The 72,089-nt window shown below is 42.8% G+C and overlaps 4 protein-coding genes and 1 pseudogene across 6 annotated transcripts in view; 3 read left to right on the forward strand and 2 right to left on the reverse strand.

The window, feature by feature from the left end:
* The window catches only part of LOC311139486 (calcium homeostasis modulator protein 6-like), a gene marked incomplete at both ends in the record, with an annotated part of 1,824 nt that extends 380 nt beyond the window's left edge, over window positions 1-1,444 (forward strand). The window contains 2 exons of the mRNA XM_084174369.1: window positions 1-163; window positions 1,007-1,444. The exon at window positions 1-163 is cut by the window's left edge and continues 380 nt beyond it. Of these exons, the coding sequence (XP_084030495.1) occupies window positions 1-163; window positions 1,007-1,444 (601 nt within the window). The remainder of the gene's footprint in view (window positions 164-1,006) is intronic.
* Window positions 1,445-3,644: 2,200 nt separating this feature from the next.
* Window positions 3,645-7,825, forward strand: LOC311139526 (calcium homeostasis modulator protein 5-like; annotated as a pseudogene). Its single transcript, XR_014615502.1, has 2 exons — window positions 3,645-4,461; window positions 4,767-7,825. The product of XR_014615502.1 is annotated as a calcium homeostasis modulator protein 5-like (transcript).
* A 12,192-nt stretch (window positions 7,826-20,017) lies between these two features.
* Window positions 20,018-23,704, reverse strand: LOC311140180 (tetranectin-like). Its single transcript, XM_084175126.1, has 3 exons — window positions 23,458-23,704; window positions 23,184-23,282; window positions 20,018-20,586 (listed from the first exon to the last, which is right to left on the reverse strand). Exons 1-3 carry the CDS (start codon window positions 23,552-23,554, stop codon window positions 20,186-20,188), a joined length of 597 nt encoding a protein of 198 aa, XP_084031252.1. The 5' UTR covers window positions 23,555-23,704; the 3' UTR covers window positions 20,018-20,185.
* Window positions 23,705-32,334: 8,630 nt separating this feature from the next.
* On the reverse strand, window positions 32,335-50,187 carry LOC311139527 (fasciculation and elongation protein zeta-2-like; the record flags this gene model as incomplete). The annotated part of the gene is made up of 9 exons (XM_084174412.1): window positions 32,335-32,420; window positions 33,386-33,451; window positions 33,643-33,718; window positions 44,244-44,324; window positions 44,674-44,945; window positions 45,075-45,210; window positions 45,559-45,675; window positions 45,874-45,982; window positions 49,880-50,187. 9 exons carry the CDS (start codon window positions 50,185-50,187, stop codon window positions 32,404-32,406), a joined length of 1,182 nt encoding a protein of 393 aa, XP_084030538.1. The 3' UTR covers window positions 32,335-32,403.
* Window positions 50,188-71,315: 21,128 nt separating this feature from the next.
* Window positions 71,316-72,089, forward strand: part of LOC311139812 (protein cornichon homolog 4) — an 8,067-nt gene continuing 7,293 nt past the window's right edge. Inside the window, exons 1-2 of one of the 2 annotated variants that reach the window (XM_084174772.1) lie at window positions 71,316-71,405; window positions 71,900-72,089. The exon at window positions 71,900-72,089 is cut by the window's right edge and continues 459 nt beyond it. Coding sequence is in view for 1 of the 2 variants with exons in the window: in XM_084174771.1 (XP_084030897.1) it covers window positions 71,337-71,405; window positions 71,900-71,968 (138 nt within the window). In the remaining variant the exon portion in view is untranslated. The remainder of the gene's footprint in view (window positions 71,406-71,899) is intronic. The other variant, XM_084174771.1, reaches the window with a different exon arrangement.

A 72,089-nucleotide genomic window follows, 5' to 3' on the forward strand; every position in this document is an offset into this window, starting at 1 on the left:
CGCCATGACTGGCGTCAATGTAACGGTTTTCACAAACCACCTTTGCGATGGAAAGAGTCCGCAGTGCCTGGATGAACTTTATAAATTCCCCTGCGGGAGGGCCACCAACGTGCCACAATCTGAAAGGGATGATGTGCTGGCAACCATCCGCGCTGAGTCGCAGGTGAGATAATATGGACACTAATAGAACCAAGTTATGGTTTGAATTATACTTTTTTATCCTTTCTTCTTTGTCCCATTTTACACACTTCTATATGTTTTAGTGGGCTATCCTTGTTTTTGTCCACAGCCTGTTGGAGTGTAGGTGATTCGACTGTAAACAGTAATTGACACCACTGGATGTGTTCTGACAGCTAAGGGAGTTGTATTATATTTTAAACTGAGCCTCTGACATTATGAAGTACACATTTTTGCTTTGAAGGCATTTGTTGCATCGCAACAAAAGCAGAAGTGCCCCAAAGCAGAAGTGCCCCAAAGCATAGGCTACTTATAAGAATTCCATTGTTGTAAAATGTCAGTTCTTCTTCAGTCTGACTCAGTTTCTGTAAGACTTGTTCTCATTAATGTACAAAACTTTACAGTGTTTCCCATATTTTAATTTAGCAGTGGTGGGCCGCCACTGCTAAATTGTGTCTCTGCGGCTAAGAGGAGGGCCTCTAAAATGTATGGTTGGAGATCGCACCATTGGCCACACCCACTACCACGCTATTCTAACTTTGCCACCGCTGCTGAAAAAAATCCTAAGGGAAACACTGCTTCCTATTGTATAAAGAGGTGATGGATTAATTGATGACCAAAACACCTCTGAAATGAATCTACCATTCCTTATACAGTATACTGCCCAAATACATTCCCCGGCTACCTGCTATTTTTATAGATATGGTTTGAGTTTGAGCAGTATAATGTATGTGGGTAATTATAACTGTGACATTAACTCAGGCATTCCAGGTAAGGGGTTAAGCAGAATAGTTGAATATTGTGTTGAATGTATTGGTTTTGATTTCAGGTCCTGGGTTGGCTACTGATCGCCTCCATCATGGTCTTCAACCTCCTGCTGATCTGCGTTGCCCGGTGTAACTCCCCAGTCAGCTCCCTGCAGCTGAAGTTCTGGAGGGCCTATGCCCAGCGGGAGAGCGACCTGCTGGAAAGCTACACGGCAGATCACGCCGAAAAGCTTGCAGAGAGGAACCTGAAGAGCTTCTTCCAGCAGATGCCTCCAGAGCCTGTCACCACCCCACCTAACCAGGCTTGGGAGAAGATCTCGTCCCTCTACAGGTTCAGCACCAGAGACCACTACTATAGCATCCTGCACAAGTACGTGGAGACGTGTCATGATCCTGCAGAGGCCAGGGACCACAGGATGTCGTCTGTCAGGTCAGACGGTCCAGACACTGCTAATCTAGCCGTGCTCGCCTTTGTGGATGAGGGCAAGATGATGCTGTGAATGGGCATGCATATGATCATAGGAACAGCAGTGACAGCATCACTATCATGACCGTATCTGTAATCATCATTATTTTATCATCATAGTTATGACTCATTATAGAGAATTGTTGTCAGCATTATAATCTTCATCATCATCATCATTATCGCTGCGCATCAGGGGATTTTTCAGTAGAAAGACCAATCACATTATCTGATTAACCACTCTCAGGCCTTCACTTGAATAACAATTCTTCCCAATTTTATATTGTTACTTGAAAGTTCACTCACTGTATCACCAGCGCTGCTTGCAGCTTTTTATTTGAAATTCTATGCTCAGAAGGGAAATAATCATTTTTAAAATAGTTGACCATACTTTCTTTCTCTTTTACTTTTATTTTTTCTTCAGTATTTTAATGCTCCTCAGACTTGGCCTACATACAGCTGGTCTGTGGCATTAAACAGGAAACGCATGATCTGGTTCTATGAAATAAGGTACATATTTACTTCCTGTAAGCTAGTGCACTGCAAAATACTTTCAAGGAAAAGCCTGTTACCAGTGTACATGTAGCATCTTTATGACGCTAACCCACAAGAATATTCATATGGACCTTACAAGCTTGGTTTCCAAAGTATTTCTGAGTTATTGTTATTTATATTATTGCACTGTAAACTGACCATTGCCACAACCATTGCCACAAGTGAACTGCGATGAACATCAGCTCTGAATTGAATGTAAACTTAGTGTAATTGTTAGATTCGTATCTCTCTGTAAAGCTTAAGTAGTACTAGTCAGAGATCGGCAGTATTTCTGTTACATGTACTGTATTTGACATACATATTTCAATTACTTTTGAGTATTATATATACATTTTTATTTGTAACAACATACTTCAGAGAATGTTATTTTGTATTTTCAAAATACTAAAAATACTTTTTAACAAAAAAGGTATAGTGGTTCACATTTTGGTGGCCCAATATCACCCCACATTTGCTGCATTGGTATCAGAAATCTTATGGTACTATCGTGTGAGGCCATGGGAGTTGTTGTTGGATGAGTAGAGGAGCTTGAAAGAAAGTTAAAGCACAAGTATGAGTATGAGGATAATGCAGTGAATTTGGTCCATAAGTGGAAAGTAAACTTGACTTTGAAAGGGAACACACTATGTTATTGCCACACTGTCACTGCACTCACACTCATTCGGGAAGTGAGTCCTGTGCCTCGACTTTCTTTCAAACACCTTTTCACCTTCACCTGCACCTCTGATTACTTCACACTCACAGTATCTCATTTCTGACACCAATTCAATGAATTTGAGGTGATAGGAGGCCACAAAGCTCTGAAGAATAATTGGTCTTTAGGATAATATTTTGTAACAAGATACATTTTGGTGTATCTTTGCCCATTTCTGGTAGTAGTACATGAAGTACCTGATGTGCCCAATGTGGCAAGTACAGCCCTGTTAAAAGCTTCTCTGTGGGATAAATCAATGCACTCACAGGCCTTTTAGAGTGAAGAGACTATAGCTCCATCCTGTGGGAATTGTAGAGCATAGAAACTCATCACAGGCTTCTATAGGAAGTGGGAGAGGACATTATATGCATCTGCATGAGCTTGCATAGCTCAGTATTAACATTATTGTTGATTTCCATTACATTTTTTAACTGCTAATGAATGCATTGTAGCCTTAGTGCTGAAATAACACATTGCTTCCTGTGTGTGTGTTTTGTGCCTGTAAGAGAAAGGGAAAGAGAAAGAGAGGGCGAGAGAGAGAGAGCAAAGGCTGGTTGCATATACTGTATAATGTTGTATCTGGGTCAAGCTGTATGTGCATTTAATACAGATAATAAATCATGGTGCTGAAATCACTGTGCTGAACTGCTCAACTAACAATTTAAATGAATCTGGTTAAAGTGAAGTTATGTTTGTTTTTCTGACAGACTGCATGACCCTCTGGCTGCTTGTCATATGACATCACTCTCAGAGGACAACGGCAGCTGCATGGTCTGAAGTCAAAAACCAGATCTGCAGGATCTCAGCCAGTTTGGTCACTGCTGTTTTATTACCTATGCATAGGAAAGGAGGGGGGAGTGAGAGAGAAAGGGAAATTTAGAAGGAAGAAAGAAGAATCAGGGTGAGGTTTGAGAGCGGGAGAATACAGACAATCTCATTGGATTAAGTGGGTGGACAAGGGCGGGAAACAGAGATAAAGTGAGGAAAAGAGGGAGGAGTTCTTGGGGAGGAAGAGTGAAAGAGAAAGAACAGGAGGGATGGAAAGGGAGGGCAGAAACATGCTCAGAAGAGCTTCAGTGTGTTTGTATTTGCCTTTGGCTCAGACAGTACAGGGAGTGGAGTGAGTGTTGGATACATACATTCCAAAGGTAGCCGTTTGCGTCTAAACTATTTCACCACTGTATTTTTCTTCTTCTAATTGTCTATTCTCTTTGCATTATTTTGGTTTTTGCGGAGCGTGAGTAAAAACTCCTTGTCGACACCATGGATAACTTCCAGACGGTCCTGCGCTTTTTCATGAACCAGAAGTCCAGCATTGGTTACAGCTTCATGGCCCTCCTGACCATCGGGGGAGAGCGGATCTTCTCCATGGTCTCCTTCCAGTGCCCCTGCAACCACAACCAGAACTTTGCATACGGCCTGACCTTCCTGCTGGGCCCAGGCCTGGTGCTGCTGGTGCTGGGTCTCTTCTTCAGCAGCAGGCTGTGGCGCCTCTACACTGGCTGTTGCCTCAAACCCATGAAACTGTGCCCCAGGGGCAACTGCCTCAACTGCCTCAAAGTGTTTGTCAAAATCTTCTCCGGTGCCTGTGTGGCCCCATCATGTGGCTGTGTGTGGCACTGTTGAACGGGACCTTCTACGAGTGTGCCGTCAGCGGGCTGGATGAGAACCTGGTGGTGGATCTGTTCTGTAAGAACAAGACCTTGATGTGCAGGGAGGAGCTGGCCCGCGTGCCCTGCAGCAAGTCCAAGCTGCCCAGTGACGAGAGCATGGAGCTGCTGCTCATGTTCCGGGCTCAGTCACAGGTGAGTGCAAGCAGCAGTCAGACCCTGTTTGTGACTTTTGTATGGTGGAATGTCATATTTTTCACTGTCAATGGGTTATTGATACAGCTGCAAATGCTGGTACGAGTCAGACCAAAATGAAGGTGTGATTCATTGATTTACTTTACTGTTTGTATTTCAACTGACAGTAAAACAACAGTATTGGAAAAGTTTATTATTAACAATTATTATTATTAATGAATTATTATTATTATTTTCATTTAAAAAACTGTTGGCATTGTTTATTCATTTTATGTGAGTTTTGATTCATGTCTGTACATCCCCAGATACTGGGCTGGTGTATCATCATAATTTCAGCCGTTCTAGGGCTCCTCGGGACCTGCTACACCAACTGCCGCTCGAAGGTCAGCTACCTGCAGCTCACCTTCTGGAAGCGCTATGTAGAAAAGGAGAAGGAGCAGTTCGACAAATTCGCTATGGAGTACGCATCCAAACTGGCCGAGAGGAACCTAAAGAGCTTCTTTGAGAACCGTGACCCGGAAATATTCCCATTCCCCAACCACAAGGCCTGGGAGGAGGTCTCAGCCCTCTACACCTTCTCCAAGAGTGAGCAGTACTACAGCACCCTGCAGAGGTATGTGGAGCGTGATGACCGAGACTACAGCCCTGAGAAAAGACCAGTCATGGAGCTGGAGCACGGCATAGAGATGAGCTGAGAGAGGGGCGGATAATGGCATATAAATACATATCCAGAGAGGAATGCAGATTTATTTCACAAACACTACATTGGGACATTGTTTGACCCTTTCTATTGACATTGTATGAATGATAGTATATCCTATTTGTTAGACCTTTATAAATGACATGCAGTATATACTATAGATTTAATCTCACAGACTGAGGAGAAGCGTTGTTGCCTGCATTTCCCCCAAAGCACTGACATCTACACAGAACACCATAAAGCACTGACATCTACACAGAACACCATTCAGAAAGTTATTACCAGTAACACAGAAGTGATTACCAAAGAATGCAGCCATTGCAGAAGTGGTAAAACAGTAAGGCTTCTTGTCTGCTGGAACCCACAGTTCGTGAATGGTCATGAACACTAGCTGATGCAATGTCCCTGTCATAACAAACACTTTGATTTGAAAAAGTCTCCTCTACCTCTCTTTGTGTCAGTGGTACTGATGACGATGTGGTGGTGGAGTCAGGTGCAGGACACAGAAGCTTAGTCCAAACAGACTTTACTAGTCAGGAAAAGGACAATACAAAATAAAGAGCCTCAAACGACGGAGGCGAGTGATACGCAGACAGTGCGTAAAACACTAAATACAAGAGATGCGCAAACAGTGCGTCACTACTCTTGAATACGAGAATGCAAAATCCAACAACCCCAACAGACAGGCGTACAATTACACACAACTAACTACAAACAAAACGAGAAACTTATAGGGGACATAATGAACACTAAATGGAAACAGGTGTACAAGGAAGACAAAACCAAACAAACATCGATAACATTCAACGGTGGCAGCTAGTACTCCGGGGACGACGAACGCCGAAGCCTGCCCGAGCAAGGAGGAGGAGCAGCCTCGGCCGAATCCGTGACACTTTGACATGCCTTTGAGGCATTTCATTCACTTTACTGGTAGATAATGGTAGGAGAGCTATTGTAATTGTATAGTTTTAATAGGGAATTTTGTATGTAATATTGCTCCACAATATGAATGCTACATACATGACAGAGTTGTAACATGCTATTTGCTCGAAATGTTTACACAACTCAATGTCTACATAATTATGACAACTTGAGCACCACCTTAAATTGTCTTTCTATGGCAGGACAAGTGAAGCAGCTCACTTTATGTTGTATGGTAATTTGGGGATAACTAGTATTGTCCAAGCAATACTTTTTGGTCTGCCATTACTGCCGTCCTGTTCAGTTATTAATGTCAATAGTAGTCAATAACTCACACATTAAGAGGTGACATAAGGGATATTCTCACAGGATTCTACAAAAAATGTGTGGCCCCTGTTTTTCCCCCCCTCATTTCTAACATCTGTAAAATCGCTAACATGTAATGTGTAAGCACTAAATTAACCTGTACATAGAACCTTATTTGGACATGTTGCATTATGCCCGATAAAACCATTTTAGAGTGGTGAGTTTGTGTGTAAAAACTGTCCACATTCCACCATGTTTGACTAAGAGGGGAGAATGCAGCCATATTGGTGTAGTTACAGTGCCTTCAGAAGGTATTCATACCCCTTGACTTGATCCACATTTTGATGTGTTACAGCCTGAATTCAAAATTGATTAAATGGATTTTGTTTCTCACCCGTCTACACACAATACCCCATAATGACAACACTTTTTATGTTTTAAATTCTTCAAGCTGGTTGTTGATCATTGCTAGACAACCATTTTCAGATCTTTCCATATATTTTGAAGTAGATTAAGGTCAAAACTGTAACTTACTTGGCCACTCAGGAACATTCACTGTCTTCTTGGAAAGCAAGTGTAGATTTGGCCTTGTGTTTTAGGTTATTGCCCGGCTAAAAGGTGAATTAATCTCCCAGTGTCTGGTGGAAAGCAGACTGAACCAGGTTTTCCCTTAGGAATTTGACTGTGCTTAGCTCTATTCCGTTTCGTGTTTTTATCCTGAAAAACTCCCTAGTCATTAACGATTACAAGCCTACCCATAACATGATGCAGCCACCACTATGCTTGAAAATATGGAGAGTGGTACTCAGTAATGTGTTGTATTGGATTTTCCCCAAACATAACACTTTGTATTCTTGACAAAAAGTTAATTGCTTTGCCACATTTTTTGCAGTATTAAGTTAGTGCCTTGTTGCAAACAGGATGCATGTTTTGGAATAATTTTTATTCTGTAGAGGCTTCCTTCTTTTTACTCTGTCAATTAGGTTAGTATTGTGGAGTAACTACAATGTTGTTGATCCATCCTCAGTTTTCTTCTATCACAGCCATGAAATTCTGTAACTGTTTTTAAGTCACTATTGGCCTCATGGTGAAAACCCTGAGCGGTTTCCTTCCTTTCCAGCAACTGAGTTAGGAAGGATGCCTGCATCTTTGTAGTGACTGGGTACGTTGATACACCATCCAAAGTGTAATTAATAACTTCACCACGCTCAAGGGGATATTTATTGTCTGTTGTTTTTTTTTGTACCCATCTACCAATAGGTGCCCTTCTTTGCGAGGCATTGGAAAACCTCCTTGGTCTTTGTGGTTGAATTTGTGTTTGAAATTCACTGCTCATAATTGTATGTGTGGGGTACAGAGATGTCATTAAAAAGTCATGTTAAACTCTATTATTGCACACAGATTGAGTCCATGCAACTTATTATGTGACCTGTTAAGTACATTTGTACTCCTGGACTTATTTAGGCTTGCCATAACAAAGGGTTTGAATACTTATTGACTCAAGACATTCAGCTTTTAATTTTTAATTGATTTATAAAAAATTAAATTAAAACATAATTCCACTTTGACATTATGGAGTATTGTGTGTAGGCCAGTGACAAAATGTAATACATTTTAAATTCAAGCTGTAACCAAACAAAATGTGGAATTCCAGCTACTTCTGAGGCAGGTGCCCCAGAAATTAATATGTAACCCTGTTAAGACATTTGTTTATTACAAAAAGCTAATGTTGATACAAATACTGGTCATTGTAATTACAAAGGCATTTGTGGAATATTAGGTTTCTACGTTGTGTTAAAACACTATTTTCCTATTGAGAGTAAGTTACCAGGTTGTTAGCTAGATAACTGAACTAGGTGTAGGTCTAAAAAAATTGTTAGCGGCCCGTGAGTAGTACTCACTGGGGAAAAAGAGTCAATATCAAGGGATATCTTTATCTATATATTTCCGGATAGCTGTCCTTTTATTAGATACAGTAATGGGACAGTTTCTACATGCATCCAATCCGGACCTCCAAACTCTCCCTGCTACCGGGGAGATATTTGGGGTGAGATACATTCAAGACACGCACCTGATGCCCGCTTACATATTTGTAGAATATTCTAACTCTGGAAAGGAACATGCTGACATATCTAAGCCTTTATACTCAGGCATGAACGAATCCACATACTTTCTGAACTGTATCATATCTGTAGTCATTACCTGATCATTTATGTATCTGTATTTCTCAAATAATTCATAATTACAATAAATATCCTTACATGATATGTGAATCATATATATTTTAATGTTTCATCTTGTAGGTCTGATTGAAAATGTGCTAAATCTGACTTCGAAATGTCCAGCGGCCAAATGATTTTACCTGTTTAGGTGGCAAAAATCATTGTGCTTCTTCACATATCCGGCCATATCATGTATGATATCCAGAGGGAATCCAAAAATGATATGTGAATGAAAGATAAATATGGATTTTGTTATTCTAAAATTGATAAAATAGTTTTTTTCCTCAGCAGTCTACACACAATACCCCATAATGACAAAGCAAAAACAGGTTTTTAGAAATGTTTGCCCCCCAAAAATGAAATATTACATTTACATAAGTATTCAGACCCTTTACTCAGTACTTTGTTGAAGCACCTTTGGCAGCGATTACAGCCTAGAGTATTCTTGGGTACGGCGCTACATGCTTGGCACACTGGTATTTGGGGAGTTTCTCCCATTCTTCTCTGAAGATCCTCTCAAGCTCTGTCAGGTTGGATGGGGAGTGTCGCTGCACAGCTATTTTTAGGTCTCTCCAGAGATGTTCGGTCAGGTTCAAGTCCGGGCTCTGGCTGGGCCACTCAAGGACATTCAGAGACTTGTTCCAAAGCCACTCCTGCGTTTTCTTGGCTGTGTGCTTAGGGTCGTTGTCCTGTTAGAAGATGAACCTTCGCCCCAGTCTGAGGTCCTGAGCGCTATGGAGCAGGTTTTCATCAAGGACCTCTCTGTACTTTGCTCCGTTCATCTTTCCCTCGATCTTGACTAGTCTCCCAGTCCCTGCCACTGAAAAACATCCCCACAGCATGATGTTGCCACCACCATGTTTCACCGTAGGGATGGTGCCAGGTTTCCTCCACACGTGATGCTTGGCATTCAGGCCAAAGAGTTTAATCTTGGTTTCATCAGACCAGAGAATCTTGTTTCTCATGGTCTGAGAGTCCTTTAGGTATCTTTTGGCAAACTCCAAGCGGGCTGTCATGTGCCTTTTACTGAGGAGTGGCTTCTGTCTGGCCTGATTGGTATAAAGGCCTGATTGGTGGAGTGCTGCAGAGATAGTTGTCCTTCTGGAATGTTCTCCCATCTCCACAGACAAACTCTGGAGCTCTGTCAGTGACCATCAGGTTCTTGGTCACCTCCCTGACCAAGGCCCTTCTCTCCCAATTGCTCAGTTTGGCCAGGCGGCCAGCTCTAGGAAGCGTCTTGGTGATTCAAAATGTCTTCCATTTAAGAATGATGGAGGCCACTGTGTTCTTGGGGACCTTCAATGCTGCAGACATTTTTTGGTACCCTTCCCCAGATCTGTGCCTCAACACAATCCTGTCTCAAGGATGATCAATGGAAACAGGATGCACCTGAGCTCAATTTCGAGTCTCATAGCAAAGGGTCTGAATACTTATGTATTTATTTTTAATAAATGTGTTATTTCTAAATACCTGTTTTTGCTTTGTCATTAGGAGGTATTGTATGTAGATTGACGAGGACATAAAAAAAAAGAATAAGGCTGTAACGTAACAAAATGTGGAAAAAGGGAAAGGGTCTGTATACTTTCTGAATGCACTGTATACAAGATAAATGTAAGTCACAAAAATCTATTTCATTAAAGAGCTGTACTATAAAAGCTAAACCTAAGTCACACAAATCAATTTTCACTTAAAAGCCATACTGATACTGGTACAAAACTGTTAGTAGCTCTCTTGGTTTTAAGAGGTAAAGACCTGAGCCCTATTGGCAGTACTATACTGAATACTGTCTGTTCAGTGGATGTGTCAGTGATGTAAAGTACTTAAGTAAAAATACTTTAAAGTACTACTTAAGTCGTTTTTTGTGGTATCTGTACTTTACTTTACTATTTATATTTGTACTTTTACTTCACTACATTCCCAATGAAAATGATGTACTTTTTACTCCATACATTTCCCCTGACACCCAAAGGTACACGTTACATTTTAAATGCTTAGCTGGACAGGAAAATGGTCCAATTCACGCACTTATCAAGAGAACATATCAGGTCATCCCTATTGCCTCTGATCTGGCGGATTCATTAAAAACACATGCTTCGTTTGTAAATTATGTCTGAGTGTTGGAATATATAGATCTGTAAATAAAAATGGTGCCGTTTGGTTTGCTTAATATAAGCAATTTGAAATGATTTATACTTTTACTTTTACTTTTGCACCCATTACTGAGATGGTTGTACCAGTTTAGATCATTAAGATAGTCTCAGTATTCAATCTTCCCTACCCTGGCAGTCATTCTGAATGCAGGTTGCGGGTGATTAAACATTCCACTTGTTGCATATCCTAACTCTGGCTGGATTCCAATAGGAATTACACATCACTTTGCAAGCCGGCATAATGTGACTTGCAGGCCTGATGTGGCTTGTAAACCAGGGGTTTCCTAACACCACTGTGTTAAAGTATAACTAGGCCTTATGATATATAACTAGGCCTTATGATATATATAATGTATTGTCATAAATCATTACATTTTAAAGGCTAATAAGGCTGGTGGAACTTTTCATAGAGGGTTCTAGATAATAAAATTGTTATTTGTAGAACCCTTCATAGAAGTAGAACCATATACAGGGAGTTCTATGAAGAACCCTATATGGAGGATTGCAGAGGGTTCTACCGAGCACCAAAAAGGGTTCCACTATGGGGACAAACCGAAGAACCCTATGTAGTTCTACTTAGAACCTTTTTTTTCTAAGAGTGTACAGTGTCTGCGGATCCGACTTTTCCCAGACTATTTTTTCCTTGCACTAAAGGGCCTGAAGCTTCTGCGTTCTGCCAATGTGTTTATTCTTTACTTTATGCACAGTCTCTGCTCTACTCGTAATGATAATATTGTACATAACAGAACCAAAAATAATAGCACAGTATACCGTTACTGTAAGACAAAAACACCACCACATTTTTCTCTCATGTGGCCAAGATTCAACAGCGCACGCCACTAGGCAAAATACGTAGGTAGGCTATGCTGCAGTTTGTTAATGCCATCTGCAAAAAAAAATGTAGGCTTCTGTAGGCTTCTTTGAATCAATACTGTATAACTCAAAAAGATTCTAAATGCATATCCCCATGAAACTGATTGAGATTGGTATGCAGATGCTGCATGGACATTTCACCAGTAAAACTTGAAGAATTATAATTCACGATTGACAGCGAGAAATGTGAAGGGAAGAAGACCACAAAAATGTGTGCGTTAAGTAGAGGTAAAGAAACACACATACAGAATGTGATCTGCACATGCGTAGAAGCTTTGGGACCTTTAGTGCCAGAAAAGAAGGGGCCGGGAAAAGTCGGATTCCCAGCCATGGCCATGATTATAACAGCGATTCTGATCTAACCATAAATTCATACATTGTGCCACTGGCCTGAGACAATTTAAGTTCAATATGTAGATTTAGTAGGCTAACGTTAACTTAGCTGGCTCATTGTTGTCCATGCGAGGAAGTTAGGCTAGCAAGCATTTTAGCCAGGTAGCTTAGTCTAGGACTACAAAAACTAAATATGTGTACTATACTGTATGACGTTTTGCTCCGAGACCAGGCTGGACAGTCATAGACCGTTTTGCCAACATGAAAGAGAGGAGGGTGGCATTGGCGTTCATCTAGTCTACAAGTATGGTGAGCAGACATGTTTTTTCTACTTAGCGAGAATGCACAGTACACACACACACACACTCACACACTCACACTCACACAAACACACACACACAAACACACGCACACACACACACACACACACACACACACACACACACACACACACACACAGAGAAGTCAGTACCATGGCCAGCCACATTATATTTAGTATACGTTGATTGGACTAAATTGTTTTTGGTATCTTTAAGTTGTCACTGTATTAGACAAAGCATATAGTTGATCGGTGATGTTGAAATGTATAAGTTGAAATGGTGCTGGAAAAGCGGAGGCAGTGTTCCTGTTTTCTTTGCGCTGACTTGCGGTAACTCTCTGTGGTTATAAATCAATGTACACACACTTAAATACAATGTTTGTACTTTTCCTGTTGAAAGCGATATTCCAAGTATTAGTACAGTAAAGTACACACACTAAAGGGAAAAAACATGTTTTGAGCAAAAGTTTTTTTGACACGACCGCAAACTTCAAGGAGTCTTCAAGACATCTTCAGTCCTCCAACCAGGATTTCTGGAAAACCAGGGAATTTATTGAAAGTTCACTGACTTTTGCAACCCTAGTCATGAAGCACCTGGACCACCTATTGATATGTGCCTTTTGTTAAAATTCCAATGCAGCTGTTTTAATTTTAATATCAAATAATTTCTAGGTAACAATTAAGTACCCTACTGTGATTGTTTTCAATTAAAATGGTCAAGAATAAACTAAAATAGATTATTGGAAAATAGCAATATCTTAATCAAGAATTTTGCTAGGACTGTCTGGGAGTGGTCTGAGTGAGGAGGGGAAAACTGAAAACTAGCTGTTATTGGCAGAGAGGTTTGGAACTCTCTTTCGGATTGGTCTATTAACTAATTTACCACCTGGTGATGTCACCAGGCAGGCCAAAACTCCATCCCACCAAAACAGGCTGACATTTCAGGCGGTCTTTTCAAACACCTCTTATACTAAAAGGGCATTATCATCACTTTCACAATTTCACAGTATTATTCCAACCTCATAGTGTTATATATAAAACCCAGGAAAATCACGTTTTTGACTGCACTGGGCCTTTAAGTAAATCAGGTGTTAAATGAGGTGAAAAGGAGACTGGAGTAGGACTTTAAAGGTAAAAATATATATATGTTTGGAGCAAAATAGTGTTTTTTAGACACTGCAAACTGCAAAACTGCAAACTTCAAGGAGTAGGCCATTCAAGGCCATCTGTCTGATGGCCAGATGTGATGTCATTGGCCTCTCCCCTTGCTTGCTGGAACAATAGAGTAGCAATTGAGGACAAAAGAGGCCGTTTTCACACTTTGACTAGGGTGCCACCAAACAGACATTTGAATCTAACCTCCCAATTTACATATGAGCACTCCCCCTAGTGGTGTTTCAAAAAGAGAACATGTTTGTTTGAACTGCACTACAGTGATTACACCAGTTAGCCTACACTAATCTTTTTTTCATAGAGATGCATGACAAAGTTCTGGCTTGCAAACTTCTTTAAATGTTTACACATTCTGACCACTTAAGCACCACCCTGTGTAATGACAGCAAAAGTGAAACAGCACTTTGATGGTGTGTAATTTGGGGATAGGTCTTGTCCAAACAAGCATACAAAAGCTGGGGGTTAAATGTGAGAAAATTAGGGGTTGTTATCCCAGATGGAAGGCTATACCTTAAGTACACAGATCAGACCGCATTTATGTGGTCTAGAGTGGTCTCAAGACCAAGACCAAGAGATCAAGACTTCTCTCTGCTCCTATTCACAGTACAATCTGATTGATCAAAGAATTGATTAATTGAATCACAATATAATTTTAAATCGACATACGTATTAGAATTTGTGTTAGCATGTGTTTGTGCCCTAATATAGTGTTATGTTTGGGGCAAATCCAATACAACACATTACTGAGTACCACTCTCCATATTTTCAAGCATAGTGGTGGCTGCATTATGTTATGGGAATGCTTGTCATCGTTAAGGACTGGGGAGTTTTTCAGGATAAAAAAGAAACGGAATGGAGCTAAGCACAGGCAAAATCCTAGAGGAAAACCTGGTTCAGTCTGCTTTCCACCAGACACTGGGAGATGGATTCACCTTTCAGCAGGACAATAACCTTAAACACGAGGCCAAATCTACACTGGAGTTGCTTACCAAGAAGACAGTGAATGTTCATGAGTGGCCGAGTTACAGTTTTGACTTAAATCTACTTGAAAATCTATGGCAAGACCTGAGAAGGGTTGTCTAGCAATGATCAACAACTAATTTGGCAGAGCTTGAAGGATTTTGAAAAGAATAATCGACAAATGTTGCACAATTCAGGTGTGGAAAGCCCTTAGAGACTTACCCAGAAAGACTCACAGCTGTAATCGCTGCCAAAGGTGCTTCTACAAAGTATTGACTCAGGGGTCTGAATACTTATGTAAATGAGATATTTCTGTATTTCATTTTCAATAAACATTTCTAAAAACACGTTTTCACTTTGTCATTTTGGGGTATTGCATATAGAAACACTCAATTTAATCAATTTTGAATTCAGGTTTTAACACAACAAAATGTGGAATAAGTCAAGGGGTATGAATACATTCTGAAGGCACTGTAACACCTACAGACGAGACAGGAATGCCTATGGGGGAGGTGTTGCTGTATAGATTCAGAGCCATATCCCTGTAATGCTTAGAGAAAATCTCACATCAAGTGTTATTGAAGTGTTGTGGTTGCAGGTTCACCTGCCTCATCTAAAGCCTATTATTTTAGGGTGTTACTATAGGTCACCAAGTGCCAGAGGAGATAGCTGCCGTTTTACGGCCCTCTAACCAATTGTGCTACTATGTGTGTTTTTTCAAGTTTTTTGTAATTTATTCTGTACATAATGTTTCAGGACAGCGATTACTCACCTCGTATTGATTTTTCATCAACGAGTCGGACGCGAAGGATATTCTACAGACACCCGACAAGGACCAAATCCCCGTCATTCACATGAGAAAGAGACAGAGATATCATGGACGTAAGTCGGGATGCCTTGTAAGGATCTGACGACGAGCGAGTAATCTACTTCTTCCATCAATCCTATTAGCCAACGTACAATCACTTGAAAACAAAATGGACGACCTAAGATCAAATATATCCTACCAACGGGACATTAAAAACTGTAATATCTTATGTTTCACCGAGACGTGGCTGAACGACGACATGGATAACATACAGCTGGTGGGATATACGCTACATCGGCAGGATAGAACGGCTGACTCCGGTAAGACAAGGGGTGGCGGTCTGTATATATTTGTAAACAACAGCTGGTGCATAAAATCTAATACTAAGGAAGTCTCAAGGTTTTGCTCGCCTGAGGTAGAGTATCTCAAGATAAGCTGTAGACCACACTATTTACCGAGAGAGTTTTCTTCTATATTTTTCGTAGCTGTCTATTTACCACCACAAACCGATGCTGGAACTAAGATTGCACTCAATGAGCTATATAAGGCCATAAGCAAACAGGAAAACGCTCATCCAGAGGCAGCGCTCCTAGTGGCCGGGGACTTTAATTCAGGGAAACTTAAATCCGTTCTACCTAATTTCTACTAGCATGTTAAATGTGCAAAAAGAGGAAAAAAAACTTTAGACCACCTTTACTCCACACACAGAGACGCGTACAAAGCTCTCCCTTGCCCTCCATTTGGCAAAATCTGACCATAATTATATCCTTCTGATTCCTGCTTATAAGCAAAAACTGAAGCAGAAAGCACCAGTGACTCGGTTAATAAGGAAGTGGTCAGATGACACAGATGCTAAGCTACAGGACTGTTTTGCTAGCACAGACTGGAATATGTTCCGGGATTCTTCCGATGGCATTGAGGAGTACACCACATCAGTTATTGGCTTCATCAATAAGTGCATCGATGACGTCATCCCCACAGTGACCATACATACATACCCCAACCAGAAGCCATGGATTACAGGCAACATCCTCACTGAGCTAAAGGGTAGAGCTGCCGCTTTCAAGGAGTGGGACTCTAACCCGGACGCTTATAAGAAATCCCGCTATGCCCTCTGACGAACCATGAAACAGACAAAGAGTCAATACAGGACTAAGATTGAATCGTACTACACCGGCTCCGATGCTCGTCGGATGTGGCAGGGCTTGAAAACTATTACAGACTACAAAGGGAAGCACAGCTGCGAGCTGCCCAGTGACACAAGCCTACCAGACGAGCTAAATCACTTCTATGCTCACCTCGAGGCAAGCATGCATGAGCGCATCAGCTGTTCCGGTTGACTATGTGATCACGCTCTCCGTAGCCGATGTGAGTAAGACTTTTAAGCAGGTCAACATTCACAAGGCCGTAGGGCCAGGCGGATTACCAGGACGTGTACTCCAAGCATGCGCTGACCAACTGGCAAGTGTCTTCACTGACATTTTTAACATGTCCCTGACTGTTTCTGTAATACCAACATGTTTCAAGCAGACCACCATAGTCTCTGTGCCCAAGAACACTAAGATAACCTGCCTAAATGACTACCAACCCGTAGCACTCACGTCTGTAGCCATGAAGTGCTTTTAAAAGCTGGTCATGGCTCACATTAACACCATTATCCCAGAAACCCTAGACCCACTCCAATTTGCACACCGCCCCAACAGATCCACAGATGATGCAATCTCTATTGCACTCCACACTGCCCTTTCACACCTGGACAAGAGGAACACCTATGTGAGAATGCTCTTAATTGACTACAGCTCAGCGTTCAACACCATAGTGCCCTCAAAGCTCATCACTAAGCTAAGGACCCTGGGACTAAACACCTCCCTCTGCAACTGGATCCTGGACTTCCTGACAGGCCGCCCCTAGGTGGTAAGGGTAGGCAACAACACATCTGCCACGCTGATCCTCAACACTGGGGCCCCTCAGGGGTGCGTTCTCAGTCCCCTCCTGTACTCCCTGTTCACCGATGACTGCATGGCCAAGCACGACTCCAACATCATCATTAAGTTTGCCGATGACACAACAGTGGTATGCCTGATCTCCGACAACGATGAGACAGCCTATAGGTAGGAGGTCAGAGACCTGGCTGTGTGGTGCCAGGATAACAACCTCTCCCTCAACGTGATCAAGACAAAGGAGATGATTGTGGACTACAGGGAAAAAAAGAGGGCTGAGCACACCCCCATTCTCATCGATGGGGCTGTAGTGGAACAGGTTGAGAGTTTCAAGTTTCTTGGTGTCCACATCACCAATTTTACATTTTAGTCATTTAGCAGACGCTCTTATCCAGAGCGACTTACAGTGCATACATTAATATATATATATGTTTTCATACCCCCTGTGGGAATCGAACCCACAACCCTGGCGTTGCAAACACCATGCTCTATCAACTGAGCTACATCCCTGCCAGCCATTCCCTCCCTACCCTGGACGAATTGCGCGCCGCCCCACGGGTCTCCCGGTCGCAGCCAGCAATGACAGAGCCTGGATTCGAACCAGGATCTCTAGTGGCACAGCTAGCACTGTGTTGCAGTGCCTTAGACCACTGCGCCACTCGGGAGACTAAACTATCATGGTCCAAACACACCAAGACAGTCGTGAAGAGGGCACGACAAAGCCTATTCCCCCTCAGGAGAATGAAAAGATTTGGCATGGGTCCTCAGATCCTCAAAAAGTTCTACATTTGCACCATCGAAGCATCCTGACTGGTTGCATTACCGCCTTGTATGGCAACTGCTCGGCTTCCGACCGCAAGGCACTGCAGAGGGTAGTGCGTACGGCCCAGTACATCACTGGGGCCAAGCTTCCTGCCATCCAGGACCTCTATACCAGGCAGTGTCAGAGGAAGGCGCTAAAAATTGTCAAAGACTCCAGCCACCATAGTCATAGACTGTTCTCTCTGCTACCGCACGGCAAGCGGTACCGGAGTGCCATGTCTAGGTCCAAAAGGCTTCTTAGCAGCTTCTACCCCCAAGCCATAAGACTCCTGAACAGCTAATCATGGCTACCCGGACTATTTGCATTGTCCCCCCCATCCCACCCCACCCCACCCCCTCTTTAACGCTGCTGCTACTCTGTTTATTATCTATGCATAGTCACTTTAACTCTACCCACATGTACATATTACCTCAATTACCTCGACTAACCGGTGCCCCTGCACATTGACTCTGTACCGGTACCCCCTGTATATAGCCTCCCTACTATTATTTTATTTTACTGCCGCTCTTTAATTATTTAAATATTTTATTTTTTACTTATATATTTTTTACTTAACACTTTATTTCTTAAAACTGCATTGTTGGTTAAGGGCTTGTAAGTAAGCATTTCACTGTAAGGTCTACACCTGTTGTATTCGGCTCATGTGGCAAATACAATTTGATTTGATTTATTCTATTCTAATATGTGTGAAATGCTTGATAGTGTATGTGATGTACACAGAGAGGTGTACTTTCTTGGGGACCTGAATATTGACTGGTTGTCATCTAGCTGTCTACTCAAGAGGAAGCTTCTCACTGTAACCGGTGCCTGTAATCTGGTTCAGGTTATTAATCAGCTTTGCACACTCTCGCAAAGCTGTCATCAAGGCAAAGGGTGGCTATTTGAAGAATCTCAAATATAAAATATATTTTTGGTTACTACATTGTCCATTTGTGTTATTTCATAGTTTTGATGTCTTCACTATTATTCTACAATGTAGAAAATAGTAAAAATTAAGAAAAACCCTTGAATGAGTAGGTGTTCTAAAACTTTTGACTGGTAGTGTATGTGTTATGGCTTTTAAACCTCTGCCATATCGTAGATTCAGAGCTATCTATCTAATAGAACAGAGAGGGTTTTATTTAATGGAGGCTTCTCTAATGTTAAACATGCAAAGTGTAGTGTATCGCAGGGCTGCTCTCTTAGCCCGCTACTCTTTTCTATTTTTACCATTGACCTGCCACTGGCATTAAACAAAGCCTGTGTGTCGATGTATTCTGATGATTCAACGCTATAATCGTCAGCAACAACAGATAGTGAAATCAATGCAACCCTAAACAAAGAGTTGCAGACAGTTTTAGAATGGGTGGCCAGTAATAGTACTAAACTGGTCCTGAATATCTCTTAAACTAAGAGCATTATATTCGGTACAAATCATTCCCTAAGTTCTAGAGCTCAGCTGAATCTGGTAATGAATGGTGTGGCTGTTGAGCAAGTTGAGGAGACTAAATGAATTAGTGTTACCATAGATTGTAAACTGTCATGGTCAAAACATATTGATTCAATGGTTGTAAAGATGGAGAGAGGTCTGTCCGTGATAAAGACATGCTATGCTTTTTTGACACCAGACTCCACAAAGCAAGTCCTGCAGGCTTTAGTTTTATCTTATCTTGATTATTGTCCAGTCATATGGTCAAGTGCTACAAAGTAGGACCTAGTTAAGTTGCAGCTGGCACAGAACAGAGTGGCACGTTTTGCTCTTCATTATAATCAGAGGGCTAATATCAATAATATGCATGCCAGTCTCTCTTGGCTAAGAGTTGACCAAACACACACGCACACTACATGTTAATATTTTTAAATGTATGTAAATTGTAAAGTCTTTTTTCTGTAATGTATTCTTCGTTATTTGTCGGACCCCAGTAAGACTAGCTGTCGCCATTGGGGATCCTAATAAATTACACATTTAAAAAAGTCTGGAAGAAAATATTAATGTATAAACAGGGCATAATAGTACTGTGTAGCATACCTTGCAGCAATTGATTTTTTGTGTAAAATAGGTTACTTTTAATCATGTTGGTTCCACATTTCCACATTTCAAACCACAGTGGTGAGACAGGTTATAATACAGATATTACAGAGATTATTGTGCATGCATTATATTTCCATATAATGTAGATGTTGAGACTGATACAGCAGAATAAAAGTGGTTGGCTCTCAGACGATGTTGAACTCGCAGACAGACGCCTTCTCAGCACGACAGCTCTCATCGAACCACTTTCCATTGGCAGTGGTAGAAAGAATGGCACAGTTGTGGGTACGGCCACCGTCTGGTTGGTTGGTAATGTCAGTCTCCCAGTTCTTAAAGCGCAGGTTGGTGCCCGCCTGGTCGAGCCATTCTCCCTCAGTCACCATGTCATTGATGCCCAGCCAAATGTGTTCCTCTGGGCCGATGCTCCGGCGGACGTAGTTGACGAGTTGATCGTTGTCATCCCCTGTCAGAGGGGTGCTGATTGTGCCCCCTTTAGCAATGCAGTCATCGTAGGCTGTGTGGTAGTTCTTCTTAGCAGCATCGGCCAGGAAACACTTGCCAATAATCTTGATGCCTTTCAGGCAAACTGGAAGAAAATGTATATCAAAGTTGGATTATTTGTACAGCTCAATATCCACAACATCATCACAGAAAACTTTGGGTTAAAATACAAGATAATGGCAGAGACTGTAGCTCTCAGATCCGTTCATATGTATTGTACTGCCATACAGTGCCTTCAGAAAGCATTCACACCCCTTGACTTTTTTACAGCCTGAATTTAAAATTGATTAAATTTAGATTTTGTAGTCACTGGCTTACACGCACGCAATACCCCATAATGTCAAAGTGGAATTATGTTTTTATTTTATTTTTACAGATTAATTAAAAATGAAAAGCTGAAATGTCTTGAGTCAATAAGTATTCAACCCCTTTGTTATGGTAAGCCTAAATAAGTTCAGGAGTAAAAATATGCTTAACAAGTTACAATAAGTTGCATGGGTTCACTCTGTGTGCAATAATAGTGTTTAAAATGATTTTTGAAAAACTACCTAATCTCTGTACCCCACACATTCAATTATCTGTAAGGTCCCTCAGTCGAGCAGAAACGGAATGGAGCTAAGCACAGGCAAAATCCTAGAGGAAAACCTGGTTCAGTCTGCTTTCTACCAGACACTGGGAGATGAATTCACCTTTCAGCAGGACAATAACCTAAAACACAAGGCCAAATCTACACTGGAGTTGTTTACCAAGAAGACAGTGAATGTTCCTGAGTGGGCGAGTTACAGGTTTGGCTTAAATCTGCTTGAAAATCTATGCCAAGAAAATGATTGTCTAGCAATGATCAACAACCAATTTGACAGAGCTTGAAGAATTTTTAAAAGAATAATCTGCAAATGTTGCACAATCCAGGTGTGGAAATCTCTTAGTGATTTACCCAGAAAGACTCACAGCTGTAATTGCTGCCAAATTGCTGTCACAGCCCCAAAGTATTGACTCAGGGGTGTGAATACTTATGTAAATGAGATATTGCTGTATTTAATTTTCAATATATTTGCAAAAATTTCTAAAAACATGTTGTCACTTTGTCATTTTGAGGTATTGTGTGTAGATAGGTGAGAGAAAAACATATATTTCATCCATCTTGAATTCACGCTGTAACACAACAAAATGTGGAATAAGTCAAGGGGTATGAATACTTTCTGAAGGCACTGTATCTGTAAGGTACTTCGGTCAAACAGCGAAGTTCAAATAGATTCAACCACAAGACCAGGGAGGTTTTCCAATGCTTTGCAAAGAAGGGCACCTATTGGTAAATGGGTAAACATTTTAAAAGCATACAGTGAATATCCCTTTGAGCATGGTGAAGTTATTAATTACACTTTGGATGGTGTGTCAATACAACAGTCACTACAAAGATACAGGCGTCCTTCCTAACTCAGTTGCAGGAGAGGAGGAAACCACTCAGGGATGCCAATAGTGACTTTAAAACAGTTACAGAGTGTAATGGCTGCGATAGGAGAAAACTGAGGATGGATCAACAACATGGTAGCTACTCCACAATACTAACTTTAATGACAGAGCGAAAAGAAGGAAGCTTGTACAGAATAAAAATATTCCAAAACATGCATCATGTTTGCAACAAGACACTAAAGTATTACTGCAAAAAATGTGGCAAAGCAATTAACTTTTTGTCCTGAATACAAAGTGTTATGTTTGGGGCAAATCCAATACAACACATTACTGAGTACCACCCTCCATATTTTCAAGCATAGTGGTGGCTGCATCATTTTATGGGTATGCTTGTAATCGTTAAGGTCTGGGGAGTTTTTCAGGACATAAAAAAACAGAATGGAGCTAAGGACAGGCAGAATCCTAGAGGAAAGCCTGGTTCACTCTGCTTTCCATCAGACACTGGGAGATTAATTCAACTTTCAGCAGGACAATAACCTTAAACACAAGGCCAAATCTACACTGGAGTTGTTTACCAAGAAGACAGTGAATGTTCGTGAGTGGGTGAATTACAGTTTTGACTTACAGTAAATCTGTTTGAAAATCTATGGCAAGACTTGAAAATGGTTGTCTAGCAATGATCAACTACCAATTTCACAGAGCTTGAAGAATTTAGAAAAGAATAATGGGCAAATATTGTACAGTCCAGGTGTGGAAAGCTTTTAGAGACTTACCCAGAAAGACTCACAGCTGTAATCACTGCCAAATGTGATTCTAACATGTATTTACTCAGGGGTATGAATACTGATGTAAATTAGATATGTCTGTATTTCATTTTCAATAAATGTGAAAAAATCTCTAAAAACATGTTTTCACATTGTCATTATGGGGTATTGTGTGTAGATGGGTGAGAAAAAAACATATATTTAATAAATTTTGAATTCAGGCTGTAACACAACAAAATGTGGAACAAGTCAAGGGGTATGAATACTTTCTGAAGGCACTGTACATATCAATACATACATACATGCTTTATGGGCATACTTTATAATCTAGGACTACTGTTTGAACATAACATATATTTCTGTTAGTACTTTAAATATTAATGTTAAGGCAACACCCCAAATTGAATCCAGACTAAACAACTTAAATTGACCAATGCAATACATTCCCTGTTGCTTCACTGAGATTAGAGTACTCCATTTTCGATATCAACAGTAACATATCCCTTACCTGATTGCAAGGCTTGCTGCTCTTTCAATAGATTCAACTCCAGCACTATGTTATCAATCTGTTTCTTCAGCTCCTCAATGGCAGCATTATTTTCAGCATCTATGTTGAAGAAATTGGAGTAGAATCAACAAAGTTTTACAACTAATACTGTACCAAGGACGATGGTTCATGGTTGAGCAGTATTGTGCTCAACCTCTTATCTACCCAAAGTAAATGATGAACTAACATTGACTCAGATATTATTCTCTCCACATAGAGATAAAATGTGTCGTACCTTTCTTTGCGCCCTTTTTCTTAGATGAGGTCTGTTGGAATGTGGATTGCCAGAGGAGGAGAAGGCAAAACAACAAACGCACACCACTGACATTCATGGTGTATATCTTAGTAGCCTATATTTCCACTAATATGATTTGTAAATGACAGTTTATATTTCCACTACTAGCCAGGAAAAATCTGTTTCGGGAATTGGCACTGTGGAGTTGACAGAGGAAATCTCAACTTTGAGAGAACAAATGTTTTACAGATGTCAAACTGGCGTTTGTTCTTTTATTCCCTTTTATTTTTATGAGGGGTGGCGCAGGATGTTCATTGATGACTTTTTAACCCTGTTGAGGCGGGAGTGGAATTAGCTCTAGGTTACCCATATGCTTCCTTTTTGGTTCCCATAATAAAACATTTAAGGGCCATTTTCTATTTGGCCTACTGTATGTATTTTCCCCTGTATTCTAAATTGAACAAGAAGTTGTCGGGCTATTAGAATTAAATGATCAAAGCAGCTTTAGTATAACCTTGTATAAACATTAGGCCTACAACTGTTAGCCGATGCATTTATTACCATAACAAAATGTGACAAAGTCGTACTAGTAACCTCAGGCACTCTTTACAGACATCTGTTCTAATTGTAGTAGAATACTGGCTGAGGTCCAGGGAGCATGTTTCCTTTGTTCCAGGGGCTCCAATGGTCTTGGGGTTGGGTGGATTGGGGCTCCATAGACCCTGCATCTGGTTCCTCTCAGCTAGCTGGACAATGTTTTGCTGACACGTAGCAGCCTTACACCATGCTTTGGAGTGTGTGTTTGTTTTTGTATTTCACATGCACAGACCACAGATTCCCATTGCTAACTGAATCTATGAGAGCTGTCTCAAACTTGTGGCCACGACAAAATGCAAATATATCTCACACACTTAATTGCTGTGGGGAGTATAAGAAGAGTTTATTTGCAAAACGCTATATCAACAAATTTTTCACATTTGTGTTTTGTCATCAGAAATTATTACTTATGGTACCTTCATGTGTGTGTAAAATCTTACTGATCTCAGATTTGTTATTCATAGATTTTAGATTTTTTTTGCCAAACGCTATACAGTGCCTGCAGAAAGTATTCACACCCCTTTACTTTTTCCAAATGTTGTTGTGTTACAGCCTAAATTTAAAATGTATTAAATTGAGATTTTTTTCGCTGGCCTACACACAATAACCCATAATGCCAAAGTAGAAATATGTTTTTCGAAATGTTTACTAATTAATAAAAAATGAAAAGCTGAAATGTCTTGAGTCAATAAGTATTCAACCCCTTTGTTATGGCAAGCCTAAATAAGTTCAGGAGTATAGAATGGCTTAACAAGTCACATAATAAGTTACATGGACTCACTATGTGTGCAATAATAGTGTTTAACATTATTTTTGAATGACTACCTCATCTCTGTACCCCACACATACAATTATCTGTAAGGTCCCTCAGTTGAGCAGTGAATTTCAAACACAGATTCAACCACAAAGACCAAGGAGGTTTTCCAATGCCTCACAAAGAAGGGCACCTATTGGTAGATGGGTAAAAAAAAATACAGACAATTAATATCCCTTTGAGCATGGTGAATTTATTAATTACACTTTGGATGGTGTATCAATATACAGTCACTACAAAGATACAGGCGTCCTTCCTAACTCAGTTGCCAGAGAGGAAGGAAATTGCTCAGGGATTTCACCATGAGGCCAATGGTGACTTTAAAACAGTTACAGAGTTGAATGGCTGTGACAGGAGAAAACTGAGGATGAATCTACAACATTGTAGTTACTCCACAATACTAAGCTAAATGACAGAGTGAAAAGAATGAAGCCTGTATAGATTAAAAAATATTCCAAAACATGCATCCTGTTTGCAACAAGGCACCAAAGTAATACTGCAAAACATTTGGCAAAGCAATTAACTTTTTGTCAAGAATACAAAGTGTTATGCTTGGGGCAAATCCAATACAACACAAACTGAGTACAACTCTCCATATTTTCAAGCATAGTGGTGGCTGCATCATGTTATGGGTATGCTTGTCATCGTTAAGGACTGGGAAGTTTTCCAGGATAAAAAATAAATGGAATGGAGCTAAGCACAGGCAAATTCCTAGAGGAAAACCTGGTTCAGTCTGCTTTCCACCAGACACTGGGAGATGGATTCAAATCTACACTGGAGTTGCTTACCAAGAAGACAGTGAATATTCCTGAGTGGCCGAGTTACAGTTTTGACTTAAATCTACTTGAAAATCTATGGAAAGACTTGAAAATGGTTGTCTAGCAATGACCAACAACCAATTTGACAGAGCTTGAAGAATTTTGAAAATAATAATGGGCAAAACTTACCCAGAAAGACTCCGCTGTAATCACTACCAAAGGTGCTTCTACAAAGTATTGACACATGGGTGTGAATACTTATGTAAATGAGATATTTCTGTAATTCATTTTCAATACATTTGCAAACATTTCTAAAAACATATTTTTATTTTGTCATTATGGGGTACTGTGTGTAGATTGGTGAGATTTTGAATTTGAATTCAGGCTGTAACACAACAAAATGTGGAATAAGTCAAGGAGTATGAATCATTTCTGAAGGCGCTGTATATCCATTGTTTAGGTGGAATGGAATGTTTGTATACTGTATATTTGACTGTGATATGTGGTTGTCTCACCAAGCTGTCTTAATGTGAATGCACTTACTTTAAGTCGCTCAGGATAAGCGCATCTGCTAAATGTTTTACATACAGATCTCATATTACTGTATTTATTTATTTATTTAATATATAAAGTAACAGTGAAAAGTTTGGACACAACTACTCATTCAAGGGTTTTTCTTTATTTTTACTATTTTCTACATTGTAGAATAATACGGAAGACATCAAAACTATGAAATAACATATGGAATCATGTAGTAACCAAAAAAGTGTTAAACAAATCAAAATATATTTGAGATTCTTCAAAGTAGCCACCCTTTGCCTTGATGACAGCTTTGCACACTCTTGGCATTCTCTCAACCAGCTTCACCTGGAATGCTTTTCCAACAGCCTTGACGGAGTTCCCACATATGCTGAGCACTTGTTTGCTGCTTTTCCTTCACTCTGCGGTCCAACTCATCCCAAATCATCTCAATTCGGTTGAGGTCGGGTGATTGTGGAGGCCAGGTCATCTGATGCAGCACTCCATCACTCTCCTTCTTGGTCAAATAGCCTTTACACAGCATGGAGGTGTGTTGGGTCATTGTCCTGTTGAAAAACAAATGATAGTCCCACAAAGCACAAACCAGATGGGATAGCGTATCGCTACAGAATTCTGTGGTAGCCATGCTGGTTAAGTGTGCCTTGAATTCTAAATAAATCACAGACAGTGTCACCAGCAAAGCACCACCACACCATCACATCTCCTCCTCCATGCTTCACGGTGGGAACCACACATGCAGAGGTAATCCGTTCACCTACTCTGCATCTCACAAAGACACGGCGGTTGGAACCAAAAATCTCAAATTTGGACTCATCAGACCAAAGGACAGATTTCCACCGGTCTAATGTCCATTGCTTGTGTTTCTTGGCCCAAGCAAGTCTCTTCTTCATATTGGTGTCCTTTAGTAGTGGTTTCTTTGTAGCAAATCGACCATGAAGACCTGATTCACGCAGTCTTCTCTGAACAGTTGATGTTGAGATGTGTCTGTTACTTGAACTCCGTGAAGCAATTATTTGGGCTGCAATTTCTGAGGCTGGTAACTCTAATGAACTTATCCTCTGCAGCAGAGGTAACTCTGGGTCTTCCTTTCCTTCATGTCTTAAAGTAATGATGGACTGTCGTTTCTCTTTGCTTATTTGAGCAGTTTTTGCCATAATTTGGACTTCGTCTTTTACCAAATAGGGCTATCTTCTGTATACCAACCCTACCTTGTCACAACACAACTGATTGGCTCAAGAAATAAATAAATTCCACAAATTAACTTTTAACAAGGCACGCCTGTTAATTGTAATATCTTCCAGGTGACTACCTCATGAAGCTGGTTGAGAGAATGCCAAGAGTGTGCAAAGCTGTCATCAAGGCAAAGGGTGGCTATTTGAAGAATCTCAAATATATAATATATTTTCATTTGTTTATTACTTCTTTGGTTACTAAATGATTCCATTGTGTTATTTCATAGTTTTGATGTCTTCACTATTATTCTACAATGTAGAAAATAGTTTAAATAAAGAAAAAACCCTTGAATGAGTAGGAGTGTCCAAACTTTTGACTGGTACTGTATATACATATATATATATATATATATATATATATATATATATATATATACAGTGTCACGTTCGTTTACAGACGGGACGGACCAAGGCGCAGCGTGATATGCGTACATATCAAACACAACGACAAAGTAACAAACAAAACAAAAAGTCCAAGGCAGCACAACACAACATACCTTAACACAGAACAAGATCACACAACCCACTAGTGCCAATAGGCTGCCTAAGTATGGTCCCCAATCAGAGACAACGAGCGACAGCTGCCTCTGATTGGGAACCACACCGGCCAACATAGATCTAGAAATACTAGATTCACAACATAGAACAAAACACAGCAAGGAAAATACACACCCTGACTCAACATACAAGCATCATCTGAGTCAGGGCGTGACATACAGTGGGGAGAACAAGTATTTGATACACTGCCGATTTTGCAGGTTTTCCTACTTACAAAGCATGTAGAGGTCTGTAATTTTAATCATAGGTACACTTCAACTGTGAGAGACGGAATCTAAAACAAAAATCCAGAAAATCACATTGTATGATTTTTAAGTAATTAATTTGCATTTTATTGCATGACATAAGTATTTGATCACCTACCAACCAGTAAGAATTCCGTCTCTCACAGACCTGTTAGATTTTCTTTAAGAAGCCCTCCTGTTCTCCACTCATTACCTGTATTAACTGCACCTGTTTGAACTCGTTACCTGTATAAAAGACACCTGTCCACACACTCAATCAAACAGACTCCAACAACTCCACAATGGCCAAGACCAGAGAGCTGTGTAAGGACATCAGGGATAACATTGTAGACCTACACAAGGATGGGATGGGCTACAGGACAATAGGCAAGCAGCTTGGTGAGAAGGCAACAACTGTTGGCGCAATTATTAGAAAATGGAAGAAGTTCAAGATGATGGTCAATCACCCTCAGTCTGGGGCTCCATGCACGATCTCACCTCGTGGGGCATCAATGATCATGAGGAAGGTGAGGGATCAGCCCAGAACTACACGGCAGGACCTGGTCAATGACCTGAAGAGAGCTGGGACCACAGTCTCAAAGAAAACCATTAGTAACACACTATGCCGTCATGGATTAAAATCCTGCAGCGCACACAAGGTCCCCCTGCTCAAGCCAGCGCATGTCCAGGCCCGTCTGAAGTTTGCCAATGACCATCTGGATGATCCAGAGGAGGAAAGGGAGAAGGTCATGTGGTCTGATGAGACAAAAATAGAGCTTTTTTGTCTAAACTCCACTCGCCGTGTTCGGAGGAAGAAGAAGGATGAGTACAACCCCAAGAACACCATCCCAACCGTGAAGCATGGTGGTGGAAACATCATTCTTTGGGGATGCTTTTCTGCAAAGGGGACAGGATGACTGCACCTTATTGAGGGGAGGATGGATGGGGCCATGTATCGCGAGATCTTGGCCAACAACCTCCTTCCCTCAGTAAGAGCATTGAAGATGGGTCGTGGCTGGGTCTTCCAGCATGACCACGACCCGAAACACACAGCCAGGGCAACTAAGGAGTGGCTCCGTAAGAAGCATCTCAAGGTCCTGGAGTGGCCTAGCCAGTCTCCAGACCTGAACCCAATAGAAAATCTTTGGAGGGAGCTGAAAGTCCGTATTGCCCAGCGACATCCCCGAAACCTGAAGGATCTGGAGAAGGTCTGTATGGAGGAGTGGGCCAAAATCCCTGCTGCAGTGTGTGCAAACCTGGTCAAGACCTACAGGAAACATATGATCTCTGTAATTGCAAACAAAGGTTTCTGTACCAAATATTAAGTTCTGCTTTTCTGATGTATCAAATACTTATGTCATGCAATAAAATGCAAATTAATTACTTAAAAATCATACAATGTGATTTTCTGGATTTTCTGGATTTCTTTAGATTCTGTCTCTCACAGTTGATGTGTACCTATGATAAAAAATTACAGACCTCTACATGCTTTGTAAATAGGAAAACCTGCAAAAACGGCAGTGTATCAAATACTTGTTCTCCCCACTGTATATAATTTTGGTAGAAACTCTTCATATGCTTTTTGCAGATGAGGCCTCTATTTAACATGAGATATTCTGTCATGACATGTCGCCATTCATATGCTCCATTTCGCAATAGTGAATGAGTTTATCTCAGTTTACCTTGTGCGGCGTCCATCATGAGAATTTGTTCATCTCAGATATCAAATATCAGTTTCCTATCTTGAAATGTAACTCCATTTGGATATAATATGAAGCAGTGATATTATCTCTAGACATGATCTTTGTGTTTCACTCTCATTCCAAACAATAGTGATATTCTTGTGGTATCTTCAAGTTCTTCATGGGGTGCCATGTGTTGGTTTGGTTGTCACATGGCCTGATTTGGTTTCCATCATCCCACGCATCATGTAATCATGTTACCACTGGTAGCTACCTACTGGTTTGGCCTAGCTGCCAAAACAGCCTTTTATTTATTTCATCTGGTTCCTCTCAGCTAGCTGGAAATGGTTCGGCTGACACGTGTCCAGCTGATAATGAAACAACAGTGTGTTTTGGAGTGTGTGTTTGTTTTTGTATTTCACATGTATTATATGCAAGTGTGAGTTACTCTTATCCTCAAGTATCTACATTTTACATTTACATTTTAGTCATTTAGCAGACGCTCTTAACCAGAGCGACTTACAGGAGCAATTAGGGTTAAGTGCCTTGCTCAAGGGCACATTAACGTCATTTAGCAGACGCTCTTAGCCAGAGCGACTCACAAATTGGTGCGTTCACCCTATAGCCAGTGGGATAACACTGGTATCAAAGGAGCCATCTCTCTCACATTTGCACAAACCATTGGATCCATATACACTACCGGTCAAAAGTTTTAGAACACCTACTCATTCAAGAGTTTTTCTTTATTTTGACTATTTTCTACATTGTAGAATAATAGTGAAGACATCAAAACTATGAAATAACACATATTGAATCATGTAGTAACCAAAAAAGTGTTAAACAAATGAAAATATATTATATATTTGAGATTCTTCAAATAGCCACCCTTTGCCTTGATGACAGCTTTGCACACTCTTGGCATTCTCTCAACCAGCTTCATGAGGTAGTCACCTGGAATGCATTTCAATTAACAGGTGTGCCTTCTTAAAAGTTAATTTGTGGAATGTATTTACTTTTTGGGTTACTACATGATTCCATATGTGTTATTTCATAGTTTTGATGTCTTCACCATTATTATACAATGTAGAAAATAGTAAAAAATAAAGAAAAACCCTTGAATGAGTAGGTGTTCTAAAACTTTTGACCGGTAGTGTATGTTGTTCCTCTTTCCAATGTTTTATTCTCCTAGTTGGAGTTGGAAAAATGAGTTAACTGTCAATGTTTTGTGTTCAATATAACACTAGCTTTATGATTTCCCCATGTTCCAATGAGGATTAGAGTAAAGTGGCAACACCGTCATTCAGGCAAAACCTTCAATGCATTGAAAGAGCATGGCTGTCTGTTACAATATTAAAAGTACTGGCCAGGGGTACTGGCTAAATGTAAGGTTGAGTTTGCATAACTAAATAAGTTGTCTATGTTGTTCCATATTATTGTCATTGAAGAATATCTGGAGTATGCTGTATGAGTAAGGAGAAAAAAAGAGAGTTGACTCAGTAATGAAACAAAAACCGATTAAATTGGGTTTACCATTGACTTTATAAATGTATTCGAAATAAAATATTTACAAAATAAATTAATAGTGTAGCAGATAAGTAGCTCAGTATAATAACATTTGGTTAAAAATAAGTCATTTACAATGTACAAAAAATTATGGCAAATACAAAGGCATCTTAATTTCTTGTGTGTAGAAATATAATAATGCCCAGCTTGTGTGCACAGCCTTCACAGACTGGCCAGGTCTGGACTGCATGGTGCCTCTGATTCAGGGCTTCAGTGAGTCATTATTTACTCAAATGCATAGCTAGTAGTCACATCAGTGCTTTGTAATGAATTAGAGTTCTGTTCACATTACCTTTGCAATTCCTTCTAAGTATGACAACAATGGTACTACTACAGTATTTAGCTATGACATAAATATATATGTGCAGTGCTTTTAGGGAGGCCAAATGGAGGACTGAGTTGTGTAGAATAATGTCAGTATTTAGTTCAGGGTTGATTTTATTAATGAAATGTATTTAAGCACTTTTAAACAAATCTAAAATGTTTCATATCCCTGATATTACAATTGCTGTGGAGTGTAGCTCAGTCGTTTCTGAGACATTCAGATTAGGTTAATCAAATTAAGACACAACCCAAAAGGCCGTTAAAATCAGCCACATACAGTAGATGCTACACTAGAATTTATGAGTATATTTCTCATGACTTTGAGTACTGTAATTTACACTGCACTTAAAGTATAAAAAAAAAAAAAAAAAAAAAAAAAAAAAAAATACTTGAAGTTGCCAAATACACAAGGTTTGTGACATCACCATGCTCAACACAGAGAAAATAATACTGAATGAGGTAAAAAAAAAAAAAACATCTATGGGTGTTACACAAAAAGGAGCAACTTGAGGTAAAATCCCATGCATCATAAAGAATAAATTAAGTGTGCTTATGTTTTTTTACACAGTGAGCGAGTCCTCTTCATTTTGTTTGTTGACATTGAAACCAGATCCCTCACCTCGTTTCCAAATAGTCAGTTATCGTCCTTCCAGTCTATGTTGGGCAAAGCACTGTGGAAAAAACACATATAAATTAGTATGGCTGAGACTAGGTGTGAATGCCAGTTAGGCTACTACGGGAAAACACAAAAGTAAGAAATGGAAGAAGCTTGGGTGGAGAAAAAGGAATGAAATAGTGAAACAGGAGAAATAAAATAACCAAGTACCTGTATCTAGGTTTGATCAGGAAAACAGTCTCAAGCAATCCAAACACACTTGAAACAGCAACAACAACAATACACAATATGCCAATACAGCCATTTAGTATTCAGTGAGCCCAGAAAGAGAAATAGGTTCCAATGGTTGTAAGAGTAGTGCTTCCCAGGGAGCGTTTCAGAAGAACCCGTAAGGTCCATTTGGGATCACTTGAGGATGTGAAGGGTTACGCAAAGCAAGGTCGTGGGTCAGGGATAACTTTGTGACACCAACTGGAGCAGCAATGGGGTCTACCATACCCTAAACAGCAGCAGTGTGACAGTGAGGGTGGGGGCGCAGGGCAGTGACAGGACACAAGGGCAGGGTACGGTTACAATACCCTAAAGCTCAGTGGCCACTAGGTGTGCTCTCCCGCAGTGAGTGAACTACACCACACAGTGCACAGTGTCTGTGAATGTGTGTCACAAACCTCTCTGTCCATGGCTCTCACACCAGAGCTAGCAAGTACAATGCAGCGAGACATTGAACAGAAAATGAAGAATGGAGAGAAAAAATTTTTAAGAAAGGAATTAAGGAAAAAGGTGATCACGCAACTGTAAATTGCCCTGTACCATACGCACAAAAGAAAAGGCACATCAACTTAAACAGTAGAAAAGCCTAACTTAAAATAGCCTTATGTGAAAATCAGGAGTTATCAATAATCGTTATGTTCTTGAATTCTACAAAAATGCAGAGACAACAGTATGCCAACAACACATAACTCACTGTAATATAGCCTACTAATGTTAAAATGTACATAGGGAGAGGCTGAGTGTATTCACCTTTGAGAATGTAGTCTGTCAGAAGGCTGGGCACCTTGTCACTGTCGTCTCTCATAGCTTGCAGGACTGCAACAGAAACACAAACCAATCAGAAACATTTATTTATTCCAGGAATTTATTTGACCAGGGTATGTCAACCATCTGTAACACTAGATAAACAACTGTAGCCTGTACTTCAAGTAGCATAAATGTTTTTATTTATTTAAGATTCATGTGATGGGTGGGGGATAAATGCTCTGCACCTGACAGCCACTTACTTTGGGTAAGGATCTGAAGATCTTCCACCGATGGAGGACCTCCTTTCTTCTCATAAGGGATGACTGTGGTCAGATACTAAGAGAGACCATGGGGTAGAAACAACAGAGAAAAAGAGAGAGAATAAGTACAGTGCCTAGTGAAAGTGTAAACACCCCTTGTACACTTTTCACATTTTTCTCCCTTAAAATTCAATCTAAAAAGGTATTACACATTATATTGTTTTCCTACTGATCTACACAACCTATCCCACATTTTCAAAATGAAAGAAGAATTATGGAACATTTCCCAAATTAATACAAATAAAAAAACAAGTCTTGATTGCATATGTCTTCACACCCCAGAGTTAGTACTTGGTGGAACCACCATTGGCAGGCATTACAGCTGTGAATAATTTTGAATGAGATCCTACCAACTTTACACAACTTTTCCTCTCACAGCTGTAATGGCTGCCAAAAGTGCTTCCACCAAGTATTAACTCTGGTGTGTGAAGACATACGCAATCAAGACATCTTAGTTTTTTGTTCTAATTAATTAAGAACATTTTCTATAATTTTCTTTTACATTGAAATTGTGGAGTAGGTTGTGTAGATTGGTCGGGAAAAAATCTAATTGAATCCCTTTTTACATTTAATTTTAAGGCAGACATTTTTGAAAAACTGTGCAAGGGGAGTGAAGACTTTCAATAGGCACTGTACATGCTAAATACAATTGTTAAATTGTTGCTCCATGAGAGTAGAAGTGGGCAACCATTGTAGAAAGGCAATTAACTTAGTGATGTTTGTTAAGACTCCTTCTTAAATACAACAGGTTATGGTTAGCCATTTCCTATGGAGAGGTGAGACAGCGAGTAATTCATATTCAGTTTATGGAAATGTAACGCTGGGTGGATCAGCATTTTTAGGTGGGACTTGCAGAGCAAAAGTCCCAACTTTAAATCTTTGTCATATTTCAGTCATTTTATTATTATTATTTAGCACGCTACTCCTCTTACACTGTTCAAGCTAGAAACGCTGTTGAAACATTACAACGTGTAGACTGGTCAGGACCAGTGTGCTTACATACTTTTTAAAATATATTTTATACTTTTTAAGTTATACATTTTTTTGTCCTTCTTTTTGTCCTCCATCCACTTTCATGGCATTTCCTCAACATTCTAAAGGCCGCACTGTGACATCATCAATTCCAACATTCCATTCACTGTAAATGCAACAAGGCAAAGCACTGGAAAACGACTTTGGGCGCACTAGAGCGCATTACATAAATCCACTCGGAGATGGTTTAAACTGCATTCTAATGTTGACTGCTTAAAGAAAACGGTATCAAGCGAAGTGCTTTATGCATGCTCAGTTCTTGGGTCTTGGGGGCTGCCCGAGTGGAAATTTGAAATGGAAGTTATGGAACTCCCTCGCCTGGTTCTTTTTATGGGGAAAAGTCCTCAATGAAACTGACATTAGGCTAAATGTACAGCCTATTAATGTATATGCCATTGTAGGCTACCATTTGATACAATACATGTGTTGAAATGACAATATCACTGGAGTCATTGCAAATCAATTTGTGCCACTTGTGTAGCCTACCTGGAGCTGGCAAATTAATTTAATAAATAGCCTATAACTTCAGTTTATTGTTGTTGTAACCTTGTGTTATTATGAACAGTAGTCAGATTAGGCTACAGGTAAAACAAATTCAAAAAAATTAACACTGGCTGGTGTTGACAAGCATATTCAGTTCATATAAATATTATTAATATTTAATTCAGTGATTGAAATGATGAACCCATCCTCAGTAGCCTATTCCAGCAGGCTATTGGGGAAACAAGCACTTCTTATTGCGAAATCACCTCGCTATTCATATGGAATAAATTAGTCTGTTAATTTGAACTAAGCAAGCTGCTAAATCGTTCAGTTTACATCTAGCCTACATCTTGTCTAGGATACTGTAGACTATCTGAAAAGAGATGTAGGCCTATCAGGGGCTATAGGCTACCTGCCATTATCTAAGCAAAATTGAATTATAATTAAAAAAAACAGATTTTAGTCTGTAGCCAATGCCTATTGAAATGACAAGTCAATGACGGGTTGTAGTCTTAACATCTGGCACATAATAACAGCACAATTGCCAGAAAAGAGCCTAACATTCGTTTTTTTATGTTCATCCAAGTGTTTCTTGCTCAGAGATTTCGAGATCCCCAACTTTCATCACTCAAACTCTCCTGTCGGATTTATCTATAGTTATGCACATGTGCAAAGGGGATTTATTTACAATTATAAACCTGGTTCGAGCACTGAATGCTGATTGGCTGAAAGCCGTGGTATATCAGACCATATATCACAGGTATGACAAAACATTACTTTTTACAAAACCATACATACTTTAAAACAAGCTAGCAAACACATCACATTTACTTCAGGAAATGTACTTTTAGCCCAAATAGTTTATTTATTAGCTAGAACTACAGCTAGCTATCAGTAGGTCTACATACAAATATATTCTACATACAGTGTGTCACACCCTGGCGCTGGGACTCTATATGTTGAGCCAGGGTGTGTTCATTCTATGTGTTATATTTCTATGTTGGGGGTTCTAGTTGTTCTGTTTCTATGTTGGCCTGAGTGACTCCCAATCAGAGGCAACGAGTGTCAGCTGTGGCTGGTTGTCTCTGATTGGGAGCCATATTTAAACTGTCTGTTTTTCCCTTTGTGTTTGTGGGTTCTTGTTCCGTGTTGGTCTATGTTACCTAGGACGTTACGAATCGTTTGTTGTTTTGTTCATTGTCAGTATTTATCACTAAAGGTAAATAAACATGTTCGTTCATAGCCTTGGTCTATTCCGTACGACGATCGTGACAGAAGAACCCACCATCACAGGACCAAGCAGCATGTCCAGGAGCAGGCAGCCTGGACGTGGGAGCAGATCTTAGACGGGCAGGGGTCCTGGACCTGGGAGGAAATCCTGGCCGGGATGGATCGCCGGCCATGGAGTGAGACAGTAGAGAGGCGACGGAGAGAGGAGCAACGGCGTGATCAGTGTCGTCGTCGGGCTGACGAGAGGCAACCCCAAAAAAAATTTAGGGGGGGGCACAGGGCATGGACGACGGGGCTGACGAAGGCAGAAAAGGGGCGTATTCAGAAGGCCACCAGTTACGGGGGCCACTGGTCAAAGTAGGGAAAGAAGGTTTAGAGGCACGGCGAGAGGTACTGGGGTGTGTTACCAGTCCGGTCCGGCCCGTTCCAGATCCCGGGGTAGAGCCAGTGGTGTGTGTCCCCAGTACGGTCCGGCCTGTTACGGCCCCTCGCACCAAATGTACGGTGCGCGTCACCAGCCCGGTCCGGCCTGTTCCTGCCTCTCGCACCAAGCCTACGGTGTGCGTCGCCAGCCCGGTCCGGCCTGTTCCTGCCCCTCGCACCAAGCCTACGGTGTGCGTCGCCAGCCCGGCCCGGCCTGTTCCTGCCACTCGCACCAAGTCTACGGTGTGCGTCGCCAGCCCGGCCCGGCCTGTTCCTGCCACTCGCACCAAGTCTAGGGTGCGCGTCGCCAGCCTGGCCCGGCCTGTTCCTGCCACTCGCACCAAGTCTACGGTGCGCGTCGCCAGCCCGGCCCGGCCAGTTCCTGCCACTCGCACCAAGTCTACGGTGTGCGTCGCCAGCCCGGCCCGGCCTGTTCCGGCCACTCGCACCAAATCTACGGTGCGCGTCGCCAGCCTGGCCCGGCCTGTTCCTGCCACTCGCACCAAGCCTAAGGTGCGCGTCGCCAGCCCAGCCCGGCCTGTTCCTGCTCCTCGCACCAAACCTACGATGTGCGTCGTCAGCCCGGCCCGGCCTGTTCCTGCCACTCGCACCAAGCCTACGGTGCGCGTCGCCAGCCCGGCCCGGCCTGTTCCTGCCACTCGCACCAAGCCTACGGTGCGCGTCGCCAGCCCGGCCCGGCCTGTTCCTGCCACTCGCACCAAGCCAGGGGTGCGAGTCGTCAGCCTGGTCCAGCCCGTTCCTGCTACTCGCACCAAGCCAGGGGTGCGAGTCGTCAGCCTGGTAAAGCCCGTTGCTGCTCCACGCACCAAGCCAGGGGTGCGAGTCGTCAGTCCGGTGAGGCCCGTTCCGGCTCCACGCACCAAGCCAGGGGTGCGAGTCGTCAGCCTGGTCCAGCCCGTTCCTGCTACTCGCACCAAGCCAGGGGTGCGAGTCGTCAGTCCGGTGAGGCCCGTTCCGGCTCCACGCACCAAGCCAGGGGTGCGCATCGTCAGCCCGGTCCGGCCCGTTGCTGCTCCACGCGCCAAGCCAGGGGTGCGCATCGTCAGCCCGGTCCGGTCCGTTCCTGCCTCACGCACCAAGCCAGGGGTGCGCGTCGTCAGTCCGGCACAACCCGTGCCTGGGTCACCGGTGCCTAATCAGGTACCGGTCAACTGCTCCACAACGGAGCTGAAGCTAACCGCTCCTGCTACGTCCAGTTCAGCTCCAGCCAGCGGGGCAAGACCGGACCAGGGGCGCTATGGGGGGCTTATTGGAGGGTGGTGGGCAAGCCCGGAGCCAGAACCGCCGCCGAGGAGGAATGCCCACCCAGCCCTCCCCTGTTTTGCTCTGGTTGAGGCGCGGTCGCAGTCCGCGCCTTTAGGGGGGGGTACTGTCACACCCTGGCGCTGGGACTCTATATGTTGAGCCAGGGTGTGTTCATTCTATGTGTTATATTTCTATGTTGGGGGTTCTAGTTGTTCTGTTTCTATGTTGGCCTGAGTGACTCCCAATCAGAGGCAACGAGTGTCAGCTGTGGCTGGTTGTCTCTGATTGGGAGCCATATTTAAACTGTCTGTTTTTCCCTTTGTGTTTGTGGGTTCTTGTTCCGTGTTGGTCTATGTTACCTAGGACGTTACGAATCGTTTGTTGTTTTGTTCATTGTCAGTATTTATCACTAAAGGTAAATAAACATGTTCGTTCATCACGCTGCGCCTTGGTCTATTCCGTACGACGATCGTGACACAGTGTAGGGCTGTCCCCGACTAAAACAAGTCTTAGTTGACCAAGAGTCATCTGATTGGTATGTGTATTTTTCCACATCCTATGTTTGAATAAAAGCAACTATATGTATGCTACTGAGCTTGTCTGATGCTTAAGCACTGCGATTAAAAATGAAGACACACATTACTAAAGAGGGAGCCAGAGATCAATCTAGCCTAACCAGAAGAAAAACACCTGTTCCCGACCCTCTTCCTCCCGCTGCCCGCTACTGCTGGCCTTCGCAGATTCTGCCTCTGTTGTTACACTCCTGATGTTTCCGGTAATAGGCTACACCAGCAGTCGGCAACCTTTTCCATTTGGAGTGCCAAGTTATCATACCATTTTTACTGATCTGCATGCCAGTTATGATTTTCATATGCACATTTTCGTGGAACAGTTTAATTTAATTTATAATAAAGTCTTAATATCTCAAACTCAATGTTATGTGGTTAATCAAAATTATATCTAAATGAAAATGATACAAATCTAAAAGTATCTTCTATTGCCATTGCCAATATGTAAAAATAGCCTACATAAAGCCAACAAATAAAAACATTGCAGCCTGCAGATAGAAAATATCCTGATAAAAATAAATATGCTTTAAATCACATTGGCTATGCAAGGACTTGAAACATTGTGTCAGCTATTGTATTAACTTGGTCTGGCCTGAAGCTCCTGCTAGCAAACTTGCAACATTGTATAAAATATTCTGGGCCCTCAGAGTTTCCAGCTCTGGTGAGCTCTAGACAGACAGACACAGCTGTAGGCTATTTTCGAAATCGAAAGGAAGAGAGCTGGAAAGATTTTTCAAATAGGCTATTTTTCAAATAGGCTATTTTTCAAATAGGCTGTGTTGAGGAACAACTGTCATTTTCAATGGATGTAAAAGCAGACTTTGTTTACTCGCTGCTTGAGGCAAAGAAATAATTACTTTGAGAAATTCCACAGTGATGGTGAGTTAAGACAATTATAAATAGTATTAGATCCTCAAATGGGCACAATTATAGGCCTACATTTGCTCACAGACCAAGTAGACTAGTCCTACTTCTATATGCTTAATCACGTGCGTGTCCTTTACTCAAGATTGACAGGAGCACTCCAAACAAAATAATGAATAAATTGACAACTCGTAAATGGAATGAAATAAACCAAAACTTTTTTCTCACAGCCTAGGTTGTGCGCTCTGCAAACAACGTGTCCACTCCTACAATGACAATGATAAGACTGTAATAATAATATATTGAATTAATTAACAGAAATTATCGTAACCAAACAAACATTGTAGATTAGAAATTATGGGAATTAACTGTAAATGTACTACTGGTGATACTGGTGTGCCATCCCTGCGGCCTCCGCAATGGATTAGCCCACTCAGACAGGCGTGAATCAGACAGGTATCTTGTGTGCCATAATTTTTGCGGACACCCCTTCAAATTAGTGGATTAAGCTATTTCAGCCACACCCGTTGCTGACAGGTGTATAAAATTTAGCACACAGCCATGCAATCTCCATAGACAAACATTGGCAGTAGAATGAAGAGCTCAGTGACCTTCAACGTGGCACCGTCATAGGATGCCACCTTTCCAACAAGTCAATTCGTCAAATTTCTGCCTTGCTAGAGCTGCCCCAGTCAACTGTAAGTGCTGTTATTGTGAAGTGGAAACGTCTAGGAGCAACAACGACTCAGCCGCGAAGTGGTAGGCCACACAAAAACGTCTGTCCTCGGTTACAACACTCACTACCAAGTTCCAAACTGCCTCTGGAAGCAATGTCAGCACAAGAACTGTTCGTCGGCAGCTTCATGAAATGGGTTTCCATGGCCGAGCAGCCTTAAGATCACCACGCGCAATGCCAAGCGTCGGCTGGAGTGGTGTAAAGCTCGCCGCCATTGGACTCTGGAGCAGTGGAAACGCATTCTCTGGAGTGATGAATCACGCTTCCCCATCTAGCAGTTTGACAGACAAATCTGGGTTTGACTGATGCCAGGAGAACACTACGTGCCGAATGCATAGTGCCAACTGTAAAGTGGTGGAGGAGGAATAATAGTCTGGGGCTGTTTTTCATGGTTTGGGCTAGGCCCCTTAGTTCCAGTGAAGGGAAATCTTAACACTACAGCATACAATGACATTCTAGATGATTCTGTGCTTCCAACTTTGTGGCAACAGTTTGGGGATGTCCCTTTCCTGTTTCAGCATGACGTGCACAAATCGAGGTCCATACAGAAATGGTCAGTCGAGATAGGTTTGGAATAACTTGACTGGCCTGCACAGAGCCCTGACCTCAACCCCATCGAACACCTTTGGGATGAATTGGAATGCCGACTGTGAGCCAGGCCTAACTGCCCAACATCAGTGCCCGACCTCATGAATGCTCTTGTGGCTGAATGGAAGCAAGTCCCCGCAGCAATGTTCCAACATCTAGTGGAAAGTAGGGCTAGGCGATATATTGAATTAATTAGAATGTATGTTTTTGCGCGATATTCCAAATGCCTGTATTGCAGAATCAAGGTTTTTTGTATTTTTCGTTTTTATGAGCGTTGATGTCCGCTTGTTCTCATGTTGTCTTTTTGGTCTCGTCTCGTTCGCTCCTTCTGTGCTGTGCACCTTCCCATTTACACCAGAGATCTGTATATAATGACAAGTTGCTCATGTCTCCGCCCTAACAATGGGAGTCATTGTTTGAAAGGCGGGAAGGCAGGCGACAAGCTTAGGTTCAAAATAAGCACATAGAAACGCATTGGGCTTATTTTGGACAGATTTTAGCGAGAGTTAAACCTCTCGCTTCGCCTCTTTCTCCCAAGTCCCTCCCACTACCACTTACAAAAACAAAGAAGATATCTATTTTTCTTCTCTGACAAACGGTTTCAACTTGCTATTTGCATTTGAGGTTTGGTCCAACAGAATCGGTCATATGGACACTGAAATACATGGAGACATTATTTTACTGTAATAGAGGAGAAGTTCACCTTTCGAACCTCCTCAAATTTCGAGCAGAGCAGACACTACTAAAACAGATGTACCAATGAACATTCATTCTGTAAAATTAATGCTCAGTTTGTCGCGCGCGCATTACGGTACCACGTATCTCTAGCAGCATTTTTGTCAAATAAAGATTGTTATACTAGCTGTTTAGTCTGTGTTTTATAAATGTGCAATAAGCATAAAACAAATGTATAAGGAACTGGCAACTCATTCTCATTCTGAGAAATAAGATAGGACACTTTATTTCAACATCTGTTCAAAAAGTTGGAGACGGACAGAAGGTTGTGTTCGTAACAATTCAACTGTTTTGCCGTGTTAGCTGAATTCAGAGCTTGTGAAATTATACCTAGATGCAAGTTGGCTAAACATGAAATATAAATATTAGCTTTCTACTTACTAGCACGTGGGCTTGTGCTTGAGAGATTGTTTATGAGACCGGTGTTCATTTTCTATAATGCCTGCTACATTATTAGTGAATGTGCATTATGCATGGTTCTGGTCAAATTTGTAACAAAAAGGGCATTTTTATAGACAGACCTGAAAGCCAGATCAGTGATTTTTGCAAAAAAAAGCATGTACAACTATTTTCATAAATTAATTACATTATTAGTGGGTCTTATGGTTGTTGAAGGCATATATTCAGCCTAGGTATAATTTCACAAGCTCTGAATTCATTAGATTATTGCTGACTGTTTTAAATGCAGTGTATTTTACCTTTAATTGTACAACAAAGCTTATTTAGAGAAAACGTTTAAATATTCGAGATATATATTGTGAATCTCCCATAAGTTTGAGAAAATTGAGATATGTGTTTTAGGCCATAACGCCCAGCCCTAGTGGAAAGGCTGTTATAGCAGCAAAGGGGGGACCAACTCCATATTAATGCCCATGATTTTGGAATGAGATGTTCGACGAGCAGATGTCCACATACTTTTGGTCATGTAGTGTATATTTGCCACTGCTCGACAAAAAATAATCTTGGGTCGACCAACAGCCTATCGACCAAACAATCGACCAGTCGACTAACTGGGGTCAGCCCTAATACAGTGCTTTCAGAAAGTATTCATACCCCTTGACTTATTCCACATTATGTTGTGTTACAGCCTGAATTCAAAATGGATTAAATATATGTTTTCCTCACCCATCTACACACAATACCCCATAACAACAAAGTGAAAACATGTTTTTGGAAATGTTAGCAATTTAAAAAAAAATGAAATACAGAAATATCTAATTTACATAAATAAGTATTCACACCCCTGAGTCAATACATGTTAGAAACCACTTTGGCAGCGATTACAGCTGTGAGTCTTTCTGGTTAAGTCTCTAAGAGCTTTGCACACCTGGATTGTACAATATTTGCACATTATCCCTTAAAAAATTCTTCAAGCTCTGTCAAGTTGGTTGTTGATCATTGCTAGACAGTCATTTTCAAGTCTTGCCATTGACTTTCAAGCCGATTTAAGTCAAAACTGTAACTAGGCCACTCAGGACATTCAATGTCGTCTTGGTAAGCAACTCCAGCATAGATTTGGCCTTGTGTTTTAGGTTATTGTCCTGCTGAAAGGTGAATTTGTTTCCCAGTGTTTGTAGGAAAGCACACTGAACCAGATTTTGCCTGTGCTTAGCTCTGTTCCATTTCTTTTTATCCTAAAAAACTCCCCAGTCCTTGCCGATGACAAGCACACCCATAACATGATGCAGCCACCCCCATGCTTAAAAATTATGTGTTGTGTTGGATTTGCCCCAAACACAACGCTTTGTATTGAGGACATAAAGTTAATTTCTTTGCCACATTTTTCGCAGTTTTACTTTAGTGCCTTATTGGAATATTTGCATTCTGTACAGGCTTCCTTCTTTTCACTCTGTCATTTAGGTTAGTATTGTGGAGTAACTAGTATTGTGTGTAGGCCGGTGACACAAAATCTCAATTTAATCCATTTAAAATTCAGGCTGTAACACAACAAAATATGGAAAAAGTCAAATGTGTGAATACATTCTGAAGGCACTGTAGTTCTTCAACTACCACAAACTTACTTTTAAAGAGTTGTCATCACTACATATTTCTCTCCCAAAATAATAGCCTACAACTTTCTAATCATTACATCACCATTCACCTAAAATCAAACTTCATTCACACTGAACGTTTTACAAATGTAAATCGTGCATCTAGTTATCTGAAACCCACAGCATGATTGATTCAGAGTTGCTTTGCTTTCCTAAGAGTGTTGTCCACATGATCCTGCTTTTTATTCCCATCTTCTAACGGAAGATCGCTTTGTTCTATGTCTTTCTTCTTTTAGTTTTCAAATGCAACAACTGTAGTTGAGACATTTTTGTGATCTAACTGCCCCACAATCCAAATGAATATGGTTGATATAGTAGTCTATCAAAGTAATCAGACCAATTATTTTACTACATTAAACTTCGACTATATGCAACTACTTTGCTTTAAATAGTAAAGTAAAACTTTTTAAACTTCTACCACTACCACAAAAATACTTTTAATGAGTTAAAGCAAGTCCCACCAATTGTACATCATGTACAATTACCATCTAGTTGACCAACAAAAACACACACAGCACCAATGAAGAGGGCAACAGACAGAGAGAAAGAGAGAAATATAGGCACCTGTCTTTCACTTCCACTACTCCCAAAAGTTTGCCGGAAGCCATTTTGAATGGCAGAGGAGAGCCCCTCCATGCTGAACCGCTAGAGAGGAAGGAAGTGAAGCAGAGAAATGGGAAGTAAGAGGCACAGAAACAGGAAACAAGCAGATAAAGAGAGAAGGAACCATGTGCAAGGTTTAAAAGGTCAATATCCCCAAAACAATAAACCAGTAACTGAGTTTGTAAAAAGAGGGAAGTAATAAGGTAAGTGGATACATCTGTACAAGCAAGAAATAAGTTGTATAAGGTTTGAATACATTTAAAAGGTTACTAAAACTGTCCACTCTGAATGTAAGTAATGCTATAAAGCAGTGGCATCAGCAGGCATTGTGTGTGTTTGTGTGTGTGCGTGTGTGTGTGTGTGTGTGCACGCACAGCATGGTGTCACTCACTGATCCTAGTGCTTGTGTTCTCTCTGGTCGGCCCTGCGGGGCCCCGGCACCACTCTTGAGTTTTTTTTTTTTCTTCAGTAATTCCCTGTGTTCCTTCTGTCTGTTCTGCACATCTATCAGGATAGAGATGAAGCTGTTCTTCACCTCTTTTTCAAAGTCCAGCTCGTCCCTTAGGGCCAGGTGTTGAATCAGATCCTCACTGTAACGTCTGATGGCTATCTCTACCTCCTCTAGCAGCTCATTCAGCTCTGCTACACACAGGGTCCTCTCTCCTGCACACACACACACACACACAGAGAGAAATGTAGCATAACAATGCAAACCCACTTTCAACCTACCGCTCTCTCTCCCTCACACCATTTACACACACACACACACCTAACTGACAGAGATATACTCACGCTCTTCATAGCTGTGATTTGTGCTGGAGAGCTGGATGTCCAGAAAGAGCATGGAGAGGTCTGACTGAGAGGGGTGGTTCTGCTCTGCCTCCAGGTCAGGAGAGTCCTGCATCATCTCCTCGATCTCCTCAATAACCTACAATACACAAGGTAACACCAAACATTTGGGATCAATTCCATTTCTATTCCTGTCTGTTGCATTGGACATTTCTCCATGTAGTGCAATTCCATTCCTTGGAATGAAATTCTATTCCTGAATTTACTGGACATTTCGATAGAATAGACCCCAACTCTGGTTAACACACAAACACAGGCTCAGTCCACCTGTCATCTGTCTATGTGAAGCACATTCAAGCAACAGGCACAAGCCCCATTCCCAGCTCTGCTCCACTGTATTCTAGCGTTGATAAAGTGCAGGTCAGTCTTGGTCTATTCCAGGCAGAGCTGTGGGTTGGTAGGTTGGTAAATTGGTGGGTAGCCCTACCTGTTCTGCGGTGAAGAGGGGTTCGTCGTTGAGGCAGGAGACGATGATGGTGTGCATGTCCATCTGTTCCCTCAGCTCCTCATCGTCAGACAGCTCCAGTGTTACATCATCCACCCTCTGACAGGTCAGGGGGAGGGGATTTAATCAAAACTAAATCCTGGCACAATGGATTCTGAATTTTAGATTGGGGCCATAAACAGATTGGACAGGAAGGTAGGGATAGAGGGAGAAAGAGAGAAAAAGAGAGAGAGAGAGTGGGGGATGAAAGGAAAGGGGCAAAGAAAGAACCCTCTATGAAGCAAGAACTTGACTCACTGGTTTGTCTTCAAGTTTTAGAGTGGGGAGATGGAGGGAGCGCGTTCGAGACTGTTTCCAGTCCACTGCCATGACATTACCATAATTATCTGCGAGAGCATTCCAGATCCTGTGGAGGAAATGAGATGAGAGACACAAACAAGTGAACTCCACTACCTGTAGGACCAAAGCGCATGTACAGAAGTGATAGCTAACTTCTAATAATGGTCAACAGTGGTTATATTTGTCATAATGACAATGCACTGTGCATGTAGCCAAATATTGGTTACTAAGGGACAGATGCCACAAAGGTCACAAACATCTTACAAAAGATTTACCCAGATGATACTGTACATTTTCGATCAAAAACATAAATTGGATGCAGAAAGATGTAATGAGGACTAATCCACCAGCTGTGCAATATGTTTGGACTGTTGATAATGCTACAGCCGCACTGCTTTAAGACAGTATTATGAATAAATCCCCTTGGAGAGTTCATCAATGAGCTTGACGCCTTGATAAGTTCCTTTCCTGAGGATGGCTCACCCCTCACAGTTCTGGGTGATTTCAACCTCCCTACGTCTACATTTGACTCATTTCTCTCTGCCTCCTTCTATCCACTCCTCTCCTCTTTTGACCTCACCCTCTCACCGTCCCCACCTACTCACAAGGCAGGCAATACGCTTGACCTCATCTTTACTAGATGCTGTTCTTCTACTAATCTCACTGCAACTCCCCTCCATGTCTCCGACCACTACTTTGTATCCTTTTCTCTCTCGCTCTCCTCCAACACTACTCACTCTGCCCCTACACAGATGGTAATGCGCCGTCGCAACCTTCGCTCTCTCTCTCCCGCTACTCTCTCCTCTTCCATCCTATCATCTCTTCCCTCTGCTCAATCCTTCTCCCTCCAATCTCCTGATTCTGCCTCCTCAACCCTCCTCTCCTCCCTTTCTGCATCCTTTGACTCTCTATGTCCCCTATCCTCCCGGCCGGCTCGGTCCTCCCCTCCAGCTCTGTGGATTGATGACTCATTGCGAGCTCACAGAACAGAGCTCCGGGCAGCTGAGCGGAAATGGAAGAAAACTAGACTCCCTGCGGACCTGGCATCTTTTCACTCCCTCCTCTCTACATTTTCTTCATCTGTTTCTGCTGCTAAGGCCACTTTCTACCACGCTAAATTCCAAGCATCTGCCTCTAACCCTAGGAAGCTCTTTGCCACATTCTCCTCCCTGCTGAATCCCCCCTCCCTCTCTGTGGATGACATTTATTTACATTTACATTTACGTCATTTAGCAGACGCTCTTATCCAGAGCGACTTACAGGAGCAATTAGGGTTAAGTGCCTTGCTCAAGGGCACATCGACAGATTTTTTCACCTAGTCGGCTCGGGGATTAGAACCAGCGACCTTTCGGTTACTGGCACAACGCTCTTACCCACTAAGCTACCTGCCACCCACTAAGCTACCTGACTTCGTCAACCACTTTGAAAAGAAGGTTGACGACATCCGATCCTCGTTTGTTAAGTCAAATGACACTGCTGGTCCTGCTCACACTGCCCTACCCTATGCTTTGACTTCTTTCTCCCCTCTCTCTCCAGATAAAATCTTGCGATTTGTGACTGCAGGCCACCCAACAACCTGCCCGCTTGACCCTATCCCCTCCTCTCTTCTCCAGACCATCTCCGGTGACCTTCTCCCCTACCTCACCTCGCTGATCAACTCATCCTTGACCGCTGGCTATGTCCCTTCCGTCTTCAAGAGAGCGAGAGTTGCACCCCTTCTCAAAAAACCAACACTCGATCCCTCTGATGTCAACAACTACAGACCAGTATCCCTTCTTTCTTTTCTCTCCAAAACTATTGAGCGTGCCGTCTTTAGCCAACTCTCTTGCTATCTCTCTCAGAATGACCTTCTTGATCCAAACCAGTCAGGTTTCAAGACTGGTCATTCAACTGAGACTGCTCTTCTCTGTGTCACGGAGGCTCTCCGCACTGCTAAAGCTAACTCTCTCTCCTCTGCTCTTGTCCTTCTAGACCTGTCTGCTGCCTTTGATACTGTGAACCATCAGATCCTCCTCTCCACCCTCTCCGAGCTGGGCATCTCCGGCGCGGCTCACTCTTGGATTGCGTCCTACCTGACCGGTCGCTCCTACCAAGTGGCGTGGCGAGAAGCTGTCTCCGCACCACGTGCTCTCACCACTGGTGTCCCCCAGGGCTCAGTTCTAGGCCCTCTCCTATTCTCGCTACACACCAAGTCACTTGGCTCTGTCATATCCTCACATGGCCTCTCCTATCATTGCTACGCTGACGACACACAACTAATCTTCTCCTTTCCCCCTTCTGATAACCAGGTGGCGAATCGCATCTCTGCATGTCTGGCAGACATATCAGTATGGATGACGGATCACCACCTCAAGCTGAACCTTGGCAAGACGGAGCTGCTCTTCCTCCCGGGGAAGGACTGCATGTTCCATGATCTCGCCATCACGGTTGACAACTCCGTTGTGTCCTCCTCCCAGAGTGCGAAGAGCCTTGGCGTGACCCTGGACAACACCCTGTCGTTCTCCGCTAACATCAAGGCGGTGACCCGATCCTGTAGGTTCATGCTCTACAACATTCGGAGAGTACGACCCTGCCTTACACAGGAAGCGGCACAGGTCCTAATCCAGGCACTTGTCATCTCCCGTCTGGATTACTGCAACTCGCTGTTGGCTGGGCTCCCTGCCTGTGCCATTAAACCCCTACAACTCATCCAGAATGCCGCAGCCCGTCTGGTGTTCAACCTTCCCAAGTACTCTCACGTCACCCCCCTCCTCCGCACACTCCACTGGCTTCCAGTTGAAGCTCGCATATGTTACAAGACCATGGTGCTTGCCTATGGAGCTGTGAGGGGAACGGCACCTCCGTACCTTCAGGCTCTGATCAGTCCCTACACCCAAACGAGGGCATTGCGTTCATCCACCTCTGGCCTGCTGGCTCCCCTTCCTCTGCGGAAGCATAGTTCCCGCTCAGCCCAGTCAAAACTGTTCGCTGCTCTGGCACCCCAATGGTGGAACAAGCTCCCTCACGACGCCAGGACAGCGGAGTCACTCACCACCTTCCGGAGACATTTGAAACCCCACCTCTTTAAGGAATACCTGGGATAGGATAAAGTAATCATTCTACCCCTCCCTTACCCCAGCCCCCCCCCCCCCCCCCCCCAAAAAAAATAATTTAAAAAAAAAAAAAATTATGAAATAAGAAAAAAGTAAAAATGTAAATAAAAAAAACACATCGTAAAGTGGTTATCCCACTGGCTATAAGGTGAATGCACCAATTTGTAAGTCGCTCTGGATAAGAGCGTCTGCTAAATGACGTAAATGTAAATGTAATAGTGAAAAGGGGAAGGGTGAGACATTAATAACTAATGTATCATTTATAAACAGCATTGCCTAATACTAACTATATATTAACCACAAACAGATCAGTGGGATCAACTATCTCTACCCAAGACATGAGCCAAATCTTTCATCTTTTCGGAGGGGATAAATGTGAATTGTCCTATTTATTCTGAACTCCAGGGAAGGGTTTTTGGGTCAACATTTTAATCTAGAGTTTAGTGGGATGTCTTTGTTAGGCATATTTGGGACACAATGCACTGACATGTTGTCAACTGAGATTATGTGAGCTCTGAGATCTAGCTTGATGGAGCAGTCACATGACCATTGATAACGTTGCTTATTGACAAGTCATCAGCACAACTGACAGTATGTGCATAGCAACAATAATGCATGAAAAAGCATAATTATAAACGTAAACTTCTAGTGAAATTAATGTAGCATTACTGTTAGACTATAGCAATATTCTCGAATAGGTGTAAATATGATATAAGCCTATCTGATACAATGTGTCGGCAGCTTGCATCAACCATCAATACACGTGACAGCATGTTTGAGTGGAACGCAATTATGCAGAGCGAGACATTGAAATGTGATAGTATGTTGCAAGGGAAGAACGGTCTTGTTACAAACTAACTTCGCATACTCACTCGTCGTTCCTCAATGCTGTATCCTCGGTGATAATGTTTACATGGGCAATGTTCTCATTTTTTATGTTGAAATTTCGGAAACACACTGTCAATTTCTCGTCGAAATCGTTCACCAGATCTTCCATGGACTTGAAGCTGCCTACTTCGACAGAAAAGCTGTTGTTGAGCTCTGGAAGGACCTTCAGATCGCCTGTCACATGCTCGACAACCAAGTTTACTCGGTCCATCCGAGTCCCCTGCTCTGAAACCGGCTCAAATTCCTTTAAATCGTGCCACTCATCATCGAAATGCGCAACGGGCGCCGCCATGGCTGCCGCACGAAACACCCTATGTGCCTCTGATGAATGATGTATGCGGCGATGGAATGTCAGGACATAGCATCCTAGGGTGGGAGCTGTGTCTCTGTGGACCGGTCCGAAAACTGCTTTTCGCCACCTCCAAGGTCCTAACCACTTGGTTTTTGCAGAGCTATAAAAACGGGATAGGTGCAAGCAATATGGTAATATAACGACATTCGGGGAGCATACGCCTTATTGCTTACACCTTTCTGGGATTTACAGATCTGCAATCACTGAACACTAAGGACAAAGGAAATTGGAACCAGGGGTTCCCTCTCACAAAATGACCCTTTGACACAAAAACCTAACCAAATGTATTCACAAAGATGGAGACTAAACAAAGTATAATTTGTAGTCCCAAGACCCAAACTATGGAATTGAATGAAATTTACACAATAATAGTAGCTTAGCTAGGCTACAATCAAATTCAGACCAGTCACCAGAGAATGACTAGACATTTTGATGCTTCAAAGACTCATTTTACATTGGTTTGCAAACATTCTGGGCCAACATCATTTTGCTCTTGTATAGCAACACTACAAAGCGGCACCCCAACATCTGAAACAGAAGCAATAGGTTTCCTTAGAAAGAATGACAGAATGTTCAACTGCACAACACATGTTATGCACGAAAACATAATTATTTCATACTAATTACCTATTGTTAGGTAACACTTTCCTTGACACCCAGCTTCATAACACTTTATGAAAGTCATAAACCTGTCATAATATGGTCATAACACTGTCATGACCCATATATTTACACATGTTGTGACATATTTCTTTATTTTATGTCTGGTTATGACACCTACATAAGAGTGTCAAAACCCACATTTATTCAAATGTATTTTTTCCCTGCCAAGAAGTTTCCTTTCGTTTAAAAATGTGTTTCTTAAGTCCTTTGTTGTTGTTTTAAGGAATTCTTTACAGTCATGTTTTTTTCATCATATTTTAAATAACTTGTAGAAAATACACTTTATGACACTGCCATGAAACATTATGACCATCCGATGTCACTTTACTTGGACTAAGAAAATACACTTTATGACACTGTCAAGAATCATTATGACCATCATAATCATATAGGCCTATCACGTACATGCCCTTATGTCAGTCATCAGTCAAAAAGAGTGTTTCTTGTCCTGCTTCTGAAATCTGCTCCTGCATTCATCCCAGTCATCAGCAACAGAGCATTGGGGAAGGTGCATGTCTGACATCAATTTGTGCGCAATTACAATAATAATTGAATATGGTCAATTTCAGAAAATTGTATATAACAGAAACATAATGTTGACAAGTAGGCTATATGATTCAAATGTAAAATGTAAATGGAAAGTTTTGTCTTGTGGGTTTTGACACTCTTATGTAGGTGTCATAAGCAGCCATAAAATAACTACTGTGGTAGGTTTTGTGGGTTTTGACACTCTTATGTAGGTGTCATAACCAGCCATAAAATAACACAATATATGTCACAACAGGTCTAAATATATGTGTCATGACAGTGTTATGACCATATTATGACAGGTTATGACAAGTTATGACATATTATGACATGGTTACGACCGTGTCATAACGTGTTATAATGCTGGGTGTCAAGTAAAGTGTTACCTATTGTTATTTATGTTGTCCTATATGCTATTACTGTGTTAGTCTGGTGCTATTATAACTGAGTAATCTTTGCAGTGATAAACACTTTACCTTAGTTTTTACCATTGCCTTATCAGTGCCAGTGGGACTATCTTTTTGCACCTCTCCCTTTTTGCAATTGATCCGTGCATTCAAGATTAATTCCTTTCCAATCACAATCTGTATTAATGGCAAGAAAAAGTTCATTGGTTCAGTAACAATCATACATTAGACAACAACATACAGTAGGCTACAGCTATCCCTGACAACCATTATCATTACAGCATTACCAATGGAAAACACAAACAGCAGAACCTTACACAATTTCTATAACAATACAACCAAAAAGTGTGTGCTCAGCATACACTCCCAATTTTAGGGGAAACACGGGCGAGCTCACCTGAAGCAGTTTGTACTTGAAGTTAAGAACTTTGTAGAAATACTCATTAGATTTTTGGTTGAATGAGCCCAGAGCAAAGGCCATAGCTTCATTGGCCTCAAGCTGGACATTATACCCCAGTATGCATATACAGTGGCTTGCAAAGTATGACGCATTTTCCAAAATGCAGGCGACCAAATTACCAGCCCATCGCTCGGGGGATTGCGCGATAAACCTCTTGTTAGACGCTGTGCCACCCAGGAGTCATGTAAATCTCTGTCGCAGGCCGAAACGGAGGCTATGGAAACATACGTCTCCGAGTCCCTGCTTCAGGGGTTCGTACGTCCCTCCACTTCACCCGCCTCCTCAAGTTTATTTTTTGTGAAGAAGAAAGACGGGGGTCTGCGCCCTTGCATTGATTACCGTGCACTTAATAAAATTAAAATTCGCTATAGTTATCCTCTACCCCTCATTTCCTCTGTGATCGAATCAATGCATGGGGCGCGCTTCTTCACGAAATTAGATCTCAGGAATGCGTACAACCTGGTGGGTGTCCGGGAAGGGGACGAATGGAAGACAGCATTTAGCACCACCACGGGGCATAATGAATACCTGGTGATGCCGTATGTGTTGATGAATGCTCCATCAGTCTTCCAGTCCTTTGTGAACGAGGTGTTTCGGGACATGCTTGGTCGCGGTGTGGTGGTCTACATCGAGTCAGGCGCAGGAGGGTAATCACCAATACAGAGTTTATTCCTTTGTTGACACACAAATGCGCTCAAATAGCGATCAACGAAACAGGCACAGGGGAAACACTCACCCCTGGCAAATACACTGTAACGGTAGAATCAAATAATACATAGGCACAGGGGAAAATCTAACCTGGCAACAAAATGTACGAGTAGCTTCACCGAGCTATACTACTCTCACAACTAACAATCACCCACAAGGACAAGGGGGCAGAGGGAACACTTATACACGGACTAATGAGGGGATTAGAACCAGGTGTGTGTGATTGACAAGACAAATGTGATGATGATTGGGGCGGCAGTGGTTAGTAAGCCGGTGACGACGAATGCCGAAGCCTGCCCGAACAAGGAGCGGAGGCAGCCTCGGCCGATGTCGTGACAACGACATCCTGGTGTATTCTGCTACGTGCGCCAAGCATGTGTCCCTGGTTCGCAGAGTGCTTGGGCGACTGTTGGAGCATGACCTGCATGACAAGGCAGAAAAATGTCTGTTCTTCCAACAATCCGTCTCCTTCCTCGGAAACCACATCACACCTCATGTGTGGAGATGGAGGGAGACCGCATTTCAACTGTGCGTAATTGGCGACTCCAACCACGGTTAAGGAGGTGCAGCGCTTCATTGGGTTTGCCAATTACTATCAGAGGTTTATCTGGAGCTTTGGCAAGGTCGCAGCCTCCATCACCTCTCTGTTGAAAGGTGGGCCATCCAGGCTCCGCTGGTCTAGTGAGGCTAACAGGGCTTTCAGTACCCTGAGGGCTCTGTTCACCTCAGCCCCAGTACTGGCCCATCCCGATCCCTCATTGCCATTCGTAGTGGAGGTGGACGCGTCCGAGGTAGTATTGGGGATTTATTATTCTCCTAAATTGATGGGATGACTAACTTAGAAAGAATGCATTCTTGACTGGGCTAATGTAGGCTGTGACACCTGGCAAGGCTGTGATTGATGTGAAGAGCTGTTTTAGGGGGTAAAGGGAGATAAGGATTTGCCTCCAAATGCTAGACTATACTAGTTCTTTGTGATCTGTGAGCCTTCCTTGGACGTAGGAATGATGTCTAAGGGAGCTGGCTCTTCTCACTATGATAGGTTGTTATGATAATCTTGTGCCTGGCTGAAGTGTGCAACAAATGGCGCCGAGGAGATGAGACCAACCCCTGAATCAATGGATTGGCTGAGTAAGTTTAAACCACACTCAGTCCTCTACTCTAATTGGCCAGCAGAGAAGTGGGAAACTTTCTCTGTCAGAGTATTTGGGTATTGTTTCTAAAACAATGTTGTTAGTTCTCTGGAGTGTCCTGCGAGGCATCTCAGAGAGCCCGTATATACGAAACATCATATTTACCATTGAAGGTTTTTGCATTAATTAAAATAACTAGTATATCTTAGAAGTCGTGTTGACCTCTTTTGTTCCTGATACCAGATTTGAATTGACGCGACTTTGACAGTAGGGGTAGGCGCTGTCCTATCCCAACTTTCGGGCACACCACTCAAGATCCACCCCTGTGCCTTCTTCTCTGAGAAACACAGCCCGGAGGAGCAGAACTATGACGTTGGTGATCGGGAGCTGTTGGCTTTTGTCAGAGGCCTGACAGCATGGAGGAACTGGCTCGAGGGGGCTAAACACCCTATCCTCGTCTGGACTGACCACCGTAACCTGGAGAATATCCGGGCAGCGAGGAGGCCGAACCCTCGGCAGGCCAGGTGGGCCTTGTTCTTCACCCGGTTTGATTTCACGCTGTCCTATATACCAGGCACTAAGAACGTGAAGGCAGATTCACTGTCATGGCTGTACGACACAGAGGAGAGGCCCATTGATAACACCCCCATACTCCCGGCCTCCTGCATTGTGGCGCCAGTGGTGTGGGCGGTGGACGCAGACATAGAGCGGGCGTTACACACAGAACCATCTCCACCTCAGTGCCCAGCTGGGCTTCGGTACGTGCCGTCTAGTGTCCGTGATCGTCTTATCTATTGGGCACACACGTCCCCCTCCTCTGGTCACCCAGGCATCGGAAAGACAGTGCGCTGCCTTACCGGGAAGTACTGGTGGCCTACCTTGGCTGAGGACGTGAGGGTGTATGTCTCCTCCTGCTCAGTGTGCGCCCAAAGTAAGGCACCTAGGCACCTTCCAGCAGGTAAGTTACATCCCTTACCAGTTCCTCAACGGCCATGGTCCCACTTATCGATCCATTTTCTAACTGATCTTCGCCTCTCTCAGGGTAACACCACCATCCTGGTCGTTGTGGACCGCTTTTCTAAAGCTTGTCGCCTCCTTCCTCTGCCCGGTCTCCCCACGGTCCTGCAAACTGCGGAAGCCCTGTTTACTCATGTCTTCCGGCACTACGGGGTGCCAGAGGACATAGTGTCTGACCGGGGTCCCCAGTTTATGTCTAGAGTCTGGAAGCCGTTCATGGAACGTCTGGGGGTCTTGGTCAGCCTGACCTCTGGGTTTCACCCTGAATGTAATGGGCATGTGGAACGGGTGAATCAGGATCTGGGTAGGTTTCTGCGGTCCTACTGCCAGGACCGGCCTGGGGGAGTGGTCGGTGTTCTTGCCATGGGCCGAATATGCCCAGAACTCTCCACTAACATGTCACAATTTCAATGTGTTTTAGGGTATCAGCCGGTCCTGGCACCGTGGCATCAGAGCCAGACCGAAGCTCCTGCGGTGGACGACTGGTTTCGGCATTTGGAGGAGACATGGAACGCCGCCCACGTCCACCTCCAGCGCGCCTTGCGTCGCCAGAAGTCCAACGCTGACCACCACTGCAGTGAGGTCCCGGTCTTTGTACCGGGTGATCGGGTCTGGCTCTCAACCCGGAACCTGCCCCTCTGCCTGCCCTGCCGGAAGCTGTACCCGCGGTTTGTGGGGCCGTTCAAAGTCCTGAGGAGAGTGAACAAGGTTACATATAGGTTGCTACTCCCTCCTGATTACTGTATTAACCCCTCGTTTCACGTGTCTCTCCTCAGTCTGGTGGTGGCTGGTCATCTCCAGGAGTCTGAGATGCAGGAGGTCCCTCTGGACATTGAGGGGGCCCCGGCGTACTCCGTCCGTTCCATCCTGGATTCGAGGCGTCGGGCGGGGGGTCTTTAGTACCTTGTGGAGTGGGAGGGGTACGGTCCGGAGGAGCGGTGCTAGGTCCCGGTGAAGGATGTCCTCGATCCCTCCCTGTTGCGGGACTTCCACCGTCGCCATCCGGATCGCCCTGCTCCGTGTCCTCCTGGCCGTCCCCGGGGCCGGTGTTGGCACGCTGCTGGAGCTGCGCGTCAAAGGGGGGGTACTGTCACGACTCCCTCCAAAGCTGCCTCATTTCCTTGTTCGGGCAGGCTTCGGCGTTCGTCGTCACCGGCCTTCTAGCCACTGCCGCTCCTTTTTTCATCATTCCATTGGTTGTGTCTTGTTTGCACACACACCTGGTACATATCCCCTCATCAGTCTCTGTATAATTATTCCATCTGCTCCCCCATGTCTTTGTGTGTTATTGTTCCATGTTGAGCATTATGTTACTTTTATCGCCGGGATATTCACTGGTGTACAGCAATTTTAAAGTCATACCACAGATACTCAATTGGATTGAGGTCTGGGCTTTGACTAGGCCATTCCAAGACAATTAAATGTTTCCACTTAAACAACTCGAGTGTTGCTTTAACAGTGTGCTTAGGGTCATTGTCCTGCTGGAAGGTGAACCTTCGTCCCAGTCTCAAATCTCTGGAAGACTTAAACAGGTTTCCCTCAAGAATTTCCCTGTATTTAGTGCCATCCATCATTCCTTCAATTCTAACCAGTTTCCCAGTCCCTGCCGATGAAAAACATCCCCACAGCATGATGCTGCCAGCACCATGCTTCACTGTGGGGATGGTGTTCTCGGGGTGATGAGAGGTGTTGGGTTTGCGCCAGACATAGCGTTTTCCTTGATGGCCAGAAAGCTCAATTTTAGTCTCATCTGACCAGAGTACCTTCTTACATATGTTTGGGGAGTCTGCCACATGCCTTTTGGCAAACACCAAACGTGTTTGCTTATGTTTTTCTGTAAGCAATGGCTTTTTTCTGGCCACTCTTCCGTAAAGCCCAGCTCTGTGGAGTGTACGGCTTAAAGTGGTCCTATGGACAGATACTCCAATCTCCACTGTGGAGCTTTGCAGCTCCTTCAGGATTATCTTTGGTCTCTTTGTTGCCTCTCTGATTAATGCCGTCCTTGCCTGGTCTGTGAGTTTTGGTGGGCGGCCCTCTCTTGGCAGGTTTGTTGTGGTGCCATATTCTTTCAATTTTTTAATAATGGATTTAATGGTGCTCCGTGGGATGTTCGAGATTTCGGATATTTTTTTATAACCCAACCCTGATCTGTACTTCTCCGCAACTTTGTCCCTGACCTGTTTGGAGAGGTCCTTGGTCTTCATGGTGCCGCTTGCTTGGTGGTGCCCCTTGCTTAGTGTTGTTGCAGACTCCGGGGCCTTTCAGAGCAGGTGTATACAGTGGGGAGAACAAGTGTTTGATACACTGACGATTTTGCAGGTTTTCCTACTTACAAAGCATGTAGAGGTCTGTAATTTTTTTCATAGGTACACTTCAACTGTGAGAGACGGAATCTAAAACAAAATCCAGAAAATCACATTGTATGATTTTTAAGTAATTAATTTGCATTTTATTGCATGACATAAGTATTTGATCACCTACCATCCAGTAAGAATTCCGGCTCTCACAGACCTGTTAGTTTTTCTTTAAGAAGCCCTCCTGTTCTCCACTCATTACCTGTATTAACTGCACCTGTTTGAACTCGTTACCTGTATAAAAGACACCTGTCCATACACTCAATCAAACAGACTCCAACCTCTCCACAATGGCCAAGACCAGAGAACTGTGTAAGGACATCAGGGATAAAATTGTAGACCTGCACAAGGCTGGGATGGGCTACAGGACAATAGGCAAGCAGCTTGGTGAGAAGGCAACAACTGTTGGCGCAATGATTAGAAAATGGAAGAAGTTCAAGATGTCGGACAATCACCCTCGGTATTTAACCTTTATTTAACTAGGCAAGTCAGTTAAGAATAAATTCTTATTTACAATGCTGGCCTACACCGGCCAAACCCGGACGACGCTGGGCCAATTGTGCGCTGCCCTATGGGACTCCCAATCACGGCCGGTTGTGATACAGCCTGGAATCGAACCAGAGGGTCTGTAGTGACCCCTCAAGCACTGGGATGCAGTGCCTTAGACCGCTGCGCCACTCACGGTGGGAACCACACATGTGGAGATCATCCGTTCACCTACTCTGCGTCTCACAAAGACAGATGGAACCAAAAATCTCAAATTTGGACTCATCAGATCAAAGGACAGATTTCCACCGGTCTAATGTCCATTGCTCGTGTTTCTTGGCCCAAGCAAGTTTCTTATTATTATTATTGGTGTCCTTTAGTAGTGGTTTCTTTGCAGCAATTTGACCATGTTGGCCTGATTCACGCAGACTCCTCTGAACAGTTGATGTTGAGATGTGTCTGTTACTTGAACTCTGTGAAGCATTTATTTGGGCTGCAATCTGAGGTGCAGTTAACTCAAATGAATTTATCCTCTGCAGCAGAGGTAACTCTGGGTCTTCCATTCCTGTGGCTGTCACGATCGTCGGTAAGAGAGGAGGACCAAGGCGCAGCGTTGCAGGCAAACATACTCTTTATTTAGCGATACACGACCAAAACAACAAAACGATAACGTGACAGTTCACGGTCTAACACAAACCAACTAGAAACAAGATCCCACAACTACTGTGGGAAAACAGCCTGTTTAAATGTGGTTCCCAATCAGAGACAACCAGCCACAGCTGACACTCGTTGCCTCTGATTGAGAACCACACTGGCCAACATAGAAATGAAACACCTAGAACTACAACACAGAAATCTACACACCCTGGCTCAACATAACAGTGTCCCCAGAGCCAGGGCGTGACAGTGGCGGTCCTCATGAGAGCCAGTTTCATCATAGCGCTTGATGGTTTTCGCGAAATGCATTCCAGGTGACTACCTCATGAAGCTGGTTGAGAGAATTTCAAGCGTGTGCAAATCTGTCATCAAGGCAAAGGGTGGTTACTTTGAAGAATCTGAAAAATATAATACGTTTTGATTTGTTTAACACTTTTTTAGTTACTACATGATTCCATATGTGTTATTTCATAGTTTTGATGTCTTCACTATTATTCTATAATGTAGAAAATAGTAAGAATTAAAAAAAAAACTGGAATGAGTAGGTGTGTCCAAACTTTATATACAGTATATATACATACAGTGCCTATAGAAAGTCTACACCCCCTTGAACAAACAAAATAAAATGTGAGTTACAAATGGGGATTGAAATAGATTTAATTGCATTTTCTTGTCATTGATCTACACAAAATACTCCATAATGTCAAAGTGAAAAGAAAAATCTACAAATTAATACACATTAAATAACTAAAGTATAGTCATTGCATAAGTATTCACCCCCTCTGTTTAGGCAAGCCTAAATTTGTTCAGAAGTCACATTTTGCCTTAAAAAATCACACACGTTAGATAGACTCACTCTGTGTGAAATAATAGGGGTTGACATTATTTTTTAATGACTACCCCTTTCTCTGTCCCCCAAACATACAACATCTGTAAGGTCCCTCAGTCAAGAATTGAATGTCAAGCACAGATTCAACTACAAAGACAAAGGAGCTTTTTGAAAGCCTCATAAAGAAGGGCAGTGATTGGTACATGGGTAACAATAACAAATCAGATATTTAAAATATCTTCATGCATGGTCAAGTTAATAATTACGCTGTGGATGATGTATTAAACCACCCAGACACATCAAAGATGCGGCCCCCTTCTGAACTGAGCTGCAGGACAGGAAGGAAACTACTTAGGGATGTCACCATGAGACCATTGGTGATTTTTAAACAGCTAGAGTTTAATGGCTGTGATGGGAGAAAACTGAGGATGGATCAACAACATTGTAGTGACTCCACAACACTGACTTAAATAAAATAAAATATGCAGAATAAAAATATTCCTAAACATGTATAAGTATGCAACAAGGCACTAAAATAATATACAAAAACAATGCAGCAAAGGAATACACTTTTTGGCCTAAATGCAAAGCCTTGTGTACTTCTTAATCTTTGTTATCATGGCGTTCGCACATTTGTTTGTGCATACCGCCACCTACTGTGCGGTAGTGTGTGGTCAATCACATTACATTTTGTGATAAAACAATATAAAAGGAAGGGGAAAAGGAAAACACTGCACAACCAACTAACCCTACACGTACATACCACTATTTAATAAAAATCACCACCCCATTCCATTCCACTACTTTGACCATAACTGATCCTACAATAGGCCAACGGACTGGGAGAAAGGGACTCTTTCGTTCAACACACCTCGTAACTCTTCTGCAGTAAAACCTTGTACACCCAAGTACTTCTCTGCAGCTACCACCACTTCATCTATTTTCTGTGATTTGCGTTCCATTTCTGTGGTACAGCTGATAACCATGGTAATGAATGCTAAGAAGCCAACCTTACTGAAGAACAAATTCGTATCACTCTGTATTGGCCTAGGCCTACTACTCACCCTTGACCAATCATCCTCTACTCTCTTCACGGCCTCACCATACGACACCTTCTGTTCTACTACCTCAACCTGTCTCTCTCGCACCAGGCACTTCTGATCCCCAGCTACATGGGCACCCCCACAATTGACACACAGTTTTTTCAACCGATACTACACATTATTTTGTCCCATGCCCTCCTGCACACTTCTCACATCTGCTAATCTCCCTCCTACAACATGACCATAAGCTTGGCATCTGAAACATCTTAGTGTGTTCGGCACAAGTTACAGTGCATTCGGAAAGTATTCAGACCCCTTAACCTTTTCCACATTTTGTTATGTTACAGCCTTATTCCAAAATTGATTAAATAATTTTTTTCCCCTCATCAATCTACACACAATACCACATAATGACGAAGCAAAAACATGTTTTTAGACATTTTTGCAAATGTATTAAAATAAAAATAAAAGAAATATCCTTACATACAGTACCAGTCAAAAGTTTGGACACACCTACTGATTAAAGGGTTTTTCTTTATTTTTACTATTTTTTACATTGTAGAATAATAGATAAGACATCAAAACTATGAAATAACACATAATGGAATGATGTAGTAACCAAAAAAGTGTTAAACAAATGAAAATATATTTTATATTTGAGATTCTTCAAATAACCACCCTTTGCCTTGATGACAGCTTTGCACACTCTTGGCATTCTCTCAACCAGCTTCATGAGGTAGTCACCTCGAAGGCATTTCAATTAACAGGTGTGCCTTCTTAAAAGTTAAGTTGTGGAATTTCTTTCCTTCTTAATGCGTTTGAGCCAATCAGTTGTGTTGTGACAAGGTAGGGGGGTATACAGAAGATAGCCCTATTTGGTAAAAGACCCAAGTCCATATTATGGCAAGAACAGCTCAAATAAGCAAAGAGAAACGACAGTCCATCATTACTTTAAGACATGAAGGTCAGTCAATACGGAACATTTCAAGAACTTCGGAAGTGCAGTCGCAAAAACCATCAAGCGCTATGATGAAACTGGCTCTCATGAGGACCGCCACAGGAATGGAAGACCCAGAGTTATCTCTGCTGCAGAGGATAAATTCATTAGAGTTACCAACCTCAGAAATACCAGGTGAAGCTGGTTGAGAGAATGCCAAGAGTGTGCAAAGCTGTCATCATGGCAAAGGGTGGCTATTTGAAGAATCTCAAATATAAAATATATTTTGTGTTATTATGTGTTAATTCATAGTTTTGATGTCTTCACTATTATTCTAAATGTAGAAAATAGTAAAAATAAAGAAAAACCCTGGAATTAGTAGGTGTGTCAGCTCTAGTAAGAGTCTTGGTGGTTCCAAACTTCTTCCATTGAAGAATGATGGAAGCCACTGTGTACCCTTCCCCAGATCTGTGCCTCGACACAATGCTGTCTCGGAGCTCTTCGGACAATTCCCTCATGGCTTGGTTTTTGCTCTGACATGCACTGTCAACTGTGGGACCTTATACAGACAGGTGTGTGCCTTTCCAAATCATGTCCAATCAATTGAATTTACCAATCAAGTTGTAGAAACATCTCAAAGATTAACAATGGAAACAGGATGCACCTGAGCCCAATTTCGAGTCTTATGGCAAATGGTCTGAATACTTATGTCAATAAGGTATTCTGTTTTTAATTGTTAATAAATTTGCAAACATTTCTACAAACCAGTTTTTGCTTAGTCATTATGGGGTATTGTTTGAGGACATTTTAAAATGTAATCCATTTTAGAATAAGGCTGTAACGTAACAAAATGTGGAAAAGGTCAAGGGGTGTGGCGTCGGTTGATTTCGAAGGAGTCAGGCGCAGGAGGGTAAATCACAGAATAAATGGTTCATTCATTAAGAACAGCGGTACGCAGCAATGCGTAAAACACTCTAGTGCGGAAATACGGCGCACTGGAGAACAACAAGGCACACGGGTGAATATCCCGGCGATACAAAAACAATATAGCTCCACCGAGCTATGGTAATCTCCACAATAAACACACAAAGACAGGGGGGCAGAGGGAACACTTATACAGGTACTAATGAGGGGATATGAACCAGGTGTGTGTAATAAACAAGACAAAACAAATAGAATGATGAGATGAGGAGCGGCAGTGTCTAGAAGGCCGGTGACGACGAACGCCGAAGCCTGCCCGAACAAGGAGAGCGGGCAGCTTCGGAGGAAGTCGTGACAGTAGCTCCAGCAGCGCGCCGACACCGGCCTCGGGGACCGCTAGGAGGACGCGGAGCAGGGCGAGCCGGATGGTGACGGTGGAAATCCCGCAAAAGGGAGGGATTGAGGACATCCCTCACCGGGACAGGTGGAGGGGCAGGTGGAGGGTCGAGAGCCAGACCCGATCACCCGCTACAAAGACCGGGGCCTCACTACAGTGGCGGTCAACGTTGGCCTTCTGGCGACGCACGGCACACTGGAGGTGGATGTGGGCAGCGTTCCACGTCTCCTCCGCGCACCGAAACCAGTCATCCACCGCAGGAGCTTCGGTCTGCCTCTGATGCCACGGTGCCAGAACCGGCTGATAACCTAAAACACATTGAAAGGGAGATAGGTTAGTGGAGGAGTGGCAGAGAGAGTTCTGGGCATATTCGGACCATGGCAAGAACGCAGACCACTCCCCCGGCCGGTCCTGGCAGTAGGACCACAGGAACCTACCCACATCCTGATTCACCCGTTCCACCTGACCATTAGACTCGGGTGGAACCCAGAGGTCAGGCTGACCAAGACCCCCAGACGTTCCATGAACGCCTTCCAGACCCTGGAAGTAAACTGGGGACCCTGGTCAGGGACTATGTCCTCTGGCACCCCGTAGTGCTGAAAGACGTGAGTAAACAGGGCTTCCGCAGTTTGCAGGGCTTTGGGGAGACCGGGCAGAGGAAGGAGGCGGCAGGCTTTAGAAAAGCGGTCAACAGCGACCAGGACGGTGGTGTTACCCTGAGAGAGGGGAAGATCCGTGAGGAAGTCAATGGACAAGTGGGACCATTGCCGTTGTGGAACTGGCAAGGGATGTAACTTACCCGCTGGGAGGTTCCTAGGTAACTTACTCTGGGTGCATACCGAGCAGGAGGAGACATACAGTGGGGAGAACAAGTATTTGATACACTGCTGATTTTGCAGGTTTTCCTACTTACAAAGCATGTAGAGGTCTGTCATTTTTATCATAGGTACACTTCAACTGTGAGAGAATCTAAAACAAAAATCCAGAAAATCACATTGTATGATTTTTAAGTAAGTCATTTGCATTTTATTGCATGACATAAGTATTTGATCACCTACCAACCAGTAAGACTTCCGGCTCTCACAGACCTGTTAGTTTTTCTTTAAGAAGCCCTCCTGTTCTCCACTCATTACCTGTATTAACTGCACATGTTTGAACTTGTTACCTGTATAAAAGACACCTGTCCACACACTCAATCAAACAGACTCCAACCTCTCCACAATGGCCAAGACCAGAGAGCTGTGTAAGGACATCAGGGATAAAATTGTAGACCTGCACAAGGCTGGGATGGGCTACAGGACAATAGGCAAGCAGCTTGGTGAGAAGGCTACAACTGTTTGGGCAATTATTAGAAAATGGAAGAAGTTCAAGATGACAGTCAATCACCCTCGGTCTGGGGCTCCATGCAAGATCTCACCTCGTGAGGCATCAATGATCATGAGGAAGGTGAGGGATCAGCCCAGAACTACATGGCAGGACCTGGTCAATGACCTGAAGAGAGCTGGGACCACAGTCTCAAAGAAAACCATTAGTAACACACTACGCCGTCATGGATTAAAATCCTGCAGCGCACGCAAGGTCCCCCTGCTCAAGCCAGCGCATGTCCAGGCCTGTCTGAAGTTTGCCTGTCATCTGGATGATCCAGAGGAGGAATGGGAGAAGGTCATGTGGTCTGATGAGACAAAAATAGAGCTTTTTGGTCTAAACTCCACTCGCCGTGTTTGGAGGAAGAAGAAGGATGAGTACAACCCCAAGAACACCATCCCAACCGTGAAGCATGGAGGTGGAAACATCATTCTTTGGGGATGCTTTTCTGCAAAGGGGACATGACGACTGCACCGTATTGAGGGGAGGATGGATGGGGCCATGTATCGCGAGATCTTGGCCAACAACCTCCTTCCCTCAGTAAGAGCATTGAAGATGGGTCGTGGCTGGGTCTTCCAGCATGACAACGACATGAAACACACAGCCAGGGCAACTAAGGATTGGCTCCGTAAGAAGCATCTCAAGGTCCTGGAGTGGCCTAGCCAGTCTCCAGACCTGAACCCAATAGAAAATCTTTGGAGGGAGCTGAAAGTCCGTATTGCCCAGCGACAGTCCCGAAACCTGAAGGATCTGGAGAAGGTCTGTATGGAGGAGTGGGCCAAAATCCCTGCTGCAGTGTGTGCAAACCTGGTTAAGACCTACAGGAAATGTATGATCTCTGTAATTGCAAACAAAGGTTTCTGTACCAAATATTAAGTTCTGCTTTTCTGATGTATCAAATAATTATGTAATGCAATAAAATGCAAACTAATTACTTAAAAATCATACAATGTGATTTTCTGGATTTTTGTTTTAGATTCCGTCTCTCACAGTTGAAGTGTACCTATGATAAAAATGACAGTCCTCTACATGCTTTGTAAGTAGGAAAACCTGCAAAATCGGCAGTGTATCAAATACTTGTTCTCCCCACTGTATACCCTCACGTCCTTAGCCAAGGTAGGCCACCAGTACTTCCCGGTCAGGCAGCGCATTGTACGGCCGATTCCTGGGTGACCAGAGGCCGATTCCTGGGTGACCAGAGGAGGGGGACATGTGTGCCCAATAGATAAGACAATCACGGACAAGAGACGGCACATTCCGCGGCCCAGCTGGGCACTAAGGTGAAGATGGCTCTGTGCATAACGCCCGCTCTATGTCCGCGTCCACCGCTCACACTACCGGTGCCACAATGCAGGAGCCCGGGAGTATGGGGGTGTTATCTATGGGCCTCTCCTCTGTGTCGTACAGCCGTGACAGTGCGTCTGCCTTCACGTTCTTTGTGCCTGGTCTGTATGATAGCATGAAATCAAACCGGGTGAAGAACAAGTCCCACCTGGCCTGGCAAGGGTTCAGTCTCCTCGCTGACCGGATGTACTCCAGGTTATGGTGGTCCGTCCAGACGAGGTAAGGGTGTTTCACCCCTTTGAGCCAATGACTCCACACGGTCAAAGCTCGGACAACAGCCAACGGCTCCCGATCACCAACGTCGTAGTTCTGCTCCGCCGGGCTGAGCTTCTTTGAGAAAAAGGCACAGGGGCGGAGCTTGGGTGGCGTGCCTGAGTGTTGGGACAGGACAGCGCCTAACCCTACCTCGGACGCATCCACCTCCACTACGAATGGTAGTGATGGATCGGGATGGGCCAGTACCGGAGCTGAGGTGAACAGAGCCCTCAGGTTACTGAAGGCCCTGTCAGCCTCAGCAGATGGGCGGAGCCGGGACAGCCTACCCTTCAACAGGGAGGTAATAGGAGCAGCGACCTTGCCAAAGACCAGGATAAACTTCTGATAGTAGTTGGCAAAGCCTCCTTAACCGTGGTTGGAGTCGGCCAATTACACATGGCTGAAATGCGGTCTCCCTCCATCTCCACACCTGAGGTGGTGATGTGGTATCCGAGGTTGGAAGAACAGACACTTTTCTGCCTTGGCATTCTCCAACAGTCAGCCCAGCACTTTGCGTACCAGGGACACATGCTCGGTGCGCGTAGCGGAATACACAAGAATGTCATAGATGTAGACAACCACACCGCGACCCAGCATGACCCGAAACACCTAGTTCACAAAGGACTGAAAGACTGATGGAGCATTCATCAACCCGTACGGCATCACCACGTATTCATAATGCCCCGTGGTTGTACTGAATGCTGTCTTCCACTCGTTCCCTTCCCGAACAAACACCAGGTTGTACGCACATCGGAGATCTAATTTCGTGAAGAAGCGCGCCCCATGCATTGATTCAATAACAGAGGAGATGAGGGGTAGAGGGTAGCTATAGCGAATGGTAGTTTGATTAAGTGCCCGGTAATCAATGCAATGGCGCAGACCTCCGTCTTTCTTCTTCACGAAAAAGAAACTTGAGGAGGCGGGCGAAGTGGAGGGACGTATGAACTCCTGGCGCAGGGACTCTGAGACGTATGTCTCCATATCCTCTGTTTCAGCCTGCGACAGGGGATATACATAACTCCTGGGAGGCACAGCGTCTACCGGGAGGTTTATCGCGCAATCCCCCGCCCGATGGGGTGGTAATTTGGTCGCCTGCATTTTGGAGAACGCGTGCGCCAAATCGAGGTACTCAGGGGGAATGCGCACGGTGGAGGTAGTGTCTGGACTTTCCACTGCGGTTGCACCAATGGAAACAGCTAGACACCTACCCTGACACTCTCGTGACCACCCCGTGAGAACCCTCTGCGGCCATGAAAAGGTGGGGTTGTGTAGTGCGAGCCAGGGAAGACCCAACACAACAGGGAAATCAGGGGACTCAATAATATAGAAGGTGACTTGCTCCCTATGGGTCTCCTGCATGATCATCGTGACTGGTGCTGTAACTTCCCAAACGAAACCTGACCCTAATGGTCGACTGTCAAGTGCTTTGAATCAGGAATCCCGCAATTGGGCATCCCGCGCGGCAAATATAAAAGAGCTGATTGTTGAGTTGTGGCTGTCAATGAACAGCAGGCAGCAGCTAGTAGGTATTTCGCAATATTTCAAAATACATTTGCGGGAAAATCTGTTTGAATAGGTGAGTGCCACTGAAAAGTTGATGGACTATAATTTCCTCCTCATATTGTAGGCGTAAGATCTGTGTATCAACTATTTTCATTGGGCTATGCTATTGGCTGCATTTAAGCAAGGCACTTAACCCTAATTGCTCCTGTAAGTCGCTCTGGATAAGAGCGTCTGCTAAATGTAAATGTAAAATGTAAATGTTAAGACATGGTCGTTCAATTTATTGATCTCAGTATGTAAATGTCAGAGTAGCTTGTCATTTTCATCATTTGTGTGGTATAAAAAAATATTATTGTAACGTCTCCAGTCATGTAAACTGACGTAGAATTGCAGGAAATGATTTTAGAAAACGCTCGTTTTTTCTCAAACCCACAAACCCCTCAGCCCCTGGTCTTCAGGACTGAGCCCCGAATGTTATGAAACTCTGGTGACGGCCCTGACTGCCAAGCTGTCCTCAATTGGGGGAACCTCTGTCAGGGACAATGTCCTCAGGATTATGGAGTGTGTGTTTATAAAAGGTTGTTTGAATATCACAACATGTATTAGGATTAAGCAAAACTTTACCATTTAGAGATTAGTTAAAAATGGTCATTATCCAACTTCTGTCTGGTTTTGAATGTTTCAGATTGATGACCAATGAATTAATGTGCCACTTCAATATGAAGGGACAGAGGAGCAAACATGCCTTTGCTACGACTTTTAGTCGATTCTGACTGTTAAATATATTTTACTGTGCGTTACTGTTCTGTCATGTCCTGCATGCCCACATTATGCCAATCATTAATTTATTTTCTTCTATTTTTATGCTTACAGTAAGTGCCATGAAAAGCCAGAAAACTCAGTAGGTTGATGTGTTGCGGGCCCTCTGGAAAGTCCTAAAATATGTCCCTGACCGCCGTGGTGTAGAAGGACGCAAACTGTGTACAGTGGCAAGAAAAAGTATGTGAACCCTTTGGAATTACCTGGATTTCTGCATAAATTGGTCATAAAATGTGATCCGATCTAAGTCACAACAATAGACAAACAGTGCGCTTAAACTAATAACACAAAGTATTGTATTTTTCTTGTCTATATTGAATACATCATTTAAACATTCACAGTATAGGTTGGAAAAAGTATGTGAACCCCTAGGCTAATGACTTCTCCAAAAGCTAATTGGAGTCAGGAGTCAGCTAACCTGGAGTCCAATCAATGAGACGAGATTGGAGATGTTGGTTAGAGCTGCCCTGCCCTATAAAAAAAACACTCACAAAATTTGAGTTTGCTATTCACAAGAAGCATTGCCTGATGTGAACCATGCCTCGAACAAAAGAGATCTCAGAAGACCTAATATTAAGAATTGTTGACTTGCATAAAGCTAGAAAGGGTGACAATTGTATCTTTAAAAGCCTTGATGTTCATCAGTCCACGGTAAGACAAATTGTCTATAAATGGAGAAAGTTCAGCACTGTTGCTACTCTCCCTAGGGGTTGTCGTCCTGCAAAGATGTGGTCCTCTGTAGCTCAGCTGGTAGAGCACGGCGCTTGTAACGCCAAGGTAGTGGGTTCGATCCCCGGGACCACCCATACACAAAAAAAAAATGTATGCACGCATGACTGTAAGTCGCTTTGGATAAAAGCGTCTGCTAAATGGCATATTATTATTATTATTATTATTATTATAAGATGACTGCAAGAGGACAGCGCAGAATGCTCAATGAGGATAGTGTCAGCTAAAGACTTACAGAAAATCTCTGGAACATGCTAACATCTCTGTTGACGAGTCTACGATACGTAAAACACTAAACAAGAATGGTGTTCATGGGAGGACACCACGGAAGAAGCCACTGCTGTCCAAAAAAAACATTGCTGCACGTCTGAAGTTCACAAAAGAGCACCTGGATATTCCACAGTGCTACTGGCAAAATATTCTGTGGACAGATGAAACTAAAGTTGTGTTGTTTGGAAGGAATGAACACACAACACTATGTGTGGAGAAAAAAGGGCACAGCACACCACCATCAAAACTTCATCCCAACTGTAAAGTATGGTGGAGGGAGCATCATGGTTTGGGGCTGCTTTGCTGCCTCAGGGCCTGGACAGCTTGCTATCATCGACGGAAAAATTCATTCCCAAGTTTATCAAGATATTTTGCAGGAGAATGTAAGGCTATCTGTCCGCCAATTGAAGCTCAACAGAAGTTGGGTGATGCAACAGGACAACGACCAAAAACACAGAAGTAAATCAACAACAGAATGGCTTCAACAGAAGAAAATATGGCTTCTGGATTGGCCCAGTCAGAGTCCTGACCTCAACCCGATTTGAGATGCTGTGGCATGACCTCAAGAAAGCGGTTCACACCAGACATCCCAAGAATATTGCTGAACTGAAACAGTTTTGTAAAGAGGAATGGTCCAAAATTCCTCCTGACCGTTGTGCAGGTCTGATCCGCATCTACAGAAAACGTTTGGTTGAGGTTATTGCTGCCAAAGGAGGGTCAACCAGTTATTAAATCCAAGGGTTCACATACCTTTTCCACCCTGCACTGTGAATGTTTACACGGTGTGTTCAATAAAGACATGAAAACGTATAATTGTTTTTGTGTTATTAGTTTAAGCAGACTGTGTCTGTCTATTGTTGTGACTGTATAAGATCCGATCAAATCTTATGACCAATTTATGCAGAAATCCAGTTAATTCCAAAGGGTTCACATACTTTTTCTTGCCACTGTATATGAGCAACTTGCTCTTTTTTAAAGACATCTCTAAGCTATAACTGCCACAAAATTCATTAACTAGTACCAAGGAAATACCTACAGCCAGCTGAGTCCACAAAGTTTCTCCAATAATTATTTTAAAATCTAAAATTGATACAGATGTAATGTGCAGATTATCTTCACTGCAGATCTGACCTATCATAAAACTCTTCAAGAGAGCCACTACGCTCCAGATCTCCTTCTGTGCTCAGAGGTCCTTGATGAGGCTCTACCACTCTTATTAATCAAATAAAGACAATGGGCCTTTATATACTCTGTGTCCCAGTGTTTCTATGCATGTAATGTCTGTGGATAAATTTTGAAACAATTACAGTATGCAGATGTGTGAAAATTGTGATGTAGATTTGTTTTTGCCATTGCTTGTTCTGTTTAAAATGTAAGAATATGTTGCAGATTAACTTTAATTGGTGACTATGGAAACAAATAGAAATGTAATGAACAATGTTTTCACTATCCAACTTTATCCTCAGTAATACATTTACAGTACACTCTTAGAAAAAAGGTGCCATATAGAACCTAAAAGGGTTATTCGGTTGTCCCCATAGGACCCTTTGAATAACCCTTTTTTGGTTCCAGGTAGAACCCTTTTGGGTACTTAGGACCTTTTTCACAGAGGGTTCTACGTGGAACCAAAAAGGGTTATCCTATGGGGACAGCTGAAGAACCCTTTTGGAACCCTTTTTTCTAAGATTGTAGGTAATAAGCTGTAGTCAGGTGGTCATTACCAGGTTATGATGAGATCTTAACTATGACCAGTAGGCTACATAATATAGGACATAATATAGTGGTCACAATTATGACCACCAACTGGTCGTATGGTGGTCAGAAAAATATGTCATATTCTGGTCAGTAAAAATATGTTTTTAAAAACTTCATTTTTTTACCAGTTTACGACCAGAATAAGACAATATACTGATGTCTTTTCAACCAGGACTTGCCTACTGGGTAGTTCCAGTAGTTAGCTACACTGCTACATGGCCAAAAAGTAATTAACTACTTAAAACACTACCAAGATTTTAATTTAGTTCAACTACCACCAAGCTACCGCAAAATGTAGTTAAATTACTAGTTGAACTACATGTAGTTCACTGCAGGCTATGCTTTGTACTGTAGCCTATTTTTATTTGTAAGATTATGTAGGTCTGTCTCATGGGCAGTAGTTTGTACTATCGACTACAGTACGAGAGGTGGCAGTATAGGTAAAAGCTGACCCTTTTCCACTAATTTTCAAAATAACCGGAAATAGCAGTGAATGCGGAAGATGAAAGATGGAGGCGGCTGTGTTCATTCTATCGCTGGTTGACTGCTGTGCTTTGATTTTTCTGGCGGTGTACTTCGTATCCTTTTCTTGAACATGACCTAATACGTTGTGTAGTGGATCTCTATTAGTATTCTTTGTTACAATCAATACGTTCTAGCGCTCGTGCTTTGTGGGTACCTCTCTGTGCCCAGACAAGTGCTAGTTAACGTTGGCCGTGATTTAACCATGATCAAACCAATCCGTGCTGCTCTGTCTTGATAAACGGACGTTAGCGAACTAGCCAGCAAGGGCCAGTTAGCAAACGCCCTATTCGTCCTTTGCACTTTAAAATGTCGATCTTCTGTCTGTCAACAGTAGCGTTTACATATTTTAGATGCAGTGTCTGCTGCTTGTTTTTTCTAACAAAAGTTCAGTGGTTAAAATTAGACTGACAGTCCTAGTTACTCACACATTCCTAAGTATTCAATGGCTTGAGTTAGCTGACATTAAGAATATAGAGAAACTGTTACTGTATAGCTAGCCTGATACATCTCTGCCCAGACAGTTTACATACCTTAACTTCATGAATAGATCATTACCCTCTCCGACCTAGAATGTGACTACATCAATGCACGAGCATGCTGTTCGAAGTTAAACAGAGTAAGCACAGTTGTAATTTCAAATAAAAAATGTTGCATGTACACGCGAGAACCAACGGAGCATAGCCTCCCCTTAGGGCTCTCGGTTAAAGGTGTGGACCACAGCAGGCTCACTGTAAACT

The sequence above is a fragment of the Coregonus lavaretus genome (genome assembly GCF_964263955.1).
Source record: "Coregonus lavaretus genome assembly, chromosome: 13".
NCBI lineage: Eukaryota > Metazoa > Chordata > Actinopteri > Salmoniformes > Salmonidae > Coregonus > Coregonus lavaretus.

What these genes read in the sequence shown, in the direction of transcription:
- LOC311140180 (XM_084175126.1), bottom strand. Translation starts at nt 23,554, where the DNA reads ATGAATGTCAGTGGTGTGCGTTTGTTGTTTTGCCTTCTCCTCCTCTGG. An exon ending in GAAAAAGGGCGCAAAGAAAG is followed by an intron (nt 23,283 to 23,457) that starts GTACGACACATT and finishes TCTTCAACATAG; the next exon opens with ATGCTGAAAATAATGCTGCC. An exon ending in GCAGCAAGCCTTGCAATCAG is followed by an intron (nt 20,587 to 23,183) that starts GTAAGGGATATG and finishes ATTTTCTTCCAG; the next exon opens with TTTGCCTGAAAGGCATCAAG.